The sequence below is a fragment of the Porites lutea genome, chromosome 4 (genome assembly GCF_958299795.1).
Source record: "Porites lutea chromosome 4, jaPorLute2.1, whole genome shotgun sequence".
NCBI lineage: Eukaryota > Metazoa > Cnidaria > Anthozoa > Scleractinia > Poritidae > Porites > Porites lutea.
In genome coordinates, this window is record NC_133204.1 from 37889911 (window position 1) to 37956058 (window position 66148).

The 66148-nt window shown below is 39.3% G+C and overlaps 3 protein-coding genes across 3 annotated transcripts in view; 2 read left to right on the forward strand and 1 right to left on the reverse strand.

Moving 5' to 3' along the window:
* LOC140933489 (uncharacterized) overlaps nucleotides 1–4728 on the reverse strand; it is a 48765-nt gene extending 44037 nt beyond the window's left edge. The window contains exons 1-2 of the mRNA XM_073383065.1: nucleotides 4560–4728; nucleotides 3397–3607 (exon numbers count right to left, since the gene is read on the reverse strand). Of these exons, the coding sequence (XP_073239166.1) occupies nucleotides 3397–3607; nucleotides 4560–4595 (247 nt within the window). The 5' untranslated portion in view covers nucleotides 4596–4728. The remainder of the gene's footprint in view (nucleotides 1–3396; nucleotides 3608–4559) is intronic.
* Nucleotides 4729–34041: 29313 nt separating this feature from the next.
* On the forward strand, nucleotides 34042–43936 carry LOC140933493 (uncharacterized). The gene is made up of 8 exons (XM_073383068.1): nucleotides 34042–34110; nucleotides 36348–36671; nucleotides 38072–38323; nucleotides 38656–38796; nucleotides 39270–39350; nucleotides 39521–39684; nucleotides 40551–40898; nucleotides 43162–43936. The coding sequence occupies exons 2-8, from the start codon at nucleotides 36350–36352 to the stop codon at nucleotides 43357–43359; spliced, it is 1506 nt and encodes a 501-aa protein (XP_073239169.1). The 5' UTR covers nucleotides 34042–34110; nucleotides 36348–36349; the 3' UTR covers nucleotides 43360–43936.
* Nucleotides 43937–50944: 7008 nt separating this feature from the next.
* Nucleotides 50945–57873, forward strand: LOC140934631 (uncharacterized). The gene is made up of 7 exons (XM_073384225.1): nucleotides 50945–51266; nucleotides 52304–52555; nucleotides 52820–52966; nucleotides 53480–53566; nucleotides 53753–53919; nucleotides 54935–55264; nucleotides 57676–57873. Exons 1-7 carry the CDS (start codon nucleotides 50945–50947, stop codon nucleotides 57871–57873), a joined length of 1503 nt encoding a protein of 500 aa, XP_073240326.1.
* Nucleotides 57874–66148: the final 8275 nt, after the last annotated feature.

The following is a 66148-nucleotide window of genomic DNA, read 5'->3' on the forward strand; positions in this document are numbered from 1 at the left end:
AGCCTCTGATTGGTTAAAAACAAATTTCCCACGCGGCATGACCAACCAAAAGCACTACCCAGATCTTGGTAGTGAGACGTCATCATTATGGAATTTCTACGCTCGTTACTCAGACGTCATTTTTGTTGGGAAACCAGTACTGGCGTCGCGAAATTTCGGCTGTTTACACTGGCTTAGGGCCTCTTCACATGAGCCCTGTTGACCAGACTAACCTGGTTACCGCGATGAATTTCGCCTTGTGTCCATATGAGAAATTTCAGCCCGGTTTCCGAGATTAGATACGGCCAAAGATCCTGGGGACAAGTTCTGGCGCTAAATTCGAGAAACAAAGCAAACATGGCGAAACACAACAATTATAACTCTTGCGCCTATCATAGCTTCGGTAACTCTTAAAGCTGTATCACTGCAGTTGAATGGGATGCTTCTGATGTGGACAGCAGGCAATGCAAGATGATGCCATCCGGACCGCCAGAATTCATCCCGCTTTCATCCCGGTAACCGGGCTGAAGTGTTCATATGGGAAAATTTTTAGCACGCTCACCAAGATCCCGGTTGGAAAAACCTAGATCTCGGGGGCCAAGCCAGCCCGCTCTCTCATCTGAACACATCGAAAATTTTACAAAGGATTAAGAGGTAAACCGAGATCTCGAAAACCGGGCTTATGTATGAGGAGCCCTTAATCATGTACCTGAAATAATTAATAAGCCTCTTGCGAGTTACATTTTCCTCCGCTGTCATTACAACTTGTACATCATCAGGAGACGCACATACTTCGTAGCTTGAGCCTCGATATAACCTTTGCCTAGATTCCTTCCCTGGAGTCCAATGTAGCTCCAGGGGTTCTTTCCTTCGAGACTTCTTGACGCTCATAAATTGGTCAATTTCTATCACAATGCGCCCGATGAAAAAAAGAAAAATGACCCATTCAAGCTGTGTGAAGGCAAGGGTTGAAGGTGACAGACAGATGTCAAAGTGCAGGCCAAGCAGAGCTAAGTAACTCAGCGAATCACGAAGGAAGACGAAGTATGGAGTTGTGAAGTAGTAAAGGTAACGATCTGTTGAAGAATATTAAAAAAAATACGCAAACAAGCAATATAAAGAAATATAAGTAGAGTAAGACTGAATGACGCATGAATCAGTATATTCAAGACGTATTGGTATTTACCAAATAAATTAGTGGATAGCCATGTGTTGCGCGTTTTGATTGGTTCCTTTAACTCGGAATATTCCAGGCTATTTACTGTTTTTTGGAACGGGAGTAAATATAACTTTTAGAGATAAATGAAGCAGCTATTCCTGCCAAGAAAAAAGCTAATATGTTATACTGATAGAAAGAAAACTATTTTCTCACTGGATTTGCAACAAAATCATAAAATTGCACCCCAACAATCCGCGAAAATACCTTTCCAAGCTCTTTCTTAGCGAATTCTTTATTTGCAAAAAAAACTGCTTTTTCATTTTCCTTTTATTTGCAAATTAAAACATAGCTTTTTCCTTTTTTTCGAAATGATTTAAATGATTTGGTAAACTTTAAAACAACTATTTAAACACGACTGCTACCCAGATTACTGAAGTACTCACCAAATATGTCTTTTCCCTCTTCGCCTGTAAAACAGATTAGAAAATTAGGAAATATTTGAACAGAAGCAGAAACATCGCGGTAGAAGGAGAAAGTTAAGAGTGTCAAATTACAACATCTTAAAGCAACATTTTCAAGCATTCAGCATGAAAAACGATTTCAGTTACCATGTATGATAGCTTTTCCTAATGTTTTTGGTGCTTCGTATTCCCCAAAGTGAAGGGCAGTCTTGTTCTTGCTTGCAATTTTTTTCATTTCTGAAAGTGTGGTGTCTGCTCCAATACCCACGGAAATAATCCGTGCTCCAATTTCTTTAAGTTCGTCAACTATTGGATGTAGATCCTCGGTTCCATCATCTCGAGACATTCTTACTTTGCCATTTGTAAATACGATAAGGAGCTAATAAAAGAGCAAAAGAGATCCTCTGTGAGTTAAGTCTTAATCTGAAACACCTCCCGTATCTGAAGCCCGGGAAAGATACTCCCTATAGTGGCCAACGCAGGGTGGCTACGCCCGAAAGGCAGGGATATTGAGGCTTCAAGTATATGATAGGAGGGGGATTTCATGGGCTGAATGTCCAGTATAGGAAGGGGTGGAGAAATCTATCATGTTGGTATTAACTTAATGGTTATTGTTAAAGTATTTGGAACATATATGTACACATTTTAGGGCATTGAATATAACAAGAAAACGCAAGAGCCATAATAGGATAGGTCCTATTATGATCTCTTGGAAAACGTTATAATTAGTAATTTATTCATATTAAAGAGACAGACCAAGGGATGAAATGTTCTTTTGTCGCTACGTAAGAGGGGTTCCATTTGTCGATGGAAGTGTTCGATAAAGTTACCGTTAGTTTCCGTTTCCTCGTGGAGGAAACTACCCGCATAAGGCTTTGATAAGTACCCCCGGTGTCTGAAAGCTTTCATTTTAAAGGTAAATAATAATTTTTGAGGGTGTCAGTATTACCTCGGCTTTTGAGAAAAAAAGTTGACTTCGCATTCTGAATCTCATATTTTTGTCTGTTACTGCTTAGCCTGCGTAGCGGGCGCCGGTTATTGGTCCCTTTTTTTATGAGGCGCGCGAGGGGAGCACGCAAAGAGGAAAGAAGGGCGCCTCCTTTCCTCCTCTCGCGTGTGCTCGTCCTGGAAATTTCTCCCTTCGTCGTCCTAAAAAAAGGGCACCTGCTTCGTACTAAAGAAAATAACAGCGCCTACCACGCAGGCTAGTTAGGGCTCGGAACCTATGGAAATTAAATTCGCGCGATCAGGAATCCACCATCTATATCAGGTGTTGTGGCGTGGCTTAGAAATAAAGTTTAGAATCCTACCTTCTTTGAGTCTTTACGAACACTGGAACTCTTAAAAGCAGCTAGGGCAGCACTTAAATCCTTGTACAACCAGGAAGGAGAAATCAATTTTTGCATTGCCTCGACCCTGTTAAGCAGTTCAGTTTCACTCGCGTAACCTTCTTCAAAGCTAATTTCGCTGGTAGATGCATTGTTAAAGTCACGTAAAATCACACAGTACTTTGCAGAATAGAGGCCGTATTTTTGGATAAGAAAACCGATCGTCCTCTTGATAAGACCGAACGCTTCGTCTGCAGCATCGCTGGTCAGCGTCACGACAAAACATATATCTGTCTCTGCAAAGAAATTACACCATCAGTGACTGGTTACAAACACTAGTGAAGGTAACTCATAGTAATGTACTAAGTGGAAAGTTAAATTAAATCATTATAAACCTTCTAGGTAATAGATTTTTTGTAATCTGATCTCGTGATTTCAATAAATAAAAAAACCGTCAACCCTTACAAACCTCTCAACTTCCTTAACCACAAGTATATGAAGTGAAGAATGTAGAAAAAGGCGAAGAGAAATGGAAATACGACAATATCAATAACAGTCCAGAAGCTAAGTAGCATATATCCCCAGCGTCTGAGAGACGTCCACGGCTGCTTTCGCACGGCGTTAAACGAACGGTACCACCTTGAATTTAGCAGGTTATAAACAACTGGGTGGGATACAAACTGAAAAAAAAGTAAAAAAGGAAACCGAGCTAGAAAAAAGGAAAAGTCGTTCTCTGTTAGAAACCAGGCAATGAGTGTGAATCTCGCAACAGAAAGGAGAAGTCGTTACGTCACGTTGCCATGGTAGCAAAATTTCGGGATGAGAACAAACCAAAAACGTCACTTACAAAGTGAATTCACACTGTTCAAAACTTCATCGATTTTATTCAATTTCATTAAATCTGTCAAATGTTGGCGAAATTTCTGGGGTTGAATCTGAAAGGACGGTATCTAAGTTTACAAAAAGGAAGAGAAAATTGTTGTGTTGTGTTCACCTGCTGCATAAAGCGGGCACGTGAAATTAGGAAGTTTTACGTCGGCTAAGAAATGTACAAAAAGGCGTGATGCACGTGCAAAGTTGTTTTTTTGCTAATCTTAACCTATATTGACCACTCCAGAAAATATCATAGCATTCCATAATGCTCTTTGTTTGTCACCCCAAAGTTTGCATAAGCAGTGTCTTCAGTTTCTCTTGGGAGTTAAAATGGCCCCAAGAGAAACTGAAAACAATGCTTATTCAAATTTTCGGGGTGACAAACAAAGAGCATTATGGTATGTTATGGTACTTTCTGGAGTGGTCAAATGCTATTTTGCCGTTCTCGTTGTCGTCGCCATCGTCGATGCTTATTGTTGTCATCCAAAAATTTTACTACCATGGTAATGTGACGTCACACTTCTCCTCTCTATTGCTCTCTTACAAAAGTGTTTTCTTGCGCTATTAATAAGTAGCGTGGGTTTTAGAGAGTTGGCAATTAAGGGAGCAGAGACGCCTAGCTAGTGGCTTTCCACTTTAAAAATAAAACATGCTTTTTTGCAAAGTCAGGGTTGCTTGGCGGTTTGTACTAAATCGAAAGGAAAAGAATCAAGAAAGGAGTTTTAAGATACGTGCCGGTCAGGTGGCCGTATATATCACCTTCTTTTGTCCTTCATCAATGGCTTTATCTACCATAAAATCCAAACAACTTTTAAACGTGTGCCTGGTATCACTGTCCGATCTCAGCGGGTCTACGAAAGCGTAAGTGAATTCGTTAAGTGAGTTCGACAGCGTTTGAATTTCGTCTGTCTCAGGATTTACCGCCTTTTCCACTAAACCTTTAAGGGTTTTGTTCACCTATAAAAAAACAAATAACAAAATCTTTTTCAAAAAATCAAAACTCAGGAAAAGAAAAGATACAATTGATAGTGTTACCTGCCGTTAATCTAAGAGGTATTGGGGAGAGGAATTCTCAATCAGAACACATGATTTAGACCAAGAGTACATTGTAATTCCTCATTTTCCTCAGGGATATAAAAGTGAGCGAAATAAACAAACACAAGTGAAAATTTTCTCCTCTCTCCTTCCTCGCGGATGGCAATTTAATTATAACATAATAAGAGTAAAGCACGCGCTTTGATTGGTCAATTGCCCATTTACCATTCGTCGATTTTTGAATGCTGACGAAAGCGAGCGGGCGCTCAAAGCCGTACAGGTCACTTTCTACGCGACTTTAATACCGAGAGAAAGTTAACAAAAACCGTTAAAGATGACGTAAATAGGTTTTACAATCCACATTGAGGCGAAAAACTACTTATTCAGCGAAAATATTTTTTTGAAAGAAAAGACTTTGCAGAGATTGTTTTGCACACGTCATAGCGTGCGCAGATGACAACATTCACGCTGCTATCTATAACAAAATTATAAGTTGTTCTCTTTTTATTATGTCATAAAAGAAATGGTAAACGTTGCAGCTGTGCAACCATCTCGTTAAGGATGCCCTTGGGAGGTTTGCTAAGCACTGAAGAAGCTAGAGTTAACTCTTACGCTTCTTTCGCGCCGAATTAGCAACCTCTTGCGTGAATCCATTACTCAACGGTTTACCATTTCTTAGGTTTCGCTCGCTGGAAAATATAAGCGACTGCGATAGCGAGAGATTACTGACCATCGTGTTTACGAGAAACGTGAGATTCAAGTTGAGAAATATTCAAAATGAGAAATGAGCAGATAAAAACGGCTTAAAACATGATTCTCACGGCCCGATAGAATTGGCCTAAATCTACCAATTTTCGTGTAGTTAGAATGAGCAGTAAACGACAAGTCAATGGAAAACTTGGTCACGTGGTATAAATTCACGTTTGCCGTTTGCCGTGAACGCGATGCTTAATCTCTCTATTACTATTATCACTATCGACGTCATTATCATTGTTGCTTTGATGTTCATTAAGAAAAATGTAATAATTCAACCTTTAATTAAGCTAAACGAATTCTTCAACACTCTTATGGCTATTTTCTCTATTTAGAGGCGCAAGACTCACCGACTGTATTTCAATTTGAGAAGGCCGCAAGCTTAAGAAACATCCCGGATGTGCTGCGGCATATTGGGCAAAGGGCACTACAGCAAACCTATGACGTCAGCCAAACTGGTGACTAACATGACCGCCATTCTGGAATTATTTTAAAATTTAGATTTATTGGTGAGGAAAGGGGCAGCAGTTTATTGTGTACGTTTGTAAAAATGCCCAGCTTACCTCAAACGTTTTGAATAAAGCGTTTGTCTTACAGCTAGTAAGAGTCTTGGGAGTTATTCTTTCTTGAAGCAAATCAAAATCACCTTCTCTAAGGGCTTCGTCGAGTTTTCTTTCAACTTCTACATCGCAAAGATAGCAATCAACAATTTTTAGTCAAATCATTATTTGTTTCTGAAGGTCGGGGAGAACGAGAGCAGTGGGACGAAAAGATTATTTAAGAAATTATGTCTCAAAGTATGCTACGGGCTGTCTCTCACACAAGCAAAAATACAGAGATAGTGGATTTTTATGTTCGATTTGATGTCTGCAAATGGAGGGAAAGCAAAAACAAAGGTAAAGACGATTTACAGTAAATAATCTCTCTTGTACAAAAAGTCATTTATCAAAAGTGGTACACTCTCCTGGACATTTTCAGGCCATTTTCTCTGTTGTCTAGCGCGCACTTCATTAATTACCTTTCAAATTTAGCACTGGTAGCCCGGATATGTGAAGGCATTCTAAGTAATGAGCACACCCTACTGACTAAAACTTTTTAGACTCAGCCTGATTTCCTCATCTTACCTAAGGCATGAGCTTCTTCATTTGCGGTGTTAATGACTGGATGCTCCTGTGTAATATCTGTTTGGAAAGGCAAGGTAACTTATAAGAGAAATCGCCCCGTATAGAGTTTTTCACATGACGTCACGTCGGCCATATTGGAGTCCCAAGACAATGAAACGGCGGCCATGTCGGTGCCCCAAACAAACCCTGTGGATGCAAATGCCTCTTTTTGTTCCAATAACTTTGCATAGATACTGACCACGTGAGTACAAACACTCTATATAAGGGAATCCGGTTTTCGAAATCGGGAAATTTTTTCTTGTGGAATCAGGAATCCTGGGCTTTGGGATCCGGAAAACAGCTCAAAGAATCCGAAATCCCTCTCACGACTGGAATCCGAAATCCACTGCGTGGAATCCAGAATCCAAGGCTGCCTTGGATATTTATTACATGGGGCGAGAGAAACCATGGAGGAAAGAACAAATGAAATGTTTCCGCCTCCAAGAGATTTTCCCTACAGACTGGAGAATGCTTTAACCATCCTACCAAAAGAAAAGGCTGGAACCCAGAGAGGTTTTGCGTCTAGAAAAAGACTTTTGCATGCGATTTTGCTGACTCTTACTGAGATAGGTTACCGTAACCAACGCCCTTTAAAAACGCTGAAGTTACAGTACAGGGGAGAGGATACCTGTACGCCAATACGCAGATGCGTACCTAAAAGACATGTTGAAGAAAAATAAACGCAAAAAAGAAAAAAATCTAAGCAAAGGAGCCTAAGGTAAGTTAAAGGGATAGGTGAAAATAGGTGCAGCTGCCTTCGTAACTCCGCCTTGAGGTTTTCCAGATATTTCTTTTTTTTTAATCAAAATGCTGTTTTCCATGAATTCGCCTCACGCGAAAAGTTTAACTGCTACGTAGGTTGAAGAACAGAGTCCTAAGAACAAGAGAAGACGACTACTTCGCTATATAATTGATAAAAAGCCCAGAATGTGAAAAAAAACCGCGCGAAATCGATTTTGGGTAAAATTGATTTGGAAAACTGGTGTACCTCTTGAAAATTTCTAGCCACGCTCCCGCTGCAGTATCAACAGCAACATTTTATTTGGATTAATTTAAAACGCCATCTTCTTTTCTTAACTGTTCTTACCGAATGGTGTAAGGTGCCCTCCATCCTCCAGAGGTCTCTCGTCACTGAAGGTACAAGGTTCCTCAACGACTCCTAGTGAAATTATCAAGAACTAATCAGACAAAGAGCTCATACTTCCTGATAGACAGCAAGGCCATAGACTGTTCATAGTGCCCTATTTTTCTGTTAAGTTCGTCGAGGTCGTCTGTCGAGCACTTTGCGTTACGCGCGGCCATCTTGGTCTCAAATGTACCGAGGGGGCAGGCGTCGGGGTTCATAGGGGCGGGGACAGAGAGATTATTGTCTTCTCCTGGACCATCCCTCGCCCTCCAAGTAGATTTGACGCTAATCGCTAGGCTGGACTCGGTGCATTGAAACTAAGACTGCTACCGTAACAGTATAAGAACTTGCTCTCGACTATCTTGCAGAAAAACAGGGAACTGTGATCAGTCTAGAGCGGCTATTCATGTGCTCTATGAACCAGAATTTTCTGGCAGAGACTTACCACCGAGTTGTATTTCTTTGTTCTTCTCTTTGGCTAGTCGCTCCTTGTTCTCATCTGTCAACTTACATGATACAGAGGTTAAGTCTGTAAGCTCCATTTCTTCCCGAGAATTATCACTAAAACAGGTAAGAAAGGCAAGAAAAAAAATAGGCACATTTTAAGCACAATTTTCAAATGACGATTTTAAGCATGAGCCAGGCATGAGCGCATTAGTCTTACCCATACAACAAGTACAAAGAGTTGGTCAAAATCCGTCAAGCCAAAGTCGAAAAAAAAATCTTTTCTTAAAAATGTAGAGCAAATATATAAACAAATGAAACAAAACTATAGGAACAAAAAAGCGAATAAATGAACGCACAACTCATAAAAATGGCGCGAAAAATGGGGTGACAGTAGAACGCGGGATCGAGGTCTATCTTTTTTTAAAAGAATGCTGTTTTAGGGTTAGGGTTAGGGCTAGGGTTACCCTAAAACAGCTTTCCTAAAATAAGATAGGCCCCGGCCCAGACCCCGCGATTTACTGACAACCCGAAAAATGTCTCACCGGGTCCTACTACAATTGTTTCTGTCATAACAAGGTTTTTTTTTTGGTAATGAGAAAAAAAATAATTGTAATTCGCTCTGATACGCTCTAAACTTTATTATGAAACATTATAAAGCGGTGAGTCAATTTATTATGCTCAACGAGAACACAACGTTTAATTTCGTAAAAGGTAAAAAGACTTATGCAGATGTGTTGTCCAGAATGATTTAGGTTCTTTGGTGTGTGTGCGTTATCACAATGAAATCTGTTCTAAGGGCTTCGATCAATTTTTGAATGATTACTCTTTCTAAATATTGCCGACTTTTCCTGAAAATTATCTGGGAACACTTTAAATCGTTGTGACAGCCATGTTTTTCAAAATTTGTTTTTTTTTTTCCTATAAAAAAAGTTATATCTATATTTTTACTTTATATTAAATTATAGAGTTACACTTAACTTAGCAATATTTTATCACATTTATTCATATTAAGAGTTAGTGTAATCCAGGCTTTTTGGTGACCACTTTGAGACGAAACATAAACTGAAAATAACCAAATGGCAGATGTTAGTTTCCATATTTTATGCCCCGTCTGAATAGGGTTAAAACAAAGTCTGTCTTAGAGAAATTTTCTTGAAAGTGGATGCCTTCACGAGAGTAAGTGGTTCAGTTACAAGCTTCTTCTCGAAGTCTTCTTGATATTGTCCACAGCACTTGCGTAGATACCAGGATTAATAGAAAGTAGTATTTTTAGGGCCTGTTTACAAGGAGAGAGGGTTACCCTTGTGCCAGGGTTACCCTAGCAAGCGGGTTGAAGTTAGCTCTCGTTTACAAGCCAGTTTCACAGGTAACGTTACCCTATCACTTGGGTCAACTTTACCAGTTTTACTGCTGCGTTTCTTCATGCGTGACGTTCTTTGTAACGTCCCAGATTTGAAATACATGTTCTCCATGAAAAACACGTTAAATTCACGAATAAACGGGAAAATATTGTCATCGTATACAGAAAATACCTTATATTGTTCAGATGTTTATAATTTAGCTCAGAAATTGGATAATTTCGTTCAAATTGTCAAGATTACTGGTCATGCATGACGGAGGAAAGTTGTCACGAGTAGACGAGTTATCCCTAACAGAGCATTTACAAGGCAGATAGGGTACCCCTCTTGCTAGGGTAACCCTAGCACTCAGGTAGGGTTACCCTACGCTAGGGTAACTCTACCTTTTCTTGTAAACACGTCGTGCAAAAAAGGAAGAAATGCGCGAGTGCTAGGGTCACCCTCTTGTTAGGGTAACCCTCCTTGTAAACACGGCCTTTAAACTCTAAAAAAAAAACAGTTTAAATAACCGACACATTCTCCTGAACTTCTGCGGTAACCTTAGTTCAATCCGCGAGTTAATTAGTACCAGTTAAATTTGCGCATTCCAGTCAAGTTCCAGTTTCATTTTACGCGCAAACATTCGACATTTTGTCCAAGACTGATTGTGACTGATTGATTGTTTCTCTCGCTGTAATTGGGTGAATCATACGCTTAATATGTTATTAATGTTGGTGGAAATAGCACCCAAAACGCATTTGTACCTTACAAATACTTCGTTAATCCGTTATAACGATCTTTTTTCTTGTCTTCTTTCTTGATTTTTCTCTGATATGAGAAATAATGACCTCGCACTGCGGCTACGTACTTTTTCTGCTCTACAGTTTACTAACATGTCACGCATTACCTAAACGTTTTCCACTGGTTTAAGAGTTTCACTTAGCATTGTCTTCGCCCCCGGGGGGGGGGGGGGGCACTCCCATATCTCCTTAAACAGGGTATTTGGGCTACAGTCTTAAACAGGGTCATGAAAAACAGTCTCTTGTCTTAAACAGGGTCAGGGTTTGAAAGCCTTGGCGGCTCACCTACACCCAAACTGCCCTCAAATGCCCCCATCCCGGTCTTCGCGTTGTCATTTTTTAGTTATCATTATTTTCCGGGGAATAAACAGTTGTATAAATCAAAAATGACTCGTATTTACATTCATTCATTATAATTACGGTTCACGGAAACTTATTAATAATTCAGTTTAGGTTAATGGGCTGCAAATCGTGTATTTTTATTGTTTCAATAATATTTCCATTCATTTTATATAAATCTAATCTCAGCATTTCACTTAGAATTCGCAAAACTCGATTGAACTATATGTAACTGGTTCTGTCTTAACCATTCGCACTCGACAAGTCGGAAGTTTTCATGTACAGAAGAAACAATTGAAACGAAAAACAATATGATTTAGCCAGGGTTCAAGTCTTTGGGGTTGACTGTCAGATGGTTTATTGATTTTTCAGCAACAATAGAATGCAAATTATACTTGTCTCATCAGAAATTGTAAAACATGATCCGGCAATTAATACTCATAATATTAAATACACTGTACCTGATCTGTTCGTCGCAAAGTCAAATTGCTGTAGTGTCGGTTTAGTGTTATTGCCGATTACACGACAAGAAGACCTAATGACATAGATGGTGCGTTGAAGAACCAGAATTAAGCTCTCGGGGTAAATTGTGCGGATCAAGGGAAACGACATTTCGTTCGTATTAGCGAGGAATTACATCTAGAGTTACCCGAGTCCACGTTAACCAAGTAAAAATGACTGTAAAGTACGTGGGATGAAGGGAAGTTCCATGCAGTTAGCGGGTTCGAGTTATCCGAGTTCGAGTTACCAGGATTCTACTGTATGATGAAAATGGATTGACAACTAAAACCAAAATGACTACTTACTCAGTAGGTTTCTTTCCTGACATTTTCTTCTTGAAAATCCAATAGCATTTTGAGTAACTTAAGACAGTATGTAAACGGAAATTCTTAAAATGAGTATGCTAATAGCGAACTACCATCGACACGCTCCATATCCGATTGGCTACGATGTTACCCCTGGGACCAGTGGTAAGGAATTTTAGGCGCAGCTTTCGACAAAACCTGTTATAGGTGGTTTTCAGGCAATCTCGGGAGACACAAATAACAACAGCGAAATGAACAAATGCTGGTGGACAAACAAAGCGAGCTAACGAGCGATCTTTTGTTTACCGTCCACCAGCATGGCGGCGCCAAACTACAACAACAACAAACGTAGCCTGAATTTCATCCGATTGCTCGGAGTCGTTTTCTCCTCTCAGCAACGACGTTACTGAGGGAGTAATAACGACTTGAAGTAATCGGATGAAATTCAGGCTACAGGAAACGCTTGTTTATGCGGGTTTTCTTTGTTGACTGAGCCAAGTACCCTCGGTCGTCGGACCAACGCCGTATGTCCACTCTCGAGATCAAAGAGTCTGGGGAAAGAAAGTATTTTGGACATGGCACGAGAAAATGCTCCTTTTCAGCCTTATGCTGAGGTGTAGCAGTGATAGAACTTTTCCTCCGGTCGAAAAAATCTGCGCTTTGATGGGTTTCGGGCGAGTAGACAAGGTCCGGACCGCCGACTGTTTTCTGTGGAGCCTCAGCCTCCTGGTGCTGCCTTTACTTCGTCTTATGAAGCGAGTGACAGGGGTGACACAATAATAGCCACAAAACGACTAAATCGGTGAATTCACTCCCCAAAACACAGGAATACATAAAAAAGATAAAATATAATGATATTTAACGTTTGCAGACCTCAGTATTTTATTTCTTATACAAGGGGCGGGGGTTGTTGGGGGGTTGTTGGGGGGGTTGTTGGGTCACACAACGTCTCAACAGTCGCCTGTAAGGCGACGCCGACTCTCCTGTGAGAAAGTAGATATACATTCCACACCCTGTGGTACTAAGCCCCGGTTCAGACGCCGCTCCACTCATGTGCCGAACCAAACTGATGAATTAAGTACGGCAAAAGAGCGGCGTCTGAATCAATTTGGTACGGCAGTTTTAGTTTGGTGCGGCAAAAGCGTGAAGTTCGACAGAGTCTGTCGAACTTTTGTCGAACTTAACTTAGGTTCGACACACGGTACGCCGTCTGAATCAGATGTCGCGCCAGTGTCGCTCCAAAGTCGAACTTATTCAGTTAGGTTCGGCACATGAAAAGTACGGCGTCTGAACCAGGCCTAAGACACACACGTCTATGCGTGGGGGCGGGGTGCTTGCGTGACTCCAGCCCGATCGCATCGAGCGGCTGCGAAGAAGACTACTAAACCTCCGCCTTGGTCGATGTTACATTGTGATGTTGTTATTGTTTTAAACGCATTGCGTGACATTTTCGAGCGACACTCGGGTATTAACGCTCGAACGGAAATTGTGACTGCTGGGATCAAACCGATCGCCAAGGCTGCCGTCTGAGGCATCTTCATCAACAAATTTTTGAATATATAAAATAATATGTAACGTGAACTAATTTTATCTGATATGTTTTGTGAATTCGAAGCTTTAGACTGGCTGTGTTATTTTGGTTGTTATACTATAGTTATACCCAAGCAGGGTTAGTGGGTTAGTCAAAAGGGGGCAATTTCATATATCCCCTGATGCTTCGCGGCAAATTTGTGTCTTCTCTCCGCGGTGGAAAGAGCGTTCGAGGGTTTCAGGGAGATTTTCAACGACCTGAATTTCAAGATGCAGCTCATCCAAGGTAAGTTTTAATGAGCCCTGTTAATCTTTGGTATCTTATTAATAATGTAAAATGGTCCCATGGTCATTTCACGTATTATTGCTCTCGTTTACGACCCCGTTAAGCCATGCTGTTTTAACTCGCAAGTGAATATTTATTTAGATGACTTTCAATTATCGAAAACTGTCTTTATTCTAGCAAGGTTTTGCCCTAATAAATTATTTGAATCGGCGGACAAGGGGTGCTTGATACTAGTTCCACGCTCCGACCTCTTTCGACCTCGGGATCTTTATGGGTTTGATCGTTTTGAAATATCGCATTTTATGCCCTTTCTCCACTAAGGTGCAAGACGAAGGTTTCAATTTCTTTACGCTAAGTCCTGCGAAGATGGGACTTTTTTTCTTGAATTCGCTCTTTTTTCATTGATCAAAACACAAAAATTATCTCTTGAGGGTATGATGAATGTTTAAATTCAATGGTTTATAGTTATTGAAGCTTTTTTGTCTCATTATTTTAGGTAAATTGGTTTCTCATGGTGGCTTCCGGTCGCAACCGCGCGTGGAGAACTTGAACTTGAACTTGTATACAGGGCAGCAAATGTCATGGAATAGCACGCCGTAGGACCTCAACCGGCGTATAAAACCTTTTAAGACACTTTGATCATTCTTTTAGGATCCATTGTAGTGAAGAAGTGGGTGTTTTTGTATATGTATTGTGCCATTTCTTAATAAAGCTTTTTTCTGTTTACAGTGTGTTTGGCAATGATGCTTAGCTCGTGTTGTGTTACGAAAAATATGGAGATGTCTTTGTTATTTTTATTGTTTGTTGAGGCTATTTCCCTCCTTTGAATTTTATCTCCGATAGACGTCACTTTGCACTTTAACGGTCTCGGTATTTTCGACTACATAAGCCGAGCTTGTTGAAGTAAAAGCGTGTGCAGTCACTGTACGGTTGATGTACTGCATCGATGAATTATTGAACTGACAACTTTGAACACCCCGATCACAAACAGGCAATGAAGAGAAATCTCACACCTAGAATATGTATTTATTTCAAAACAAGTCGTGGAAATCGCCTGTTAATTCATGGGGAGCTTTGTCAACGCACGTTAAAACAGGACGTACTGAAGGACCTTCCTGAAGCAAAGACCTTCCTCGCTAGCTTAGGCCTACTCTGGGACCTAAAGTCGCCTAAAGTCGCCCAAAGTCGCCTTAAGTCGCCTAAAATCGCCCAAAGTCGCCTTAAGTCGCCTTAAGTCGCCTAAAATCGCCTTAAGTCGCCTAAAATCGCCTTAAGTCGCCTAAAGTCGCCTTTAGTTTCCTTAAGTCACTAAATCATTCAAATCTTAACGAGGTTCAAATTGTCTTGTAGTTATTACTTTTTTAGTTTTCTATTTCCAGAATGCATGATTTCTCATAAAGTGTATAATAACCCGTGTTCAATAATATTAGCCACAGACCCACCCCACCCCCCACAAAAAAACTCTCACGGTGACTTAAGACCCATTAATTTCTTCTCCAGCCCTCTAATTTATACATTTAATTACTTTACACAATTTACTACACGTAATAATTAGTCGTAAGCAATAAAAGAATAATCATTCCTGTATTGTTTATGCAAAAATGACAACATATAGTACACAACTTTATCCAGTCACTTGTACAGGTATTTTATTAATTTCATCCGGGAGGTTTGTCTCATATTTCTCAGTAAAAATATTGTTTAAAAAGGCATTCAAAGGTTCAAGTTCTAGCTAAACTACATTAAACAGTGTGCAAAGAGAGTAGACAGAGTAGTGTCCAGGCAATAGCCCTGGGGTACTAGATTTTATGATTGGGCCAGTGAACTGCGTTTTTAACTTGCCTGGCTGGCAAGTAAAGTTTTTTTAGGGAATTCAGATTACAGAAGAACTGTAATCAGTCCCATTCATAAAAAAAATTGGGGTTAGTCAAAATGGCTTTCAGGCTAGTGTATACTAGGCAAGCTGTAAAGCCGACTTTCTTTGCACCCTGAAAAAAATATAGTTAAAACTCTTTTCTACTGCTTTGTGAGAGTCCAACATTGAAAGACATTTCAAGTAACTAAGATCAATACAGGTAGGTTGAAGGGAGAGAAAAAAACAACTATTGCCGCCACAACATTAGTCTAAATTTTCTGGTAGTTAATACAAGTCTAAAGGTCAATCGAAAAAAGTGTCCATGTAAATGACCCAGATTTTAAGAGCAACTAATGATAAGTTTTTTCTCCGGCACACAACCTCTGATCTGTATTTACCGTCGAATTATATCCATTTATCATTGACAGAAACACAATCACTCTTATAAACTTGAACACTTAGCTTAGCTTGTACAGTCGTCTCTTTAGGTCTTCCCTTCCAGACAGAAATTCAAGCTTTGTACATCGAAGGTGCGTAATACTGCTCTTTGTTTATGTTGTCGTGATTGCTCCCTGCCAAACGATTTGATGTAATCGATCATTATTGATGAAGAACGTAGAAAAGCGAAATAATACTGTTCTTTCCTCCACGTTATGGCCGCCCAGAAAGTAGTGTGTTTTGATCACGTGACTAACTGGTCTGGAGGCGGGGAGAGGGCGGGACCGAGAAACCATGGAAATTAGCTTGCGACTGCAGTGGAATTCTAGAGAAGCAAAATGGCGGATAGAATGTTGTACCTCGCGTTTTCGTATAAAGATCTCCTTTTAAATGGAAATTTCTGACATAATAATGGAAACGTTTACACTTGGTACTGCCATCGGTGTAAACATGACGCATAATGCTTCCTTTTGTGCTGAGAGCGTAAACGCTGCCGCGTGGAACAGACCGAGAGAGGTTGGTTGAAGCTAAGCTTAGTTGTTTACGTTTCTGCTGGTGCATAAATGCACTCATGAAATCAACCCGACTGGAAAGTTTCCAGAGAGACCATGGATAAGAGAGTACGGTTCACTAGCGAAGCAAGTATTTGGAAGTGTTTTGTTTGACTGAGACAGGAAAGGAGCAATATATATACGGCGAGAACTACAAACTTTTTGTTTTGAATTCAATTGGAAAAACATCCTCTTAGCCAAGCGTGTGGGGACAAACATTGGCAGAGCAATTGCCAAGACATACAATGGGGATCGTCATTTCCATAATGGGCGATATCGATAAGTGATTTTAGATGTTTTAAATTAATTACTTAAATGTTTGTTGTCAAATTATGAAAAAAAGACACTTCAATATAAAGTTTTTGCTACAAACCAGCTCACAGTATGTTACAGAGATGTATTGAAATACTCTACTTTTGTGGTTTTATTTTTTGGAAAAAGAAATGCAGGAACCATTGATTTTTTGTCCCTGAAATAATATAATGAAAATAAATAAATAATGCATTTAAAGACCAAGAGAAAATTTACCCTTTTGGTTGCTTCTAACTCAGATTTTGTCTCTGCTAATGTAATACTAAACCAACACCCTTGATATTAGCCTGTGCCACAGATGGAACTAAACTCTGGGTTAAGTCCATCTGCAAAACAGTGGCAAAATCCTAGTTCTGGGCCCCCTGTGTGTGTATCAGGATTAGAGAACATGCCAGGACTGGACTGTTAAAAATGCCATTGTCCATTTGCCAATCATGTTGAAGGGGAACTCAAAATGCTGGTAATTCATTTAGTGCATCAGGGCCCAGAACAAGGATATTAGAGCTGCTTCACGAATGTTACTAACCACGGTTAGAATACACCTGCAACACAAGCTACCTTGATATTTAATGTTCAAAATATTCGGTAGCTGAGATTGTTGAAAATTTGGAAGACTAATGTAGATGTCTTCAAGACTGAATTAACTTATGCTACAACATTGTGTTCCTAGAGAGGTAGTGTTATCAGATTTTGATTTGTATATGTAGTAGTTCATTTTTATTTCAGTTAATTTTTATTTTTCCATCGTTTCTGGGTATGGTTATGTATGCTAATGAATTTAAAACAAAGGGAAACCAAAAATTAACTGAAATTAAAAATTAACTGCAACATATTGACACTAACATGTAACTCACCTAAATGTCACCTTTTTCTCCTTAAGTCGCCTAAAGTCGCCTTAAATCGCCTTAAGTCGCGCAACATTTTGACCAAATTTTCCTAAAGTCGCCTTAAATCGCCTTAAGTCGCCTAAAATTACGGCGACTTAAGGTCCCAGAGTAGGCCTTAGCTTCTAAGAACGTTTGTGTGGACTGCGTTGCTATCGTAAGTCTAGTTAACTCATAATCGGCGGGCAAAACACTCTCTTAGACTTAACAAGAGATATATTTGGAATAGTAAAACGAAAATCGTAAATAGATCGACACAGCAAAGGTACAGAAAGTTTTATCGGCAGAATAAGTCGCTTTCCACTGCTGTTCAACTGTTGACTGCTGTCCCTGTTGAACTGATAGCATCACGTGCGTTCGGAAGCTTGATAATAGGGAACTTAAGAACCACGACGACGACTTTGTCGACGACGACCGGAAGTGAGATACCGTGCACTGCGCAAGCGCGGCTAACAAATTTCGTCGTCGTGGTGTCGTCGACGACGCCAAACACAGTAGAATCACGTCGTCCTGTAATCCACAAGCTTCGGCAGGTATAACTCCCCGTTTTTAAGCGATTTTTCAAGGGCTTTGTAGTTTGTCACCTCGTAAATCCAGGTATCCTTTCTTTTTTCTCCTAACAAGCGATGTTGATTGAAAATTTGAATGATGAATTGTGTTTTAGTTTACTTCGAAGCCAACACTGAGCTGTGCAGGCCGAGCGAGCGAACTCGTAAGTGACAAATTTATTTGTACGTATTTAGGTCAGGCAAATCATAAATCTTTGATATAGAGGAAACGAACTTTATATGGAAAACAGCTATCGCATCGGAATGTCTCTTTTTCCAAATCTTAATTCTGACAGACACTCGGACTCGGTCATGTCATTCAGGTTGAATCGTACGGAAAGCAGAGATTTTTCCATTCGAAAAGGTCAGACAACACTAAAAATTCTTGATCGTCAATGAAAGTAGACGTACGGCTTGTAAAATAAGATCTTGCATCGTCTTAAAAGACGCCTTTGCGAAAAAACTTTGTTGCTAACGAACATCACAGTTGTACTACTTCTACATGTTTGTTTACATTCAGTGTCGTCGTCGTCGACCTACCGATCGACTTCATCTTAAGTTTCCTTTTTCCCGCCGAAACTGACGTTCTCGTTCCAGTCCTTTCCCAGTCAACAGACGTCGTCGTCGTGAACTTCGTCGTGGTTCTTAAGTTCCCTAATATAGTACGAAGCGATGCATCATGGCATATATGAAATTCCCCCCTTTGGTTGGTGTTAAGTTTACAAAGAAACAACCAATCAGAATGTAACACATCTTTTCGCACGTGCGAGATGAGCATATATAAATATGCAAAATAACCAAGCGTGAAGCGAGGGGGAAACCAAAAACAACAAACAATTAAAAAATTTAGTACATAGGCTGAACGAACTAACTGTTGTTAACTGCATGGTGCGACCGTAATGTTGACCGAAAGCACTAACTACAGTTAGGGGTGACAACACGCAAATTAACACTAACTTAACTTAAACTTTAGTGACTTTTGTGACCGCAGCCAGAGTAGCTGTTAGACAGGACAACACTCGACAATTTAAGGTAAGCTTTAAATAACATCCACACAATGATATGTTAAAATAGCCTCCCCGCAGACGTCCTTTGGGTTTCGTTTGTCACGCATTCATTTCGGGGAGAAATGAATGCGTGACAAACGAACCCCAGAAAATATAAATTTTCTACGCTAAGATCTTCTCTTTAAATTCGTGAAATTTGACACAGGTTTGCCAACGGTCTGAGTTATAACTGAATTCCATAATAAATGTAGTGATTTAATTAATTGTAATGCTTTATTAGTGTCTCTCTATATATAGCAACCATCCACTTGAAGAGATTTCAATGAAATCTCAAGTTGTTTCTTTTATCACCTATCCCAACCAACCTTTAGTTTTTGTGTGGCAACGAGACACGCGTGGAGACCACAGTGAAACTGATCATCAGTGCCTAGTTTGATCGTCTAGAACAACTGCATGGTAAAGCTATTTTACTGTTATGCTCTCACAGGTTAACCTACGGTTATTACATGTTTAGTTAGGGTCATATTTTTTGAGGCTGCAAATGAAACCCAGAGTGGGATGCATTTGAAATAAAAGTTACTTTGCAATACTGACTAGAACTCTTTTTTGCTAACAGACCGAAACAATGTCGAGGTCGATAATGACTAAACAAGGCTATTATCCAGCCATCTTGACCAAAACAGCTTGGTCAAGAAATGATTTATTGTAATGCTAAAGAAAAATTTTTTACGAGAGGAAACAAAGCGGAAAATCCCATCTCGCCAGCTCGGTTAGCCAATCAGAACACAGGATTCACTGTATCTTCCGCTAGCTATAGTGGAGCTTAGACCAGATAATAAACAAGTGTAATCATGCACGGAGATCATTGATTAGCACATTTGTAAGTGCTATTATTGTTGCTATTTTATAAAAAGAAGTTTATTATTTCGTTTTGTTGTTATTGCTCTTTCAAACTTCGCTGCTTTAAGAAGTAAACGCCTAGATTTAATTAAAAGAATAGCAGTGGTCATTATAAAATCCACCCCGGGGATTTTCACCTGTGGTGGTGAATCTGGAGTTTCCCTATGATCCTATCAGCTTTGATGCCATTCCTTGATAGATCCATCCATGCCGGCAGTAGTCACGAGAAGAGACCCTAGAAAAGAATCCCTCAAGGTTGGAGAAATGGCAATTTCTGCCAATTACCCCATTCTTAAAACAAAAAAGCAATGATGACGTAGAAACCGCTCTAAATAATTAGTAGAGGGTCTGGATAGGGTTAACTGACAACTGACAAATGGCCAAAATTTTAACTGACAACTGACAAATAAGCTAAAATTTAACTGACAACTGACATTTGTAGAGGGTTTTACTGACAACTGACAAAAGATCTTATTGCCCTAAATATCCTTCAAAACCAAATTTAAATAACAATGTTTTACTCTTTTCGTCAAACAAATGCACGTTTTATATTAAATCTTAGCAGCAGCACGCTTGAGTGTCATATTTCGTTAATAATTTACTGTTTGACCCATGTACATCAGGGTGATAATTTTCACCTCTGATCTCGAACTTACAAACTCACGCTGAGCAGTCCCGAGCACGAGCCAGCTTACATGATGGCTGCCAATGCCGGCGTTATTAAAGCGATTGTAAGCTTTTACCGCGTTAATTCGGACTGACGGCATTCGAAAGACATAGAAGCCGTATTCCGATGAATGACTTAAATACAGTACATGCTCTCAAAAAGCACCTTATTCAATTCCTTGGTCTGAAGGAACTAACAATTAAATACGGCCTTGGAGATTTCGATATAAAGCGTTATCGGATGGCACCGAAACCGGGCGGGAAAAGTGATAACTTCGCCATCAAAACGGACGACCAGTGGCCGCTGGAGCTTCCAAGTATGCTGGATGACTCAGGAAGCGAAATGAACGGTATGTATTCTTAGTGCTTGTGTATTTGTTTCGAGTAGTGGTGTAAATATAAGCAGGCAAGTTAGTCCGGAAAATCTTCTGGATACTGCTACGCTTTCAGAATATTTTCGCCCTTGTTTTCACGTAATGCACTATGTTATAATTACGGTGGCCTAAGGTATGACTACATTTTGTAGCTTTGCGGCAGCGGCGCGAACCAACGCGTGTGCTTGCTTCTCAACACCTTTCCTGGAGGGATCGTTACACGTCAGATTTTAGTGGTGTCGGTTGATCGTATGTAAATTCATACATTAAAACACGCAGTACATCAGCTAAAAACAAAACATTATAGAAACCAAACACTTCACCCCTGCAAATGAAATACTAATTCACTAATGATTGTATGCCGAGCAAGTCACTGGGCTTATTTCCTGCTAGTCTGTCCACAGACCCTCTATTTTGTCTAGAGTTCGTCGAGATCACAAACAAAATAGAAACCGCGGAGGATTTGAAGGAGCGCGAACGTAAGGGGCTGGCCGCTTCGCCGCCACTGTCGCTCTCCGCGCGCGCTCTCGCGGGGGAGAGGGGGAGGGGGGGGGGCAAGTATTTTACCCACGTTACGTCGTACTACCCTGTAACCGCTGCTGTCAGAAGAAATCAGTCCCGAGACGGAAACTGCTATGAAAGAATTGGTAGAGAAATATCGTCCCGTGAGGCAAAGGACAGTCCGAGGAGAAACTACAAAGGACAAAGATGGAGCTTTACCACCAGCAGTCTACTCGAAGGAACAAGATTGTGATAGAGTGGACTTGATGGAGGGACTAGGGAACGATCTTAACACTGAGGAACCAATAGATTTTACCGTGGATGAAGAAGAAAAAGAAGAAGACCTATTCGTTCATATATGCTACATCTGAAGGTGGAGATGCGCCACAAGTCACATTTGTGGACGACTGTCTAGTTGCAGTGGCAGTTGCTGAAGCGCGACCCCCGCCAGATGAATATGAACCCGACTCAGGAGATGACTTTTCTGATAGGGAGAAGATATTGCGCCTGTTACCATTTCAAGGTCTGGGCGGCCAATACGTGCCCATTTTCGACTTGATTTGTAAGGTATGCTTATAGTAGATATGTTTCATGTTTCACAGGAGAAAACATATTTTGTTTGTTACTCTCTTCCCAACGCGCCTGTTTGGGCCAGTGCAATGTTCCCTGATCACTTCACCCCAACCAATCACAATTGAGCCATTGACAAACAATACCCAATCAAATCAAACGAACAAAAAAAGAAAGAACTCTTCCGATATTTGTTTGTCTTTCTCACGATATACTTCAAATATTTTGAAGGTGAATTTTGATGAGCTAAGGGTCTAAAGGTTAGAGAGGAATGTTATGCTCGGGCAAGCAGGAGAGTAACGATAGAAGGCCGCTTGTAATGAATTCAACTCCAAATTTGAAAATAAAAGGTTATTAGTGTAGCAATTTTCGAATTAGTGATACAATTTACATTTAATGTGCCTTTTGAGCTAAATTTTGGATGAAAAAGAAATAACTAAATTACTTAATTAATTATTAACAGCCAATTAACTGACAACTAACAAATGACCTTAAATTTAACTGACAACTGACAAATGGCCAAAATTTTAACTGACAACTTACATTTGTACCCCCCCCCCCCCCCCCCATCCAGACCCTCTTAGTAAGACCTTGGACTGCAAATTAGCGACTATAAAACGACGAATTTTTCTTCCCTTTGTTTAATTTGGGGAAGAATATTTTACCAGCAACAAGAAGAGGTGTGCACAGGAGCTTGGTCTGCGACAAAAACGGAAATAGTGAAACTCCTTTTCTACATTTATTTCCAGGTAAAATTCTTGTTAGTCACGCCCTTGGCTATATCTCAGCATCCAAGAGTGGCTTAACAGAGCCCGAGTTGGAGGATCTTCTCTCATTGGATGACATTGTCTTGAATGATGTGTATCAGTTGTGGACGCCGCCCATAATGAGAATGTTGCCTTCCCTTTGGTTCAGAATCCATGCTGATATTGGGGATTATCTAATTCAGCGGGGAGCTAATGGTGTACCTGTCTTGTACTGGTATCACAGGCAATTCATCGAGGTATAATGCGTGTGCGGTTGTGAGTAGTACGATTTTTTTATTGGGTTGCCTGTGGCAAAGTCCAAAAAAAAAAAAAAAAAGTTCTGAGCAGCGTGTGTGTCGAAAAAAAGGCAAAACGGCGGACGTCTAACTAAGAGATTTTGCTAACCCATCCCTATCGCAATGGGACGACAACTTGACTTTTCGGGGAAGAGGATAGTCATTTCAGATAAATACAAACAGACATGGAACGAAATTTATCCTAGAGTGTCATACAACTTGAAATAACAATATATCTCTTTCTCCAAGTAGCTATACACTCAAGCCGGAAAAAGTGTAATTATAATCACAATTTGAAAGCTGTTTAATAGGCTAGTGCATCGCGCAGCTGGCAGACCAATGTACCGCCATTATGTACCCCATCTTAAAAAGCGACGCATTTCAAACACGTTTTTTGTTATTAATTGAGAATAAAAACGAGCGAGAAAAGTTTAGCAGAATGTTTTGATGTCACCATTACGTCATTGCCAAGTGAAAAAATATAGGGGTAAAAGGGTAAAATAAAACAAAAGGTTATGTATTTGCACGTGTAAATGGGAGGTGCATTAAAGAAATAGACTTGTTCGGGGGTCTTTAGACAGGGCTTCCTCGTTATGAAAAGGATCTCATAAATTAAGAAGCCAAGTTTGAATACACAATCGAACTCCTTCCGACTGTTTTTTCTTTATATACTTTCCATTTACATGTGAAAATATGTTACCTTCGTTTTTTTTAATCACTTCAAACTGTATACTAGTCCAGATGATTTTGGTTTATTTTGCCAATTAGAATGATGTCATGGCTACACTGAAACGCCGTGCAAACTTTTTTCGCAATCATTTATATATATAATTATTCTTTATGTTTAACGAAAACTTCTCTTCAGACCGTTTGAGAATATATGGAATTCCGCTGAGTATTATCGCAGTTTTTCACTCTTTAATGTGCTGCTTATATTTAGGGGGCAAAAGATCGTTATGTTCGAGGTGAACAGGAACAATTTATTCCCTGCAACATGAGCGACTATTTTCTTGGAAATTGGGCTGACGGAAATAAGAAACCTTTCGTTAACAACAACGGCGAAAGAATTCACATAGATAGTCTTGTCGCAAAACAGCCTCTAAGTTTTCAAATAAACCTAGAACAAGCAATTTTTAACTATCGAAAATTGACTGGACTGCCACATCATTTGTTTTGCTCTGCACAGCTGGATGAGCTCAAGGGAGAAACATTATGCAACTTCGAATTTTTGCTAGCGAAACTAAAAGCAACCTATATTGAAGTCGTATTGGAAGATTTTACTGATGCGCGGAATGTTTGGGGCGATGACGATAATATTATGACTGTCGAGAAATTCTTGAGGCTTTCGTCGATGGCCTTAAGGAAAGACCCACGACAGTTTGCGTAACAAGTCATTGGAAGATTACTACAATGTTTGATAAACAGTGGACGAAGTCCATGCATTAGCAAGATTGTAAAAGATTTTTTTTTTTTTTTTTTTTTTTTTTTTTTTTTTTTTTTTTTTTTTTTTTTTTTTTTTTTTTTTTTTTTTTTTATTTTTTTTTTTTTGTATTTTATTTATTTATTTTCTTTTTACAGGTATAGTACAAACAACATACAGATCGAAACATACAAACACTACAAAATTTACAACAACTACCTTAATTACAAAAAACAAAAAAAGAAAATAGAATAAATAAATAAAAAGCTACGCTGCACTACACTACAAGGCTTACATAACTTATTCGACTTGAACTTAAAATACAGAGTAATACAGGGAGTATTAGAAAAACGAAGTTTGGATAACAGCTACTGTTGTATTAATGGGAGTAACGGCTTCCATTTTTTATCATGGAAATGGATTTTGTTGTTTCTTTTCGCGATAAAACGTTCGGTTTGAAAAGTTTTTTTAAATTTATCGACTAGCAGACTTACACATAAACAGCCCTTATTTAACTTACAGCGGTAAATAAAATATTTGCTTTCAAGAATGATGTAATTGACTAGAATGCTTATATTATCTGTATCTAAGATCCCAAAAAGGACATTCATGATATCAAACCTAATAGTTATATTAAAAGAATCAAGTACAGACTTTAAATCATTCCAAAACATGCTTACTTTTGTACAATGGAAAAAGAGATGTTCTATGGTCTCCAAGTCCTTTTCACAAAAATCGCACAAGGGAGAATCTACTTTTTTGAACTTAAACAGCATCTTGTTCGTGTATAAGATCCTGTTTAATATCTTATATTGGAATTCTCTTAATTTAGTATCCAATGTTGTTTTGAAGGGCAGTAGATATATCTTTTCCCAGTCCAACTGAAATGTGTGTGTGCTGAAAGCTTCGTTATATTTCTTTTGCGCTGTTGGTATACTGGATATCTTAGAAACAAAACTGTCATATAATGACTTTGATTTAAGATTTTGGAAATTGACTTTTTTCCCTTCAATACGTAACTTGAAATCAGTTTGGATTAGATCATGAGTTTTTGAAGAGATAGAGTTTTTATTTGTTTTTAATATTTTGCGCCATTCTTCAGGAAAAGCATTGAAGAGACTGAAAAGTAGAAAATGTTCAACTGGTGAGAGAGTTGAATATAATGGTTCCTCGTTCGACTTGAAACCTCCCCACGTGTCGTAGAGGTCTCCAATTTTTACAATTCCAAGATCAATCAGCCTACTGTTATAGACTGACTTTGATTCAATGCAAATGAACTGGTTGTTCCATATGACCTGATTTGCTATTTCAGAGGATGAGGAGGGGTTGTCTTCATTTAAAAGGGTCCACGCCACAATGCATTCTTTGTAAAATTCTGGAAGAGTTACCGGTAGTTTAGTGTAGTTAAAATTGCAATGAAACAAGAATTTTCCCCCTACTTTCTTAAGATAAAAATCCAGAAAAAACTTCCAGCCAGCGGGGTCAATGGAGAGATATCTCTTAATACAAATTATTCTTTGGGCAGAGATCATTGACTCAATGTTGGGCATTTTCAAGCCTCCTTTATCAATAGGGTTAATAAAAGCTCTGCGCTTTACTTTATCTTTTCCCTTCCAAACAAAGGAATATAGCAAAGTATTTATTTTTTTGATAAACTCTTCTTTATTTGAAATGAGAACAACCCTGTATAAAATCTTTGGTATGGCGAAAGACTTGATCACTTGAATTTTTCCAAGTAGTGTAAGACCTCTCCAGCTCCAGCCCTTCAGCAATCCCCTCAGAGATTTCTCGATTGATTCAAAGTTAAGCTTATAAAACAGTGCGTGATTAAAGGTGAAATGAACCCCTAGGATCTTTATGGCCTTACTTATTTCATTAACACCTAGTTCTGAGCTGTTTACTTCCATATTTCCTAGTAGAAGAATTTCCGTTTTGTCGTGATTGACCTTCAATCCGGAGTATGTACTAAACAGATCGATAGTATCAAAAAGGGTGCGATGCGAAAATTTGTCCCTAACAAATGATGTCATATCATCAGCGAATGTAACTAATTTGATTTCGGAACCACCCACCTCAATACCCTTAATTTGATCGTTATTACGTATGGATAATGCCAATAATTCAAGTACTATTATGAAAAGAGATGGCGAGAGTGGGTCGCCCTGGCGAACACCCCGTTTAACATTGAAAGAGGGGGTGGAAAAACCATTATTAAAAACACAACTTGATATATTATTATAAAACGTCTTGATCCACCCCAAGAAGGATTCTCCAAAGCCAAAGAACTCTAGCGATTTGTGGAGGAAGTTCCAATTTAGAGAATCGAAGGCTTTCTCAAAATCAATTGCGGTCATTATACCTTGGTAGTCTCGCATTTTAGTAAATTCCAACACATCGGTTATCGTACGAGTTGCATCAAAAATTGTTCGTCCTTTTACAAAGGCATTCTGGTCATAATGGATAATATGTGGTAGGACATTTTCTAGCCTTTTAGCGATAGCTTTTGAGCCAATTTTAACATCAACATTTACCAGAGAAATCGGTCTCCAGTTTTTTATCCATCTTCTATCTTTGTCCTTTTTCTCAATTAAAGTTATTACGGCTTGCTTTTGCGAATGTGATAATTCACCATGAAAATACGCATAATTTAATGAGTCCACTAGAAATATTCCGATTTCTGACCAGAAGAACTTGTAAAATTCTATAGTGAGCCCATCGTTTCCAGGAGTTTTATCGTTACTAAAGGTAGACAGAACCTTGAAACATTCGGAATATGTTAATTGACCCTCGCACGTTTCCCGCATTGAGTCGGTTAACTTAGGAGATGAGAGGGTATCTTCCAGAAAAGGACAAATCGAATAGTCAGTTTGTATTCCCGACTTTTCGTCATAAAGCTCAGAATAAAAACTGTGAATTTCGGTCATAATAGTGTCCGGAACAGTAGTCTCTTCTCCATTTGCTCGAATAAGTTTCCGTATGCAGCTTTTTTTCTTATTTCTGTTTTCCAGATTTAGAAAATACTTGTTGTTTCTTTCCCCTTGTTCAAACCATGTAGCGCGGGAACGAATGATTGAGCCTCTTACAATGTAATCATACTCTTGTTCGTATTCTGTTTTGACCGATTCGAGGTTGGCAAGGTTTTCTTGCGTCGGTGATTCTGCTATTTTTTCCTCACATATTTTAAGCCTGTTTTCAATTGTTTGAATTCTATTTCTCCTTTCTTTAGCTTTCAGTTTGCTATACGATATACTTTCCCCGCGAATTTTGTATTTCATCCAGTCCCATTTAATTCTCGAATCATCGCAAAAATTAATTTCGTCTATCCACTTAGGAAAGTTCTCGCGTAAACGCTCAACGAAAAAAGCGTCATCCAAGAGACTGTTATTGAACTTCCAAAAAGATGGGCCACGCTGCTGATCATTTAGACTGTCAATTTCTAAAGTTATTGCATGGTGATCCGTTCTTATAGCTGTCACTATGTCAACTTTAGCTACGTCATCTTGTAATAGGTCACTAATGAGCCAATAATCAAGGCGTCTTTGAATAATTGGGCTTTTTTGTCTCCAAGAAAATTTCTTGCTATTAGGATTACGGATTCTCCAGATGTCAACTAAATCATAATTCAGCATAATGTCCTCCACACACTTAACTGAGTCTTTTAACACAGGGTTTCCACCCGAACAATCTAGGTCTGGGTCCATAGTTACGTTCCAATCCCCTCCTAATATAATTTTGTAGTCAAAATCATTGTATCCCTCATCATAGATAAGCTCAGACAATGTTTGGAAGAACAACGATTGCTTAGTGGTGGTATTGGGAGCGTAAATATTTATCAGAAGGAATGGAACATCTTGAATAGTTGTCTCTAAAATGAGGTACCTCCCATCCTCATCCGATCGAATTGATTTCAATTTGAAGTCAAAGGATTTACGTATAAGGATTGCGACCCCACGACTATGGTTAGAGCCATGAGCAAAGTAAATGTCCCCGGACCACTGCTTTTTCCATTGATTTTCAATCTCTTCAGTGCTGTAAGTTTCCTGCAGAAAGCAGATGTCTGAATTTTGCTTGTATAGCCAGTTGAAAATGGACTTACGTTTTTCAAAAGAACGGATACCCCGAACGTTCAGCGAAAGAGTTTTAAACTTTAAGTTGTTGAAATCCATTGAAATTTGCATACGTGTAGTGAAAAAAAGACAACAACAGTAGCTGTTATTCCCAGAAGGGTCACTGTTACTCGAACAATTAACGCATTCCTGATTTTGTCAAGTGCAAACTGAATAAATATAGAATAACATACATAACAAAACAAAAGAAACGAGATGAAAAACGTAGCCAGTGTAAAGAATTAAACTGTTGAAGCTACGCCTGGACGAGATCAAGTGTTATACTTTTGTTTAAATCGAACTTCAGAAGAGAACTAAGGAATATGCTAATCGATAGCTCCCAATAGAAACGAAAAAAATAAGAAGTGAACTACTTCCTGCGAATTCTAAAAATAAATAACCTGGAACCTATTTATTTATGATTTTACCTCCACACCGTCAATAAAGAGTTTATAGGGTTCCGTTCTACTGAAGGCTGCCCGTTTTCCATCTTTTCTTGCTTGTACCATCTTCGGAATAAGCCTCTTCCTCATATCAATCACCTGCTTAGGTAGATCTGGGCCAATACCGAAATTCGACTGGCTATCGATGTTGCGTCGGCAAGAAAAGAGGTTTTCTCGATCTTTAAAGCGAAGACAGCGTGCTATGATGGCCCTGGGTTTTCTTGTGTTTCGGTCCTTTTTACCGACGCGGTGGACTCTTTGGAACTCAATAGATTGGGCGTTTTCCACATTTAACTCTTTCTCCAAGAAAGCTTTCAAAACGGGTTCAGTATTCTCTTCCCCTTCGATTTCTGGAATGCCGTAGAAACGAAGATTTTCGCGGCGGCTGTACACTTCATAATTTAAGAGTTGGAGACGCAAGTGATCCAACTCCTGTCGTGACTTCTCTTCGTCATCTCGGAGTTTTCTCTTACTGGTTTCCACTTCATCATTCAGGAATTTTACGCTTGTTTTAAGCGTATTTGTTTCTTCGACTGTATTTCGTACGTCTTCCTTTAAGCGGTGGAATTCGCTTTGAAGGTTTGCGACCGTTTGATTTATTCGATCCACAGAGTCCTGTAAAACATTTATTTGTGTGCCGATATTTTCCAGTTGACTTAACTTTGATAATATTAGGTCCACTTTGGAGGCGAAATCTTGTGCCATATTGAGGGCAGATAGAACTACGTCTTCAGAATCGTTCTTCGACTTTGGTGGCGATACAATGGCGGGTGGAGCGTTCGCTTGGTCTTCTTTCACACTCTCTTTCAACCGCTTCGTTTCGGGGGAAATGGTCTCGCTGGTCGGTGAATTACTCCCTCTCGTTTTCCGTTTAAACAGAGATGAAAGTGGCGATGAAAATTCCATAAAAAATATCAGAACGCATGGAAGAGTGCAACAAAAGTTACGGAGCTAACAATCACACGTCCTTACTCAGTCATGCTCAGTCTCAGTCTCAAGATTGTAAAAGATGCCTCGATTCCATTGTTTCTTGTTTTATCCCAAGTTATCAACGCCTGTCTCCTTCTGAGGGCTCGTTATTATCTTCCACTTAAGTAGGCGATCAGAATGCAGTCTGCGAATTTAGTTGTGACGGGAAAACAGTCTTCGTCGGTCACTCAACCAAAGATGGAGTGGCAATAAAATTAGATGAAATCCGAACTGGTAAGTTGATCCGCCGAGTAGTCTTTTCTTGGCAGAATGAAACAACGTTCAAGTGGTCGCTGAGATCAAGTGTGAAACAAAGGAACAAGCTCCTGCTGGCCGGCTCAAGACGGTGCTTCTCGTAGACTTTCAACCGAGGCAAGTTCTTCAAACTTTTCATGCATTGAGTGATGCTTTGTACAATTTATCATCCCTTTGCATTTGCGAAGGAAGAAGAAGTAACCGTAGCTCTAACCGATACGGCATTGAAGATCTAGGGCGCCTCTGACGGTCGGCTACTAAACTCTTTCTCTTTTGAACAACTTGACAGTGAAACTCTAAGAACTAAGGATGCCAAGGGAAACATCGTGGTTTACAGTCTCCACGGGCTAGGATTTCATGTCTTTGATGCTTCGACCGGAGAAGAAACAGCCGTTGTTGAAGTTGGCGAGAAAGTTAAAGAACTAAGAATAACTCCGTTTAATCAAATCGCTTTACTTCCAGCTTAGCGAAAGGCCTCTATCTTTTCGATTTATACACTAGGTCTTTTATAAAGAAAATTCCTGGCTACGAAACATATTTTGGGCTGCAACGTCTTCAGCTTACTCAAGACGGAACCAAAGCCATCAGTTACAATGACTTGGAGATCCCTGTCACAAATCTTCAAACGAGCGAAATTCAAAGAACACCAAAACGTCCTTTTCTCGGAAATCGTGTCAACTGTGCAAACACTTTTAGAGGAGGTGCAAACTATGTCATAACAGTTTGTTTAGACAAAATCCTACGCATTTACAAATACTACCCGGAGCAAATGCAGATTGCAAAAAGACCCGACTGTTTGGGGGAAGAGAAAATCAGTGGTGTTTACCCAGGTGTGGATGGTCGCCACATCGTTACGACGACAGTGGGTCCAGAAGGGCAGACTTTGTCAGTCTAGGATGTAACTTCTTCAAATGTAGTTCGGCGCTTGCGGTTCTCAGCTATTGGTGTGAATGAGATAAGAATGCTGAATACTACAACATTTGCAAAGGTTTATATTGCAGAACGCAAAGAGTTTTTTTTCGGATTTTTCGACCTAAAGAAAGGAATGGTGTCACAGTGGATGGAGGGGAAGGCGGGCCATTCCTGGGCGGTAGGTTTTTTGAAGGAGACACGCTTTCTCACCTTCTCAAGGGCTCACCGAAAACTGGAGACTTGGGATGTTTCCACAGGGAAGCTTGTCCAAAAGCGTGGATTTCACAAGAAGTTTTGACTTGCGGATGTAATTTGAGCAAAAATGGCCACACTTTCATTTGCTCGTTGGTGCAAAGAGTGAAGAAACCGAACAGATCATTACCGCTTATCATGCTTGACTCTGCATCCGACGAATACTATCTGTTAAAGGTTAAAGGCAGGCAGCTCACGCTTCAGGCCTCCAATCTCGACAATGAAGGCCATCGCCTTTTTTGCTTCACTGTTGACGACACTACATTGATTTGGGATTTGAGAACCATATCAAGGCCTTTACACACTACTCTGCCAGCCGTGTAAGGTGTCTTTGCGTTGGCTTCCTCTAAAGATTCGTCGGTAGCCGTTTCATCACAAAAAGACAGAACGTTGGTTGTAGTTGGTGTTTCCACAGGGCAGATTCGTCACAGAGCGAGAAGCCAGCCCGCTCACAAAATTCTCATCCCAAACAACAAACTTGCGATTACGTTCCATCGCAATAACTTCTACGCTTGGGATCTGAACAAGGGAGAAAATGTCGCTACTTTTACTGCAGATTGGGAACCAACATCGAGACACGTTTACCTTATTGGTGATCATGTGACTATGTGCCTACCAGATAGAGCACGGGAAATGACCCTCAAATTGCATGGTATCCCCCCAGGCAAAGAAGAAGAATTCTTAGAAGAGTCCTGTTCATGGAAATTCCAGTCGAAGGAAACTTTCACTATTAATGTTCGCAAGTTGCTGATAGTTGTCCAATGAACATTACAAAACGGTGTTTTCTTTCCTATGACGAAATCTTATCCCGTGCCCAGATTTAATTTACGAGCATATCTCAGTGGCTGTGATGGGCAAACTATTTCAAAGCAGATCTGAGCTGAACCGTTAGTGAGATCCATTTAATAGCTTTAATTCCAGGTGAATATTTAAGTTCAAGGTGTTTCATTTAAATGAATTATTTAACTCTTTAACAGATCAGATTTTACTTGTTTTATTTTTGTTACATCAAATATCACATTTATTGCGGACATTGTTTGCGCTGCTCCTACCTTTTTACGTTTACAACCAAACCTACAAGAAAGATTGTTTTCAACTTTCAGTATGAGATGGCAAGTTATTTTTATATTTTTTTTGTTTTGTTTTGTTTTGATTTGTTTCGTTTTGTTTTGTTTTGTTTTTGAAAACTCTCGGTCATTTCTTCCTTTCTTCAGTGTAACTGATAAAATGTAAACATCGACAACAGAATTTATAAGATATTCCCAGAAATGGCGATCGAGGTATTCCATTAAATGCGGCCAAGTTCACAAGGCCCGAAGCCTTTTACGACGAGTTTAGCTTGCAGTGGCAATCCACTCGAAAGGGAAAGGAAAATCCATTGACTACCCTGCATAGCAGTTATAGGAAGAGTCGTGCCTGATTTTATCTCTACTTTTTTAGCGCCAAGCTTATTTTATAAGTTTTATATTAGATGAGGAGAAGTAACACAAAATAATTTCCAACTCGCCTAATCCGAAACGTAATTTAAAGTAAATATATCTATGGTGATTTAGAATTTTTTAACTGACACCTAAAAAGAGAATTTACTGCGTACTGCTTGTACGTTTCTTATTGAAGTTTATCAAAGACTTTGTTTATTGTGTTGAACAGACCTCTGTAGCTTGTGTGTTTGGTTTTCCCAATGTAGGACACAAGACGATAGTACATTAAGGAAATGAAAAATAGCAGGCGAATTACCTTGAGAGCGCCACATGACCTACAATGGGAAAGCAAAGCATACAAGGTAAAGGGGTCTATTCTACTTAAAGAACCCACACACTGTTCGTAAAGAGTAGGGGACGTTGTCCCCAGTGTGGTGGTCTGTCTCTCATGGGGGAAGGCACTGTGACGGGCCCGCAGTAATTGGCGTCATGCTGTTGCGGTGACCCTGCCAATAATTGGCCAATCTAATAAAATAAAATGAAAGAAAGGTTCGTCAACGCATTTGCGGAGATGAATTCGAGGTGAGCTTTATTCTGACGCTATAATGTGACATAATGAGCTTTGTTCCTTGAAACACCGTTGGAATGACTGTTCAAGTAGACAGTTGAGTTTTCTTCAGTGCTTAAAAGTTTTATTGGACCACTATTTTTGAAACAACAGTCCAAATTATTAACAGCTGATATCCCACAAAAGAACTCGTATTGGCCTAACATAATGAGATGCACTTCATTGTAAGAATCTTTTTATTATTTGAGTCACTAAGCAACATGGGCTGACATGGCAAGCATTTTTTTAGCAAGACGCTTTACTTGTGCAAACAGTATGGTGAAGCAAGACGTCTTTATTCTTAAGAAAGCATTTTCCTTTTTATTTCAATTTTTACTCTTTTTTTCTCCATTTGGTATTTGCAAAGTGGTTTAATAAAAGAGTTTTTTTCTTTATTTCTGGGAGAGTAAGTGATCTCTATTTGAAGATACATTTAGATTTAAACAACATGCACTTTTGGATAGAATTTGTTTCTTAGAAACTAGCTAAGAGCATACACGCTTTAAATTCGTATTGAATTAAGATTAGTCGGACTTCATGGAGCACTAAGGACTGCTCCACGCTGAACCACGTTAGAAAACAATTGGACATCGTAACTGCTCTGTATGGTAAAGTATCTTCAACTTATCCGTCCGTGGCAGTATTAGCTGGATACGTAAGTACATCCGGGTTACCGTTCGTTGAAGGATATAGTAGCAATTTGAGTATACCGATCACAAACCATTGTTGTGCCAAAGAAATACCCATACAAAGAAAACCTAAGAGAAATTGAAAAAAAAAATAAAGAGTATATCTGGTGCATCAGGCTCAAATTTTCAGCCATGAAAGCTTTTTATAATGAGAAATCACTTTCAATTTCAAGGGTTTTTCTATGTAACTATGAGTGATAATAGGAATCACAACATATAAACAAGGATTCGCTAATATCACCGACTGGTAAGACACGTTTCTGAGTAGTGAGTCTATTTTGATTCTCGGCTTTTAAAACCCGAATTCTTAAAATAACAGAGCTAGAACCGCCTTCTCGTCGAATCGTAAGCACCTTCTCTGAATCCTAAATCTGTGGGGTTAAAATTGATCCTCCTTTGGTGGGAACGCTGAAGTAGTTGTTGTCAGAAAACAGAATGCTAATTTGGAAATTACATCTGGCCTCGGTTGTTCGAACGCAGAACAGTGCTATCCACCAGATAAACTACTATCCAAAGGATAGGTCTTAGGAAAACCAATTGCGTCATGCACTCGATAGAGATTTATACATCTTTCGAACAAATGGACCTGGTCTTTCGTTCAGTTATTGTAGGCTTTGGCCTTTTGCTGCGAGACTTAAAACTGATTATTTAAAAATCTCGTGACGGAGAAGTCTCAACGTTTCATTCACTTGTGTGATCAAATGGTCACGAGTGTTTTGTGAAATATATATAATTTCTTGAGCCTTTGGTGGAGGGAAATAATTAGACTTTGGATAAAACGGAAGTGAAATTATTTTCTAATTTTACGAGTAAACCATTTAATTTCCTATTGATATCATGGGTGACAAATTACACCTACAATCCAGAGTTAACCCTTTGGAATCCTTCCTGCCATTAAACGTTGTCCTGTTTTGTGTGTTCAGCTTTTCTACAGTGTTTTTTAATGCCCGGGTGTCTTCAGGGGCACCCAACGACGGTTTCCTCCTAAATACATTGAAAACACTTTTAAGGCTATTCAGAGTACTTTTAGTTTTTTAGAAATACATTCTAATCGGCGCTGTAAAATTCATATCTGTTCGGTCATCCTAGGGCAACTTTAGTTTTTTCGAAATTACCAGGACTTCAGCAATTGTTTTCCCAAAATTTTTAGATTCAATTTAAAATTTTGCGAAAATGAGAATTTTTCTGATTCCTCTTTCCATCGCATTTTCGAATCTGAAAATTTTAGGTTTCCTTTTCGTGCGAAAAATGGCTAAACTGAGGAGTGAAATGCAAAAAATTAACCTTCAGGAAATCGTAGGGAATTTATTAGATAAGCTTCGAAAATTGTACATGAATGGAACGGTTATCTAGAAATTCTTCCTTCCTCAAGGTGTATAGAAATTTCTACCAGTAGGCAATTTAGTATAGGCTTCTTCGAACAGATAGTTTACAGACAACTACCACTGGGTGCCCCTGTGTCTTCATTCGTATCATCTTTAAACTGGACGCCATCATGGCATTGAGAAAATACAGCGAACGTTGTCATAGCAATTTTTTTTAATTTCGAAATGGGGAATAATAGACCTTGTCACGGTAGGCAAACGTGTGAGAAATTACAGTGTTTGTATGAGAATCTAATTTCGAATAATTTCCGTAAAACGGCTGTTCTGAAAAAAATATCAGTAAATTGTAAATTAAAGCTACAAAGCAAAGGATTGCACTAAAACATTTTGGGGGCGTATCTGTGCTTAAACTTCTCCAGAGGCTTGCTTTAGATTTTGCATATATTTATCTGTAATTTTTCCCGGCACTTTCTTAAAGACAAATGAATAGAAAATTTAACAAAATGGTTCTAGGTCTTCTAGCGCATATAACGCCCTCAAATTTTTTCAGTAGAATCCTTCGGGGTAAAGCAGTTTCGTTTACAATTGATATTTTTTTCAGAACAGCCGTTCTACGGAAATTATTCGACATTAGATTCTCAAACAACAACAACAATGTATTTTATTTTAGATCCATAAGCATACAAACACTGTAATTTCTCACGCGTTTACCTACTCGTCAAGATGGCGTAAAAAATCGTGCCAAGTCTATTGAATAATTTGACAGTGTTACATCTTGTTTTGGAAGGAGCTGCAGTAGCGCCATATTGGCCTTTCTTTGTCTAATTGCGCTTTCCACTTACAATCACTGCTTTCACTCTCTAAACTTTGACTTTTAGGAATGGGATGTCGAGTTCTTCAAATCTTCAAAAAAGGTTCCGTCAAAAAAGCCATCCTCCTTGGCATTTTTATGACAACCTTCTATATTTTTTGGACACTATACAACTTGGTTGAGTGCAAGACACCTTTTTTTGAAAATCATGAGCATGACATACGAAATTTTCACCAACAGTGGTGTAGAATGCAAGGTTGGCGGATAGACTGGGACACAGTGGTTAAACCGTGTGCTGGCAAAGTAGCCTGGGACGAGCGAAAAGAAAACTCCGAATGGAGGACTGATGCGCGTAACAGTTTTATTAAGAAATGGGAGATACAACCTGCAGGTAGATAACGTATGTAAATTCCTAAACCTTCATTTTTGTAACATTGGCCTCTAAAGTATTGAAAGGCAAGCTCTATTGAATAGAGAAGGGAAGTAATGACGTCACAAAAACTAAATTTTGAAATTATGGGATAGGCTGGCATATTCAGAAAGAACAAAAAGAGAAAGACCACCTGGCCACAAATCAGCCTTTTAGAGCAAATTGGTGGGGGGGTGGGGGGGGGGGCTAAAAGCACCGTTTTGCTTCGACGACTCCATATAAATCCTTCCTGGATGTGCACTGAACCAATCCCATATTCACAAATTTGAATTTTTGTGACGTCACAAGTCTTCTCTCTATAAGCCCCTCATTGAAGCATTTGCGAGGCACGAATAAAACAAACTCAGAGTCTCCCAAGCAAAATTTTGAAATAAAAGTCAGAAGCGCTCATTAGACCATTTGAATGAGGATGACGTCACTACGTGACTGCTTCTTCCAGAATCCTTCAGAGTTTTGCTTTCTTGTGTAAATTTATTAAATCCTCTGTGGGATTTCTAAGTTAAAGATGCAAAAAAGGAAAAACGAAATGGATTTGCAGTTTTTCTATCCAGTTCTTTTTCCATCAAGTTGTGAACTTAAGCGACAATGTTAAAATGGTAATGGTAAATGCCTTTTTATAGCGAAAGTGCTCTTAGATGCACCACCTACCTCCAGGCATTCTACCCAGATAATTTGAAACAAATAATGCAAATGTAATATAGCACTATAAAGAAACCCAACAAGCAACAGCTAGCGCCAGATGGCTATTTCACAATCGTCGGGAAGACCGAAACAAATCCAATTAGTGGTCAAGAGACTCAAGCTCGGGACCGCTGGATTGTGAGTCCTCCGCGCTGATCATTTGGCCACGCTGCCTTAGTCCAAAATGTTAGAGTAACTTAGAGCTGTATTCAGTTTATACAATGAATATTTCTTGACAGTACAGTCGAACCTCCAGTAAGAGACCACCCAAAATACAAAGACTGAGTGGTCGCTTACAAGAATCGAACTGCGTGGGGCCTCTCCCAAGAAGAGTTCGGGGTACATCTACTTTAAGATGGAATATGTGTAGTTCCATGTTGTCACTAAAGTTCTTCGTATCGTCTTAGTAGCATAGTGCACATAACGAACATAGAGATGAGAGAATGCTTTAAGTCGTCGCTTTACAAGAGGTTAAAAACCATGCAAAATCATAAACCGTGAGTCCCAAAAGGTGGTCGCGGTCGCTTACAGGACGTGGTCGTTTACTAGAGGTTCCAACTGTAAGGCTTTGACTGGGAAAATTTTGGTGTTTTGGATTGGCGGTCGCTTATGGGAGGTGGTCGCTTACGAGAGGTAGTCGATCGCAAATGGAGGTTCGACTGATTTTCTTTTCCTGTTAGGTCACTTCAGTCGTTTCTTCATTCAGTCTGTTACAAGACATAGCGTTCATAAAAATTTTGGTGGCGATGCGTGGCGAGTGTACATCAGACAAGGCCCAGCATCCCTTGCGCCACAAGTGTGGGACTATGACAACGGAATGTATGAAGTGGTATTCTTGGTTATGGAACCTGGTGATTACTCCGCCCAGATCACCCTGGATTTCACTCTTTGTGACGGCCTTCGCGAGCCGCCTGTGGACTGGTTCATAAAAGGTTCGAAACTAATTTAAACAATTTTCTTAAACACCCTGTTGGGGACTCTCACAATTAGATGAAAATATTGCATTCGAGCTGAATTTAGGGCAGTTCATGAAATTGAAAACTTAACTTTCTCTCCCTGCTGGAATTCATTTACTAAATGCGGCCTGAGCTTCGCATTGGCATTTTGTGTGGAGATAAGTTTGATTTTAGCTCAGGTTATCTAAATGTCCAGAAAAGCTTTGAAGTCGTGACAGTGTCACTTCAACATAAAAAATAGGGAATAAAATTATTACCTTATAAGGCAATAGCTAGAACAGTTATATTTTTAATACCTCAAAACACAGGGACAGTTCAAGGAAAATACCAACCAGATGGAATCCTGGGATACATTGGCGATGACTACATATTGGAACCGATTGGAGGAAAGACGGCAATTACGTTTTCTGTCCCGGAAACCTCGCATAACACACAGGGGTTAATACCAGGTAAAAGTCTACCTTGTTATTGGAACCGGATCGAGGAAGAATGTTTCATGAGCATGATACCCTGAATCTACCGAACCATTCAGTAAAGAAGACTGTTTCATTTTGGAACGGCGTAGCTGAACGACTCTAATTCAGACCCCTAACCTTTTTTGCAAGCAAACTGATGTATAAGCTACCATAACGGTTTTGGCTTTACTGCGTCGCGTCTTCCTAAAAAAGACAGATCAGTCAAAACTCGATTACGTCTGCTGAAAAGTTGGCCCTAAGCCGGGCCAGAATGGTGCCATAAAAGCATGTATAATTTTTTTCTTTATATTTGTGTGAAAAGAACAGTTAGTAATTTCATCATGAACCTAATTTCTTTGCTAAGATGCGAAGAACAATGATTTGATCTGTTTCAAACAATGACATGGTTAGATTGGTATGTGGAAATCTCAAAACAATTGATGATCATAATTCTTCTATTAATACAGAAAAAGCCTGTGGAATCACTTGTAACCTGCTACAAAACGGTTTTGGTAGATGGGTCGAAGGAGTGTGGTTGCCTTATACTGGTATGTGTTCTTCTGGACGATTTTTAATTTTCAAATTTAGCACCTTTAAATGGCTTGTACTCTTCCACTGGACAATAGTTACTCATGATAATCATACAATTTTTAAATGGCGTATGTTCTATACAGGACATTTTTAATTACTACATGTACAACTATACTATTTTCTATAGAGGATAACACAACAGCAGCAGTAGAGAATTCCTTTACGGGGGCAGATACACTGTGGATATATGGTGATTCCGTGGCCCAGAATTTCCTGAAATCACTGAGATTACGAGGAATTTGTAAAAAGATTTTCAAAAAGTGCAAAGATTCATACATGTGGATATACGAGGTATGAAGCAACAGAGCTCGTATTCCACATAAATTAATTAAAACTGAATACCGTAAATGATCAAATAGACTTCCTCTCTCGTATAAACGCCTCTTGTCTAATAAACGCCCCCTCTATTATATTAAAGCACTTTTGAGTTTGTATAAGACGGCCCTCTTTAATACTGGGCCTCCTCTCTATTAGACGCCTTGGCCTATAAGACGTATCAATAAATGGACTAGATGCCCCCTGTGTATATACTGTTGTGATATATTCGCCAAAGCCTATTAGTTTTCTGAAGTTTTTTACAGTCGTACAATAAAGGCGTCAAGCTTTAAACGCCGCCCCAGCTCTTAAAAGCGCCGACTTGGGATTTTGAAATTAAATAGACTTCCTCGGCGTCCATTAGATCATTTACGGCATCGTCGATAATTTATTAACAGCGCAAATAACGGCTGATCAACCAATTGTATTGCTTGCGTTCCTGAGAGCTAGAAGGTTTAAACTCTTGGGTTGTGGCCTTCAGACCATGTAACACAGGTTGACTGTTTCATGCAAGTTTCACCAACCGAAGAATAAAATCAAGAAAGAAAAAATGATTGTGACAAGAAAAGTACATGTACAATTTACCTGGTATCCCTAAACAAAGTGGCGGTTTAATAGAGGTAATAACGTCACTGGATAAAAATTCCTCGATGGGGCCACGACCGTTTAATGATGTCTGGTTTGCAGTAAGTAAGGAAAAAAAATGGTTTTGAACACTTTTCTTCACATAGACTCAAATGATCTTTACGTTTCGGGAGAATCTGCTGAAAGGGAGATAGTGATGAACCAATTTTTTTTCTAAATTTTATATCGTAATCTTGTATATTTCTACATTTTTTCAGCTTACCAGTGTAGAAGAGGCCAAGTCAAAGTTTCGTCCAAACGATTTCAACAAAACAGTTATCCTTCAATATTTGACGAACATTCTTGATTCACCCGATATGAGAAGACAAAACAGTGTGTTCTTATTTAACCTTGGCGTTCATTATCCAATATCACTTAATTTCACAACTTACAGAGACCTCTTGGATAGCGTGATAACACTGTTAAGGAGAAAGGTTGAGGTTCAACACAATAATAAACCCATTGTTATATGGAAAACAACAACATCCGTTGAAAAAGAAAAGACTCATTTAATGTTTGCAGAACTTCCGACGAATAAGACTCATTGGAGATTCCATACACATCAGGTATAACAGCAGGTATTATTCATTCAAAATATTTCACCGTTTCTGATTGGCTCAAATATCCCCCGCGGCTAATTCTTTGGCCTTGGTGGATACTGCATAATTCTTCTTGTTATATTCCTAGACTTTCCCTCAACTAAACAGGGACTGTCATTGGTTGATTCTTGGTTACGTGGCCTTGACTGAAATCAAATGTAACCCGATCGTGATACATTAAGAAATGTACCGCGCTCCGAATACATTACAGCACGTGATTTAAGCACGGTGGAATGGCGTGACAGAAGGTGGGAAAACCACTGCCAGTTTTCTTTTTCGTGAATGAACACAACAACACAAACACGAAGGCCCAAGCAAAAAGGAACGATTTTTAAAGTTATCCCAGATAGGGAAACAGTAGCTAGTGGAGGAAAAAGATGCAGATAATATAAGGAAAGTACTTTGTAAATCATCCATTCAGTAGTTTTGAGAATTAAATTTGTGTTGTTATAACTACCGAGTCGACTGTTTTGGTTCGCTCCGGTTATTCTTTTGTTGCTGTTGAAGTGAAAGTCTAGAAAATTAATATAACAAAACACTAAATGTCAGGTTCCTTCGGGAACCCAATTAGTTTTGTTTTCCCAAGGAAAAATAAAACTGTTTTCTTTGGGATCTAACGTAGAGTGTATAACATCCTCACTTAATAAATGCTTATTATAACGTTATACCTTGCATAAAAACTGCACTTTCCTATGTGTGTTTTAGTGTTAAAAACTTTAAATACCTTTTTTTACGATGCTCTCATTATTTATAGCCACTGTCAATACTATGAACCGAACTATTGAATGAGACTGAGAATGGTATACCGCAGTTATAAAAGAATCAGCCAGGAAATTAAAGGCAGTCAAAAACGAAGAAATATTTTGAACGAATAGTAATTAATTATTAAATTAATAGCTGTCCTTATTTCTCTTGTTATTGTCATCTTTATTGCTGCGGAGCGACCGAAGGGAGCGAGCAGCAACATAATCAGGATTTAAAAGAAATATATAAGGGGCGACGAATTCTCGAATTCATCACTTTTTACCACAATGCATTGCATTTAACCACACTTTTTACCACAATGCATTGCATTTAACCAGAGTGCATTGCGCCACGAACAACTCAAATAAAAACACGGGGAAGTTGAGTGCATCGTTCGCTGCTCAGACTTTGTGGTAAATTTTCTACAGCGCGGTTAGAGGTCTTACCAAATTTTAAGACACGCAGGAGTCTTTCAGATGAGTATGATGGTTAACTTGGGGATTAGATTTTAATTCAAGAGCCTTTTTGACTCGTCCAGGTGTTAAACCTGACGAGAAGATGAGCATTCGCTCTTGGACTCCGCAACACGGGGGATATACAAATTCCAGCTTGCTAGAAGGTGATGTGAAAGTGAGAAAATTTCATGCAATGCTATTCTTAAGAAACTGTATGAGCCGAAAATGGATGTGATTTTGACCATTCGCTTCAAAATAACAGCGGAAATCGAGATAACAAAACATATGTTTTGTGTCCTACTTTGCAGACGAGGACGCGTATCGGCGTTTTGAAAAGCATAATTATGTTCTTTCATTCATTTATTGCCATGGAATATGCGTTTACATTGTTTTTTCACTGTTAATAGCTCGGTTAATGCGGCTGGCGATATTCTTGCCGGCGGAAGTTTCATCGAAAAGGAATAAAATGAAAGACTTTTCTTACACACTACGTAATCAGTCTATGTGGTGCAGTGGTTAGGTGTAGTCGCGTCAAGTCAGAGGTGCCGGGTTCGAGTCTCACTGAATTATTTATTCCTTCTTTCTTTTTTTTTTCCGTTTTTTGTGGTGTTGTTTTCTACAAATATATAGTTAAATAACTGTTACTTAATAAAATGCAACAAACAGCAAGAAAAGTATTGTGTTTCCAGAGAAAATATCGTGCACCGTATATTAAATATATGGATAAACGATCTGAATTTCTATTATTTCCTACAATTTACTGTGGGAAAACCAGAGTTAATAACCACTTGATCATTTTCTAAACAACGTTCCCACGAGTTCTTTCTATAGACTGATAGTAATTATTCTAGTACTTTCCAACATGTAAATAGGACATTCAATGTCATTTTTGATTCTTTTAAGTCTCACTGCCTAACTAATGCCAGTATCAACAGAATGTGCCGCAGCATTACTATCTTTTAGATACCCTAGTCATTAAAGTAGTTGTAATTGTCGTTGTGTGATGTTTGTGTGATTTTTTTTATCATCAGAGACTGGAGTTGTTTCATAAATACGCGACTAACGCCATGTGCAAAGCTGGCATTCCTGTATTGGACGTGTATCCAATGACCGCTTCGTATCCTAATGGCACACTAGATCATGTGCATTACAATGCAAATGCGCAGAGAGCAGCTGAGGATCAACTGTTAGCATTTATGATGGAGGAAATGAAGAAAACTTCCAGTTGAAGAGATCACGAGTTGGCTGACGGGGAGTCTTCACATGGCTTATAGCAATACGGAAAGTTTACAAGAAAAAAGAGACATTTCGTCAGTGTTCGAACCACTAACCAAATAATTTACAAACGTGCTTTGGATATGAGACGGCAGACAGCCACCAGACACATAGTGGCGAGGTGGCTTTAAAGATAATCACATACCAAGAGGAAATGCGTTACGGTGTATCCTCCCCTCCACGTACCCAATGCAATAAGCTTGAGTGAAAAAGGCCTTTCATATAAAAATACAATAGATATGAAAACATTTTCGATTTATAACAACCACCAAAAAAATGGTTTTATGTTTAATGTGAATGATTGATGTCATTTCTCCAGCTACTAGGTAGGGGGCGTTCCTGCCATCCGGAAAATTATTATGTTTTTATGACATGAAAGCGAGAAACAAGACCTCTCCCGTTTGGCGGATGTACCCTAATTTTTGCTGGGATAACCTTTTTGTGTATCCGGATTTTCCTAGCTTGGTATGCTTAAATGAAATAAACGGCCATTCCTGTGCCCAAATTTATCCCAAATTACAGGGAATTGTCATTATTGGATATCCCAGCAAACAGAGCTCACCCAAAGCAAGACTCCACCAACAGCAATAACCGACTCAATAATACTATCTTAAGGAACATGGAGAATAAAAGGGGTTTCGTGGCAGCTGTTTTGCGATTATGGTGATGTAGTTAAAAGCCGCTAAGCCAGTTGTTCCTGCTCTAGACATTAGTTAAAAGAATGAGTGCAAAAACTTTCCAGAAACATCCCGCCTCACACCAGGAGCCTTATTTCTATGGTAATTAACACTTATTGTGGTCAAGCGCTCACCAAAATAGTAATTAGTTCACACACCTTAGGGTGCGTTCCTTTGATCACTCTGATCATGGCAGATCAAATGAACCGATCAATCCTTACCAAGAGTGGATTCATCGGTTCATTTGATCTTCCTCTGATCCTGATCCGGATCATCTCAAAGGAACGCACCGCACCCCTAGAGTGTTAATTTATTCAAACCTCAAGTAACTTTCCGTTCCTTTGTCACCACTGTCAATCATAAATATCATTTACATACAGGGGAGATGTATTAAATGATATAATTTTTGTAAGAATTCCCTTCGCGCCAGATATACATTTATTCGGAACGCTTTAATGGGAATGGCTTAATTTCCTGGCCAATAAATTTTCTCGTTAGAGATCAGCTTTTTAAGCATCATGTAAGGTGAAAAACGGATCAAGCTAAGACGGTTATATTAAGGATAAACTAGAATCTATTCTCTTGCTGTCTAAAAGTTTCCCTTACTGTCAGTGGAATAAGTAACTCTGATAACTCTTTTCGCCGCCACCTCTGCTGCAAATCAGCTAACACATTCATTAATACCATCATGGATGCAGCTGAGTGGTCTAGTTGTGAGAATGTGTCCCCTCACCAGATTTAAACACTGACTACTTAGGTTCCCCTAACCCTAACCCCTAACCCTAACCCTACCTCTAACCCTAAAACCTAACCCTAAACCTAACCCTAACCTAACCCCTAGCCCTAACCCCTAGCCCTAAACCCTAACCCTAACCCTAACCCTAACCCTTAACCCTAACTTCTAACCCTAACCCTAACCTCTAACCCTAACTGCTAACCCCGACGCTAACCCTAACCTAACATCTAAATTTAAACTCTAACCCTAACCCTAACCTAACCCTAACCCTAACCCTACCCTAAACTCTAACCCTAACCCTTAACCCTAACTTCTAACCCTAACCCTAACCTCTAACCCTAACTCTAACCCTAACTGCTAACCCCGACGCTAACCCTAACCTAACATCTAAATTTAAACTCTAACCCTAACCCTAACCTAACCCTAACCCTAACCTCTAACTCTAATTTCTAACACTAACCCTACCCCTAACCCTAATCCTAACCCTAACCTCTAACCCTAACCCTAACCCTAACCCTAACCCTAACCCTAACCCTAACCCTAACCCTAACCCTAACCTAACCCTAACCCTAACCCTAACCCTAACCCTAACCCTAACCCTAACCCTAACCCTAACCTCTAACCCTAACCCTAACCCTAACCCTAACCCTAACCCTAACCTCTAACCCTAACCCTAACCCTAACCCTAACCCTAACCCTAACCCTAACCCTAACCCTAATCCTACCCCTAACCCTAATCCTAACCCTAACCTCTAACCCTAACCCTAACCCTAACCCTAACCCTAACCTCTAACCCTAACCTCTAATCCTCACCCTAACCTCTAACACTAACTCTCTTTCCTAATCCTTGGTTTAGGGTTCGTGGTTAGTGTTAGGGTTAGAGGTTAGGGTTAGAAGTTAGGGAAAAGGTTAGGGTTAGGGTTAGAAGTTAGGGTTAGGGGTAGAGTTAGGATTAGGGTTAGGGATAGGGTTAGCGTTAGGGTTAGAGTTTACAGTAAGGGTTACTGTTAGGGTTAGGATTAGGATTAGGGTTAGTATTAGGGTTAGGGTTAGGGTTAGGGTAAGGGTTAGAGGTTAGGGCTAGGATTAGGGTTAGGGTTAGAGGTTAGGGTCAGGGTTAGGGTTAGGGTTAGAGGTTAGGGTTAGAGGTTAGGGTTAGGGTTAGGGTTAGAGGTTAGGGTTAGGATTAGGGTTAGGGGTAGGGTTAGTGTTAGAAATTAGAGTTAGAGGTTAGGGTTAGGATTAGGGTAAGGTGTAGGGTTAGGGCTAGATTAGGGTGGGGGTTAGGTTTTTGGTTAGAGGTTAGGGTTAGAATTAGGGTTAGGGTTAGGATTAGGGTAAGGTTTAGTGTTAGGGCTAGGCTAGGGTTAGGGTTAGGGTTTGGGTTAGAGGTTAGGGTTAGGATTAGGGTTAGGGTTAGGGTTAGGGTTAGGTTAGGGTTAGGGTTAGAGGTTAAATTTAGATGTTAGGTTAGGGTTAGCGTCGGGGTTAGCAGTTAGGGTTAGGGTTAGGGTTAGGGTTAGGGTGAGGGTTAGGGTTAGCGTTAGGGTTAGGGTTAGAGGTTAGGGTTAGGGTTAGGGATAGGGTTAGAGGTTAGGGTTAGGGTTAGGGTTGGGGTTAGGGGTAGGGTTAGAGGTTAGGGTTAGGGTTAGGGTTAGGGTTAGGGTTAGAGGTTAGGGTTAGGGTTAGGGTTAGAGGTTAGGGTTAGGATTAGGGTTAGGGGTAGGGTTAGTGTTAGAAATTAGAGTTAGAGGTTAGGGTTAGGGTTAGGGTTAGGGTTAAGGTTAGGGTTAGGGTTAGGGTTAGAGAGTTAGGATTAGGGTTAGGGTTAGGGTTAGGGTTAGAGGGTAGGGTTAGGGTTATGGTTAGATGATAGGGTTAGGGTTACAGTTAGGGTTAGGGTTAGGGTTAGCAGTTAGGGTTAGGGTTACGGTTAGGGTTAGAGGTTAGGTTAAGGGTTAGGGTTTGAAGTTAGGGTTAGAGGTTAGGGTTGAGGTTAGGGTTAGGGTTATGTTTAGGGTTAGAAGTTAGGGTTAGGGTTAAGGTTAGGGTTAGGGTTAAGGCTTAAGGCTTAAGGGGTAGGGTTTGGGTTACTGTTAGATAATTAATATAACAAAACAATTTCAGGTTTCTTTGTGAACTTAATTAGTTTTGTTTTGCCAAGGAAAAATAGGACAAACTGTTTCCCTTGGGATGTAACGTTTAGAGTATAATATCCTCACTTGATAATTGCTTATTATAACGTTATACCTTCCATAAAAACTTCACTTTCCTATTTTTGTTTTAGTGTTTAGAAATTTAAATACCTTTTTTTACGATGCTTTCATTGTTGATAGCTACTTTTAATACTATGAAGCGAACTATTGGATGAGACTGAGAATGGTATGCCGCAGTTATAAAAGAATCAGCCGGGAAATTAAAGGAAATCAGAAACGAAGAAATATTTTGGACGAATTTTTAAATTAATAGCTGTCGTTATTTCTCTTGTTATTGTCATCTTTATTATTAAAGTAGTTGTAATTGTCGTTGTGTGATGTGTGTGTGATTTTTTTTATCATCAGAGACTGGAGTTGTTTCATAAATACGCGACTAACGCCATGTGCAAAACTGGCATTCCTGTGTTGGACGTGTATCCAATGACCGCTTCGTATCTTAATGGCACACTAGATCATGTGCATTACAATGCAAATGCGCAGAGAGCAGCTGAGGATCAACTATTAATTAGCATTTATAATGGAGGGAATCAAGAAAATTTCCAGTTGAAGAGATCACGAGTTGGCTGACGGGGAGTCTTTACATGGGTTATAGCAACACGGAAAGTTTACAAGAAAGAAGAGACAGTTCGTCAGTGTTCGGGCCACTAACCAAATAATTTACAAACGTGCCTTGGATATGAGATGGCAGACAGCCACCAGACACACGGTGGCGAGGTGGCTTTACAGATAATCACATACCAAGAGGAAATGCGTTACGGTGTATCCTCTCCTCCACGTACCCAATGCAATAAGCTTGAGTGAAAAAGGCCTTTCATATAAAAATACAATGAATATGAAAACATTTTCGATTTATAACAACGACCAAGAAAATGGCTTTATGCTTAATGTGACTGATTGATGTCATTTCTCCAGCTACTGGGTAGGGGGCGTTCCTGCCATCCGGGAAATTATTATGTTTTTATGACATGAAAGCGAGGCACAAGACCTCTCCCGTTTGGCGGATGTACCCTAACCTTTGCTGGGATAATCTTTTTGTGTATCCGGATTTTCCTAACTTGTTATGCTTAAATAAAATAAAAGGCCATTCTTGTGGCCAAAATTTATCCCAAATTACAGGGAATTGTCATTATTGGGTATCCCAGCAAACAGAGCTCACCCAAAGCAAGACTCCACCAACAGCAATAACGACTCAATAATACTGTCTAAAGGAACATGGAGAATAAGAGGGGTTTCGTGGCAGCTGTTTTGCGATTATGGTGAGGTAGTTAAAAGCCGCTAAGCCAGTTGTTCCTGCTCTAGACATTAGTTAAAAGAATGAGTGCAAAAACTTACCAGAAACATCCCGCCTCACACCAGGAGCCTTATTTCATGGTGATTAACACTTTTTGCGGTCAAGCGCTCACCAAAATAGAAATTAGTTCACACACCTAGGGTGCGTTCCTTTGATCACTCTGATCATGGCAGATCAAATGAACCGATCAATCCTTACCAAGAGTGGATTCATCGGTTCATTTGATCTTCCTCTGATCCTGATCCGGATCATCTCAAAGGAACGCACCCCTAGAGTGTTAATTTATTCGAACCTCAAGTAACTTTCCGTTCCTTTGTCACCACTGTTCATCATAAATATCATTTATATACAGGAGAGATGTACTGAATGATATAATTTTTGTAAGAATTCCCTTCGCGCCAGATATACATTTATTCGGAACGCTTTGGTGGGAATGACTTAATTTCCTGGCCAATGTTCTCGTTAGCGATCAGCTTTTAAAGCATCATGTAAGGTGGAAAACGGAACAAGCTAAAGACGGTTATATTGAGGATAAACTAGAATCTCTTCTCTCGGTGTCTAAAAGTTTACCGTTACTGTCAGTGGTATGAGGAACTCTGATAACTCTTTTCGCCGCCACCTCTGCTACAAATCAGTTAACACATCCATTAATACCATCATGGATGCAGCTGGGTGGTCTAGTTGTGAGAATGTGTCCCTCACAAGATTTAAAGACTGACTGCTTAGGTTGCCGCGCTTTATCTCACATGACTTCCTAGCTATAGCTCCTGATGAATGACTCAAAGAATTCCAATCAAACTTTAACTTATCCGTCTGTGTCAGTATTAGCTTGATACGTAAGTACTTGCGAGTTACCGTTGGTTGAAGCAGGTTGAGAATTTGGTTGAGTATAGATGAATTAAAATCTATATCGATCACAATCCATTGTTGTGCCAAAAAAATATTGACACAAAAAAACCTATGAGAAATTATAAGGAAAAATATAAAGGGTGTATCTGGTGCATCGGGCTCAAATTTTCAGCCATACCTCTTTATACTGAGATATTACTTTCAATGCCAAGGGTTTTTTCATGTCACTATTGAATGATAATAGGAGTCACCACAGGTACCGGTCAAAAAGGATTCGCTAATACCGCCGTTTGGTTAGACACGTTTCGGAGTAGTAGGTCTATTTTGATTCCCGGTTTTTGAAACCCGAACTCTTCAAATAACAGAGGCAGGACCTTCTCGACGAATCGTAAGCACCTTCGCTGAATCCTGAATCTGTGGGGTTAAAATTGATCCTCCTTTGGCGGGAACGTAAGTAGTAAACAGAATGTGAATTTGGAAACTACATCTCGTCCCGGTTGTTCAAACGCAGAACAGTGCTATCCATCAGATAAACCACTATCCAACGGATAAGTTTTAGGCGGACTAAAACAAATTGCGTTATGCACTGGATAGAGATTTATCCACCTTTCAAACAAATGGGCCTGGTCTTTCATTCAGTTACTGCAGAAGCTTTGCTGTGAGATTACCCAAAAAACTTGAAAGTGATCATTTAAAAATCTCGTGGCAGAGAAGTCTCAACGTTTCATTCACTTGCCTTGTTAAATGTGTGATCAAATGGTGACGAGGAAATTAGGATGTAATTTTCACGTGTGTTTTGTAAAAGTTATAATAAAATTTGAGCCTTTGGTGGAGGGAAAAAATTAGAATTTGGATAAAATGCAAGTGATATTATTTTCTAAATTTACGAATACCTTATTATAGGAAATTAACGCTCCACGAAATTAAGGCATTGGAAATTAACGTGAGTTAAATTGAATTTCATGGAAAACGACTTTCGAATAAATAAAATTAACGCGAAAGAGGAGGTAGAATTTCATAATAAATGAAAATTAACGCGATTAAGACACAGTTGGTGGCCGAAATCAAAGGAGAAGATATTGACATCACTTCTGGCAGGGACAACGACATAGATGAACTCGAAATATTGTAAACCTTCGCCTTAGCTTTTGCGGAAAGATGAAAAATAAAGGGTACATGGAAAGAAAGAAAGCTTGTAGTTAATGTTTCTTAAGTGTCAAGAATGTCTGGACAGGTTCCAAAATTGGGGTTAAAATACTGGAAATTAAGAGCGCGGAAATTAACGCTGTACTTAATTAACGTCGCGGAAATTACGATCAACAAAATTAACACGACTTAAATTAACGCGAATTTTAACGATTCGCGTTAATTTCATGGAGCGTTAATTTCCTATGATAAGGAAAACCATTTCATTCCCTATTGATATCATGGGTGACAAATTTCACACAAAATCCCGAGTTAACCCTTTGGAATCCTTCTTGCCATTAAAAATTGTCCTCTTTTGTGTGTTTAGCTTTTGTACAGTGTTTTTCAATGCCTGGATATCTTCATTAGCAACTTCTTTAAACTGGACGCCATCTTGGCATTGAGATATAGGGACAGTTGTCTTGGCAATTTTTTCTTAATTTCGCATGTGGGATAATTTAGATAATTTGACTGTGTTACATCTTGTCTTGGAAGCTGCAGTAGAGCCATATTGGCCTTTCTTTGTTTAATTGCACTTGCCACTTAGAATCACTTCTTTCACTCTCTAAATTTTGACTTTTAGGAATGGGATGTCAAGTTCTTCAAATCCTCAATGAACGTTCCGTCAAAAAAGCCATCTTCCTTGGCACTGTTATATTAACCTTCCATATTATATCGATACTATACAACTTGGTCGGGAGCAATACACCTTTCTCTGAAAACCATGAACACGACATACGACATTTTCACCAACAGTGGTGTAGAATGCAAGGATGGCGGATAGACTGGGAGACAGTGGTTAAACCGTGTGCCGGGAAAGTAGCCTGGAACGAACGAAAAGTCAACTCCAAATTGAGGACTGATGCGAATAACAGTTTTATTACGAAATGGGAGATACAACCTGCAGGTAAATAACGGATACAAATTCTTGAACCTTCTTTTTTGTAACATTCCTCCAAGGTATTGAAAGAGAGAAGAGCTATTGAATAGAGAAGAGAAGTGATGACGTCACAAAAACTAAATTTGTAAAATTATAGGATAGGCTGGCATTTCCAGATAAAACAAAAAAAAAGCCCAAGTGGCCTAAAATAAGCATTTGTACTGTAAAATTGTTGTGGGTGGGGGGGAGGGGGTATAAGCACTGTTTTGCTTCAATGACTTTATATAAAGCCTTTCTGGATATGCAAACCAATAAGGAACCAATTCCATATTCACAAATTTGAATTTTTGAGACGTCACACTTCCCCTCTTTATAAGCCCCTCATTGAAGCATTTGTGAGGCACGAATATAACAAACGCAGAGTCCCCCGAGCAAAATTTTGAAATAAAAGTCAGAAGCGCTCGATAGCCCATTTGAACGAGGATGACGTCACTTCAGTACTTCTTCCAGGATTCTTCAGAGTTTTGCTTTCTCGAGTAAAATTATCAAAACCTCTGTGGGATTACATGTACTACGTGTAAATATAAAATGAAAAACGTAATGGATTTTGGTCGTACTCAAAAGACTTAAATGTACTTCCCCAAAATTTGCAGTATTTCTTTTCAGTTCTTTTTACATCAAGTTGTGAACTTAAGCGACGCAATGTTAATTGTTAATGCCTTTTTTAAAGTGAAAGTACACTTAGCTTCACCAGATACCTCCAGGCATTCCACCCAGATTATTTGAAACAAATAATGCAAATGAAATATAACACTACAAAGAACCCCAGGCAATAGTCAGCACCAGATGGCTATTTTACAATCGTGACCAAGAATTTGAAGCCGGAAAGACCGAAAAATAAATGCAATTACTGGTCAGGGGACCCGAACTCGGGACCGCTGGATTGCGAGTCCTCCGTGCTGATCACTCGGCCACGCTGCCTTAGTCCAAAATGTTAGAGTAAATTTGAGTATTCAGTTTATACAATGAATATTTCTTAACAGTATATTTTCGTTTCCTGTTAGGTCACTTCAGTCGTTTCTTCATTCAGTCTGTTACAAGAGATGGCGTTCATAAAAATTTTGGTGGCGATGCGTGGCGAGTGTACATCAGACAAGGCCCAGCATCCCTTGCGCCACAAGTGTGGGACCATCACAACGGAATGTATGAAGTGGTATTTTTGGTTATGGAACCTGGTGATTACTCCGCCCAGATCACCCTGGATTTCACTCTTTGTGACGGCCTTCGTGAACCGCCTGTGGACTGGTTCATAAAAGGTTTGAAACTAAAATAATTTTCTTTACCAATATTTCATTCAAGCAGAATTTAAGGCAGCTCATGCCGTGAAGACTTTCTCTTCCTGCTGGATTTTGTTCACTTAAATACGGCCTGAGCTTCGCATCGGCATCTTGTATACAGACCCTAAGTTTGATTTTAGCTCAGGGTTGTCTTAATATCCAGAAAAACGTTCTTGACATAAAACGATTACCTTATTAGGCAATAGTTAGAACAATTATATTTCTAATACCTCAAAAAAACAGGGACAGTTCAAGGAAAATACCAGCCAGATGGGATCTTGGGATACATTGGCGATGACTACATATTGGAACCGATTGGAGGAAAAACGGCAATTAATTTTTCTGTCCCTGAAAACTCGCATGGCACACAGGAGTTTATACCAGGTAAAAGTCTACGTTGTTATTGGAACCGGATCGAGGCAGAATGTTTCACATGATAAGCACGATACCATGAATCAGTACCGAACCATTAAAGTGGACTGTATCAATTTGGAACGGCTTAGCTGAACGACTCTAATTCAGATCCCTAACCTTTTTTGTCAGCAACCTGACGTACAAGCTATCATAACGCTTTTGCCTTTATTACGTCTTCCTATAAAAGCGAGATCAGTCAAGGACTCGAGGTCAGCTGCTGAAAAGTTGGCCCTAAGCCCAAACCATATGAAGGAAATTAATATCAGAGACTGAAACAGAATAACGCCACAGGAGCATTTGTATACAAATATTTGTGTCGAAAGAAAAGTTAGTATTTTCATCATGAACCTAATTTCTTTGCTAAGATGCGAAAAACAATGATTTAATCTGTTTCAAACAATGACATGGCTAGATTGGTATGTGGACATCTCGAAACAATTGATAATCATATTGATATCCTTGCTTGATATCATATCATATCTTCTATAGTTACAGGAAAAGCCTGTGGAATCACTTGTAACCTGCTACAAAACGGTTTTGGTAGATGGGTCGACGGATTGTGGCGGCCGTATACTGGTATGTACTCTACTGGAAGATCTCAAATGTAGCATCCTAAATGGCTTGTACTCTTCTAGTAGACCATATTCACTAATATATATTTTTTTTTTGTTTACTAATGATAACCATGCCATTTTTAAATAGCGTGTGTTCTATATAGGATATTTTTAATTATTTCATGTACAACTATACTATTTTCTATAGAGGATAACACAACAGCAGCTGTAGAGAATTCATCCTTTACGAGGGCAGATACTCTGTGGATGTATGGTGATTCCGTAGCTAAGGATTTCCTGAAATCACTGAGATTGCGAGGAATTTGTAGAAAGATTTTCAAAAAATGCAAACATTCATATATGTGGATATACGAGGTATGAAGCAACAGAGTACGTATTCCACCTAAGTTAATTAAAACTGAATACCGTAAATGACCAGATAGACTTCCTCTCTCGAATAAACGCCTCTTGTCTAATAAACTCCCCCTCTATTATATTATAGCACTTTTGAGTTTGTATAAGACTCCACTCTTTCAGTTAATAAAGGCCTCCTCCTTAGTAGACGCCCCGGACAATAAGACATATCAATGGATGGACGGGGTAGAGCGGTTTTCACTTGACTGTCATAAAACCAAAACCAAAGTAAATACACTAGCCAACCAAAGGACGTAGTAAAACCAAAACCAATCCCAATTCGACAGTCAAGTGAAAACCGCTCTATGTAGCCTCCTGACTGTGTATATACTGTTGTGAGTTCGCCGAAAACCTATTAGTTTTCTAAAGTTTGTTATAGTCTAGAATAAAGGCCTCAAGTTTTAAACGCCTCCCATCTCTTAAAAGCCCCGGCTTGGGTTCCTAAAATTAAATGGACTCCCCCGGTGTCCATTAGATCATTTACGGCATGGTCGATATTTATAAACGGCGCAAATAACGGCTGTTCAGTCACCCCCAATCAACCAATTATATTGTTTCGTTCCTGAGGGGTAGAAGCTTGAAACTCTTGGGTTCTGGCCATTTGACCATGTAGCACATGTTGACTGTTTAATGCAAATTTCAGCAACCGAAAAATTAAATTAAGAAAGAAAAAAATGATTGTGACAAGAAAAATACATGTACAATGTATTTTATTGCACAGCTCTGGTATCCCTAAACAAAGTGGCGGTTTAATAGAGGTAATAACGTCACTGGATAAGAATTCTTCGATTGAGCCACGACCGTTGAATAAGGTCTGGTTTGCAGTAATTAAGGAAAAAATTGGTTTTGAACACTTTTCTTCGCAGACTCAAATGATCTTTTCGTTTCGGGAGAATCTGGTGAAACAGATAGAGGGATGAAGCCAATTTTTTCTAAATTTTATGTTGTAACCATGTATATTTTTATATTTTTTCAGCTTACTAGCGTGCAAGAAGCCCGTGAAAAGTTTCGTCCAAACGATTTCAACAAAACAGTTCTCCTTCAATATTTGACGAACATTCTTGATTCACCCGACATGAGAAGACAAAACAGTGTGTTCTTATTTAACCTTGGCGTTCATTACTCAATGTCACTTAATTTCACAACTTACAGAGACCTCGTGGATAGTGTGATAATGCTGTTAAGAAGAAAGGTTGACGTTCAAAACAATAATAAACCCATTGTTATATGGAAAACAACAACATCCATTGAAAAAGAAAAGACTTATCCAAAGAATTTGACTCGTTGGCGATTCCATACTCGTCAGGTATAACAGCAAGTATTATTCATTTAAAATATTTCGCCGTTTCTGATTGGCTCAAATATCCCCCGCTAATTCTTTGGCCTTGGTGGATATTACCCTCCTAGGTCTGCATAATTCTTCGTAGTATATACTAAAACAGTGGATAGTGTTTTTCGCGTGCTCTGATTGGCTACTCAACCTCTGGATTAACAGTGCTATTCACTGATTCGCGTCCAGTTCCTCTAAAGGTTGATTTCCACTGACGCGTTTTTCGCTACGCATGTTAACGCACGTAAATTTTAATCACGTAAATAAAATAGAGGCAAGATAAAAAGTACTGAGCTTAAACGAGAAGTTGAGCGAGGTTTAACTTTTACGCTTACGAGCGACCTTTCATGCATTGCCTGTATTTTGTTTGCGAACGTAAATTTTACGCACGTACGCACGTAAAGATTACGTGACACTGGAAATCAACCCTAAGCCAGTGACGCCGAACTCGTGTAAGGTACGAGCAAAATGGATCCCGGTTTGCTGCCGTAATAGACAAAGAAATTTAAATACAAATAATCGAAACAAGCTGTTCCCGAAATACACAAAGAAGGTGACGAAATTCGGTTTGGAAGTTTTAACAGGTGAAGCGTTGTCTGTTTGATTTACAAAATGGTTTTAAACTCCTTTTGAAGAAATTTTCCCGCCATAGCCAAACAAATGCCTTGAAAAGTTTTATTTGTCGGCAAGAAACGTGACGGCCGTTAGGTCATTGCGCGCCAATGAATTGTAATCGTTGGTAACAGTAAATAAGTTAAAAATCATCATTTTTGTGCTCAAATATCTCACTGTTTTAGAATATACTAAAACAATTATTCACCGAAGTGGAGGTGGCTAGCAGTGGTATTTACCTCGCCGCGCACTTCGGTGAAAAATTGTTATATATCCTCACTTAATAATTGCTAATTATAACATTATGCCTTCCATAAAAACTGCACTTTTCTATGTCTGTTGTTGTGTAAAGAAATTTCAATAGCTTTTTCACGATGTTTTCATTACCTATAGCTACTTTCATTATTATATATATGAACAACTTTTGAATGAGATGGAGTATGGTATACCGCAGTTATAAAGAATCAGCCGGGAAATTAAAGGCCATTAGGGACCGTTCATTTTTTATGGGGTAGGGGGGGCTGGTGGGATTTGGAGGAGTGTAATTTGAAAATTGTATGACCCCCCCCCCCCAATTTCCGATTTTTTTCGCATGTCCCCCCCCCCCTCATCAGAGTAATTTTTTGGAAGCCCCCCCCCCCCCCCATGAATACAAAAAATACATAAGGTATTAAAAAAGTTACTGCATTAAAATTTCGTTTTGTTACATTTCACGTAATTTAGTGAAAGAAAGCTGAAAGCTAGAAAGCTGTTTTTAACAAATCCTCACTCAAAAGAATGAAAAGTCAATTTCAGCTCTGCTTGTTACTGCTCGTCCTGAGCGTGTTGTAGCTGGCCGCTCGTCTACATATTCCTCGTCTGAGGCGATAAAAGCAAGAACAACATCATTTGAGCCGTCTTCAGAGTCAGGGGCATCACTCTTGTAATCATCATCAGTTTCTTCTCCCTCACTGCTTTCACCACTGCTGTCTAGTTGACCTGATTCATTGCTGCCTCTCACTTCGGCTTGACCTGTTCTGAGAGTATTCATCTGCAGGAAGTGTCCCATAATTGTCTTCACTTTGTCATTCTTGCTGCTCTTCTGATGCTGTTTTAATAGCCCATGATGTTGTAAGTATTTGTTCAATTCTGGTACACGGAGCTTTTTTAGCTTGGCGGCATCTTCGCACAAAGTAGCCCAATGATAATCATCATAGGACTTTTCTCTTGCCTCCCTACTTTCCCTTGCCCTTTCCGCCAGTCTCTTCTTTTTTTTAAACTCCATGACCTCAAGATGCTGGAGATAGTCAACCAGAAACTTTGGTTTCACAATGAATGAAAAGAAAGTTGTTGCTATTCAAGACTGTTATTATGGTATGTTCACTGTCCTTATAAAATATAAAAGCTGTTGAGAAGTTTTCTTGTTACCCTGGAACTGTTTTAGCATATTTGTTAGAAATAAAAGAGCACAATTTTTCTTCGATTTGTGAACATCTCTTATCCTATTTTTAATCTAATTTTTTCGTCCGACCCCCCCCCCTTTCCTTCATTTTTTTTTTCGGCTGGCCCCCCCTTTCAAGCCAATTTTTTTCGAGTGCCCCCCCCCCCCAAAATCCCACCAGCCCCCCCTCTCTCATAAAAAATGAACGGTCCCTTAATAAAGAAGAAATATTTTGAACGAATAGTAATTAATTTAATTAATAACTGTCGTTATTTGTCTTGTTATCGTCATATTTATCATTAAAGTAGTTGTAATTGTCGTTGTGTGATATGTATGTGATTTTTTTTATCATCAGAGACTGGAGTTGTTTCATAAATACGCGACTAACGCCATGTGCCAAGCCGGTATTCCTGTGTTGGAAGTGTATCCAATGACCGCTTCATATCCTGATGGCACACTAGATCATGTGCATTACAGTGCAAACGTGCAGAGGGCAGCTGAGGATCAACTGTTAGCATTTATTATGGAGAAAATGAAGAAAACTTCCAGGTGAAGAGATCAAGAGTTGACTGACGGGGAGTCTTCACATGGGTTATACGGGGAGCAAGCGTGCCGGGGAGCAAGGGTGGCGCGGTGGTGAGAGCACTCGCCTCCCACCAATGTGGCCCGGGTTCAAATCCCGGCGTCAACGCCATATGTGTGTTGAGTTTGTTGTTGGTTCTCTCCCTTGCTCCAAGAGGTTTTTCTTCGGGTACTCCGGTTTTCCCCTCTCCTCAAAAACCAACATTTCCAAATTCCAGTTCGACCAGGAATCAGGCAGACGAAGAACCACTATGTGGATGTGCTACCTGCAAATCGTTATTTATTTTTATTTATTTATTTAACACGGCAAGTTTACAAGAAAGGAGAGACAGTTCGTGTGTTCGAGCCACTAACCAAATAATTTACAAACGTGCGTTGGATATAGGATGTCATATAGCCACCAGACACACAGTGGCGAGGTGGCTTTACAGATAATCACATACCAAGAGGAAGTGCGTAATCCTTCCCTCCACTAGCCTGCGTAGCAAGCGTTTCCGTTTGGTTTCGGAGCAACGAAAGACCGAAGAACGGGAGGTTTTGATCTAAGAATTCAAAACCTCACTCTTGCGGTCCTTCCTTTTAGACGGATTGATATGACAAAGGTACAAAGCCTGCACTGATCTTTCGGATTCATTGAGATTTCAACATTAACGCCGTCCACGCGTACAAAAATACAAAGCAAAAATTTGTTTTCACACACACGTCCTCTAAAGTTCATTTCCGCTCCACGGAAGGCTAAACATTTTATTGGTCAATTTTGACAGCTGATGACAGCATCAAATGTCGGTAGGCGAACTTAGGCATTACAGGCCAAGTGGGCGGTTTTCAAAATCGCGGGGTTTGTCTGCAAGCGTTTCCTTCCTTTCTTCCCCACCCCCTCCCCGCTCTTTTACTTGCCCCATTTTGACTCTCTTTCCTCGTTCTTTGCTCCTAAACCGCATGGAAACGCTTGCTAAGCAGGCTACCCCTCTACGTACCCAATGCAACAAGCTTAAAATATAAAAATACAATGAATATGAAAACATTTTCGATTTATAACAACGACCAAAGAGGGGTTTCGTGGCAGCTGTTTTGCGAGTATGGGGAGATCAGTGGCGGATCCAGGGGAGGGGCCCGGGAGACCCGGGCTCCCCCTTATTTTTAGACCAAACTGCGACCTTAAGGGCCGAAAAAATTATTTTTGAGACTGGGCTCCCTCTTATCTGAGGGTCGGGATGACCGGGCCCTCCTTATCTGAGGGTCGGGATCCGCGACTGGAGATACTTAAGAGGCAGTCTCCCTAAAAGCGGTCCACTCGATTTCGCGACAAAAAATATTAATTTTAGTAGAACTGATGGTTTTAAATATAGTTTTTTTAACCGTGTTGTAGATGAATGGAATGGTTTACCCAATCATATTAGAGAATCAAACAGTATTGCAACTTTAAAAAGAAATGTGTTAAGGTTTATTAAGGATAACTAGAACATTTATATTTCTATTTGTATATATTTTTCTTATAAAATAATTAGTGGGGGCATCCCTAGTATGGCGCATTGGTGCTTTTGGTTGTCTCCTTCTCCACAACTTTTTTTTTTTCTTTTTTTGTTTGTTTGTTAAAGTAGTGTTAGCTTATTTCATTTCATTATTTGCTTATTATGCAGTGGAGTGAATCTGTAATAAAAATGTTTCCTTTATTTTTTGTCGGTGAAGAAGCTTAAGTAGGTAAATACTAAAATCGCTTTTTTTGTTTTCAAATTCTTATTCTTAGCTCTGCTACAAGCCAAAAACGAATTGAGCGCGGGAGGCTAGTCTCGGCCTCTCAGAGACTGTTTCAAAGACTAAAGTTGATGGATTTTGAAAAGCGCGTTGCAAACAAACGAACGACCGCACAAAAAATCTGTTCGATTCAGTTTTTTTAGTTAACTTCGATAGTTCACAGGCTTAATAAAAAACATGTTCAACTTACAGTGATTCACGGACTACCTATTTTGCAGGCTTAATCCAAACCCTGAAAGTGAGGAAGATTTGAGGGAAAATATCTCAAAAGTTGCGGCCTAAATCATATCAAAGTAAAGTTTGGTTTGTAGGCTCAGATTTGGGGGTATCTTCTGGGATTGCAACCAACAGTAGATTGTAATCTGCCATTTTGCGTATTTGCATAATTATTGGCCGTGTCAGATGTCACGTTTGTAGAGGTCAAAAGTTCCATGAAATTGCCTTTTTTGACAATTGAATTTGTCTCCGGTCTCTTAAAGAAAGTAATTAAGCTTCTTTAAATACTTTTGAATCGAAAGAGATATATTAACACATGTTAACAGGGATGGTTATGCATGTTACTGATTACCACGATCACTAGTGGGCGCCGTCGTCTTGTAACTATCTGCACTGAACAGTAAACAATGCATCCATTTGACCTCTTATACGGTGCATATTTTGAAGTTCACGTACAGTGTAAAGGATAAGAGACGTGACCTACCAACCCTTTTGCCCCAGCCCGCCAGGTCGATTATTGTAAATTGTTGCACATGAGAGTTTTTTCCTCGGGCTTGGCAAAGCATAATGTTTAGAGCAAAATTTGATTCCTCTTTTTCAAGTTTATTGCTTAAAAAAGTGAAATCGCATGTGTAACAATTATGATTACTGTGATTAGGAACCTGGTGGGGTGGCCTGTGATGCCTGGTCTCTAATCCCTTATGCTGTCAACTCAAAGAACGGATGTAATAGTCTTAAAAAAATGCACCTAAAGACTGAGTCTTGTAGTTTGCATGTAGAGTATTTTAATGTGACATCTTGTTGGCATCCCGGTTACGTGATTTTGACGTTCTAAAGGATAGGCCTGGCCGGGGGTTTTGGGTTTTCGGGTATGCGGGCTCAATTTTGTTCAGGTTTACGGAATTTTAGTGCCACAATAAGGATATAATTTATCTTTTTTTCCAAATTTTTTATATTTAGACACAATTTTTTTTTATGTAAATGTACGTTTTCACGGTGATCGAAATATGCTCACCAAAAGTTCGCATGGGCTGTCAAAAGGCGCAAAAGAAGGAATCTGCCGGATTAGACTTGTGACCGACAGTTTATCTGTGTGTGTTGTTTCTCAGCAAACTGTCTAATGATCACGATTTCTTCGTGATTGCACCAATATTTCTTGATGAATTGTATATAAGGTACCGTTCTTCCAGTTCAAGTGGCTTTCAGTGTGTCAAAATATCGAAGAATATATTCCAGTGCTTATTATAGGATCTGATGGGCCACCCAAGCCCAAGAAAAATTAACAAGTCCCACTGTCAATTTCCATCTGCCTGGAAGTCCCAAACGTATTCTTAATTAAGCTTAATTAATGCTAAAAAGTGTGAAGAGCCAAAGAGTGTGTTTCTCAAAGTTACCCTCAGCTACCCCCTTTACGAATTGATAGACAAGTACTCGAAACAGTTTGTTCGCACAAGGTTCTAGTTCTGGTTACCCAGGAAATTCTGAAATGGCATGAGCTCATCTCGGATTGTATCCAAGGCTAAGGATCTACACATTAGCCGTGCTATATGTAGAGGTGGCGTCAGTCAGGTGCAGTGGACCTTGCTGCTATCTGCGTCGCTCTCTTACTTTCGTTCTAGAGTACACTGTTGCGTGGCTTGATATACCGCCCTTCCTGCCCATCTGCATAGTAAAATAGAGTTGGTCCAAATGCGAGCTTTAAGGATAATATACCTTTGGAAGCTTTACAATAGTCCATTTTCGAGTTCGCTATGACCGCTGAATTAAAGAAGGGAAGACGCATTTTTTATAGCCTTAGCCTTCATCTGGAGTAATATATTCTCAAATTCCAACGAGAAAAAGACCTGTTTATTACTCTGTCTATTGTAAACACTTGTCAAATTTCAAAAAATTGTTTCTTCTCCACCCTTGGAATGAAACTAACAGACACCATTAAACCACAGCACCAGGCACTAACCACCACAAAATAGGCCTACTCTGGGACCTTAACTCGCCGCGAGATTGTGCGAGCTAATGCGAATTTAGGCGAGTTAAGGCGAGATAAGGAAAAATTGAGCTCGCCTATCAGTTGCGAGTTTGTGCGAGTTAAGGCGAGTTAAGGCGAGTTAAGAGAAAATGATCCATCTTATGTTAAACTTATAATATGCTTTAGTAACATACATATAAAGATGCCTTGGAATCTTTGTATGTCTTATATATATAGTAGGCTCCATGTTGTCCAATTACGAAAAAATTAAACCAAAAATTTCAGATGAGCTCCAAAGTTGAATGAAGCCAAATCTTATTTAAATTTATTAACTGAAATATTTTCCTAATTGGACAAGCTTAAGCATGGATATGCTAGTGATATGGAGTCCTGTTCTTTATTAATTATATAGCATTTAGACTCCAAACTAGACCATTTGGTGGCTGTATCATAATAATAATCATTGTCATCATCATCATATATTATTTATTAAAGCTATATAATTATTTGGCAGAGTAATAAATTACCAGTAGTGAGGGAAAAAAAATGAAAACAAAACAATCATGAATTGATAAAAAAAAATGTAGCTGTAGTATAAGCACAGGTAGGATATTTTACTTTATTTTATTTATGTTTTAAATCAATAACACTATGTTTTAATAGGCAGGTGAGCATAATGGGTATCACATGACATGTCATCAATTGTTATCATTAACTCTAGAATTGAAAAAAAAAAAAGTTTTTGCAGTCTGTGTCAATGTTCTTCAAAGAACTAGTATAAAAATCCGGGGAAGCTGACGAATTACAACTCAGCTGAGGAAATTTTTATGCCACAATCAATTTTACTGAAGAGAAATGAAATTTCTTTCTCCTTGAAAATTACGACTTATCTTTAAGTCTTCCATTTGATCCATTTTCTCCACTTCACTGATGGTTTCCCTTGGAGTCCAGCTCAATTGTTTGTTTTCACTGCCAGAAATGATTGCCTTTTCGTTTCCTCGGATAATCTATTCTAATTTCTTGCAAATGAAGGCTGATGCCTTTTCGCAAAGACAGCAGTTCCCATACTTTAGAAACTCCCTCCTTAAACTTGGACAATCCTGTGAGAGACACCTTGATTTCTACAAAAGAAAGGAGGATCAAGCTAACTTGATAGTAAACTCTTGATCATTCTTAGCCTAGGAAAACAGCAAAAAATAAATGACCATATTTTCTGTTCAGGCTTACTTATTTTTTACAAAATGTCAGAAAGTGTTCATAGTTGTGCAGAGGACTATACCTTATTTAACTTGATTAACAAGAAAACACCCTCTACTATCGGCTTTGTCCTCCAAACTCTTAAGGGTTGTCACTGATGAATCTTTCCTGCTTCGCATTTTTACAAAATGATCAGCGGCTCAGGCGTTTTGTGCGTGTTTTCATGTCACGTACGCCACATTGAAGCTTCCAACCTAAAACTTGCCAGTGGACTGGGATCAACAAGACTTTTATAGAGTTAACGTTGCCAGGGTAAAAGGCTTTAGCTTGGCTTACCTGCGTGTGATACATTTTGAAACTTCTCGATTTAACATCAAAAGTTTTGCACGAGTTCTTCTCCTTTTCTTCAGAAGTTTTCCCGTCCATCTTGAAAATTACCCAGAATGCATATCGAGGACAATAGGCTGAGCGAGAGGGCCCTGGGAAGACACGAGTTACCAGTATCTTCTGGGTAATTTCAAAGATGGCGAACGAAGTTGGCTATCGATGCAAAATATTGGACCTTTAGCAATTCTTTATTCAGTAAAGGGCTAAATGTAACAAGTCTTCTGAATCATGCCTGGGTTATGGTTGCCAGTCTGAATACAATGTAGGCCATACAGGATGTCACGTTGAACCAATGTACAGATCTTCTAGTACGAGGTAAATGTTTATAAGAATTATTTATAAGAATTATTTATAAGAAATATGGACTGCAATCAGTATGTGGACTATTTAAAGGATTCTCGATTCTGGCTACATCCTAGCCTTTCATTGATGATTGTCAGCTGGAATCCTCATTAAGCTTCATCAGATTATAAGATGATACGTATGCTACTACTCTTCATATGTCATAAACAGCTTCATGCATTATATTTGCAAAGTAATTAAACTTTCCATTTCAAGTAAACTTTTTTTGTAAACCATTAACCAGCTTAACACTAAAAATTTGATATTCTGGTATTATGTTTTTGTATTTCACTCTAGATTCGAGATTTCTTATTTTAAGCCAAAAATTAGCAACAAATCATAGGAGAATATTTTTTTCTTCAATTCAGAGATTCAAAGCAGTCTTGAATTTAGAGTGTTTCTTTGTCTTGCGTAGAAGTGTAAGACTAAAACTGAAACTATTTTATGAAAACTTTTTCGGGGATTCACTGTTTGTGCTTTTAGTTAATGTCACTTACTTTGTGGACCAAAACACAAACAGTGAATGTGGGATTTGTTAGACCCTGTGACCCCATGCCTCTGGAATTTCTGCCATGGTTAGCATTGAAGCCTTTTCGTTAGGCAACGAGTTAGTGCATGTTCAGGCTGTTCCTGGTAGTTCCATTGACAGTCCAGTTGTGACTCCAAGGCATGACAATGTTAAGTAAGAAAAACCTCATCGAATCTTTAGTGGTGAAATACCCTTACCACAGAGGCTATTGGAAATTCCAGAAGGATGGGATTGGTCAATTACATATTTTTTTAAAGATAAAAACCCTGTTTTCCTTAAAAATCACTATCTTTTAAACTTTTGAAATTTGTATTCTTTGGCGTCTTCCCTTTATGGAGTAATTGTGAAATTACACTGAGAGTAGGATGAGATATTAAAATTGGTATCCACTTGGCAGTGGCGAGATTGGGCGAGTTTGTGCGAGATAATGCGAGTTTAGGCGAGTTAAGGCGAGATAAGGAAATTTGAACATAATCTCAAGTTGCGAGTTAGGGCGAGTTAAGGCGAGTTAAGGTCCCAGAGCAGGCCTACAAAATCTAAGCCTGTTCCATGTATACACCTATTTCATTTAATGTTGCTTCAGAGAAGAATGATGTATGATCCATTTTTTCATTATTTCAATGAACTTGAACAAAACTTAACTTCCCACTACAAAAGGGTTTACCATAGTGCACTGCAGGCTATGAAACATGGTTCACAGGAGCAACCTTAGTTGAAATAGGTGTATATGATGCACGAGTGTCATACGGTGAAGTCGTGGAAAAACGTCTTCACTTTGAAGACAAATAAAGCCACTGGCCTTGACGGTATTTCCGATCTATTTCGCCACGGTTACTTGGAGCTGCTGGAACATCTATTGCTGTGTCGCTGGCTAACCTATATCTACGTAGATTGGGAGAAGCTAAAGTTTATGGTGACTGGAAGGTATCCAGATTAAATCCCATATTTAAGAACGACGACGAGCCAGAGAAAGTTATCGTACATTGTCTATGCTAGGCGTACCAAGCAAAATCCTAGAGTCTTGTGTCACCGACTCTATTGTAGATCACGTCTTCACTTGTAATCAGCTAGTAACTGAATATCAGTGGGCCTACCGTAAGGGCCACTCTACAAATTTACTATTGGCACACTTAACAGAGACCTGGAGACACGCCCTAGACTCCAACCTTGTCGTTGGCGTATTATTTATTGACTTCCAAACGAGAACGGCAAAAAGGCAATAGGTTTGGATTAGCAAAACAACAACTTTGCACGAGCATCACGCTTTTTTGAACATTTCTTTGCCGTCACTTCACGATTACGACGTGAAAGTGCCTAATTTCACGTATTATGAGGACGTGAACACAAGACAACGACTTTCTTTTTTTTGCCTTTACTTTGACACAGTCCTTTAGAATTGAACTCCGGAAAAATTTGCCAACTTTTGACGAATTGAACGAGATAGAATAGGTGTGATGCTAATCCACTTTTTAAGTGACGTTTCCGTAGCCGTCGCCGTCGTAATTGCTTAAGAAATCTCCCTAATGTTCCATCAATGCAGCCGTCGCTTATTGCCCTAAATGTGAGCCAATAATTAAAAACGATAAAAACACTGCAAGTTAATTGACGAGTTTTAATGAGTATCTCGTTTAGAAAACATTTGAATATCGGAAATGAAGCTTGGCATTGTGTGAAGTGCCAAGGCAGGCCAGTTATAACATGCTTAATAATAAAATTTTAGCCAGCTTGGTTTCCATAAAAGCGTTGGGGTACAGTATGAGGTCCTTGGTCCGGCCGGCCCCTCGTCCGGCCGGTTTTACTTTGTGATGAAATTTTCGGGAAGAAAATAAGGTTACAATACAAACGAAACTTTCC

Coding starts and splice junctions, on each gene's coding strand:
- LOC140933493 (XM_073383068.1), top strand. CDS start 36,350: ATGGGATGTCGAGTTCTTCAAATCTTCAAAAAAGGTTCCGTCAAAAAA. Junction 36,672..38,071: donor ATGGGAGATACAACCTGCAG/GTAGATAACGTA, acceptor TTTTCCTGTTAG/GTCACTTCAGTCGTTTCTTC. Junction 38,324..38,655: donor TGTGGACTGGTTCATAAAAG/GTTCGAAACTAA, acceptor CTCAAAACACAG/GGACAGTTCAAGGAAAATAC.
- LOC140934631 (XM_073384225.1), top strand. CDS start 50,945: ATGGGATGTCAAGTTCTTCAAATCCTCAATGAACGTTCCGTCAAAAAA. Junction 52,967..53,479: donor GGAGTTTATACCAGGTAAAA/GTCTACGTTGTT, acceptor TATCTTCTATAG/TTACAGGAAAAGCCTGTGGA. Junction 55,265..57,675: donor GGCGATTCCATACTCGTCAG/GTATAACAGCAA, acceptor TTTTATCATCAG/AGACTGGAGTTGTTTCATAA.